Source organism: Dipteris shenzhenensis, chromosome 16 (genome assembly GCF_047967505.1).
Source record: "Dipteris shenzhenensis isolate YYH24624 ecotype China chromosome 16, Dip_SZ_1.0, whole genome shotgun sequence".
NCBI classification, from domain to species: Eukaryota; Viridiplantae; Streptophyta; class Polypodiopsida; order Gleicheniales; family Dipteridaceae; genus Dipteris; species Dipteris shenzhenensis.
Window position 1 is genome coordinate 3,822,947 of NC_141611.1, and position 72,089 is coordinate 3,895,035.

General features: G+C 41.6%; 1 protein-coding gene across 1 annotated transcript; it reads left to right on the forward strand.

Annotated features, from left to right (window-relative positions):
- The first annotated feature begins 27,294 nt into the window (after positions 1 to 27,294).
- Positions 27,295 to 49,077, forward strand: LOC147892426 (enhancer of polycomb-like protein 1). Its single transcript, XM_087387133.1, has 13 exons — positions 27,295 to 27,745; positions 27,869 to 28,604; positions 28,876 to 28,999; positions 29,141 to 29,243; positions 35,409 to 35,529; positions 35,924 to 35,989; positions 36,216 to 36,254; positions 36,366 to 36,446; positions 36,582 to 36,629; positions 37,240 to 37,290; positions 38,451 to 38,519; positions 47,644 to 47,934; positions 48,187 to 49,077. The coding sequence occupies exons 2-13, from the start codon at positions 28,455 to 28,457 to the stop codon at positions 48,547 to 48,549; spliced, it is 1,506 nt and encodes a 501-aa protein (XP_087243259.1). The 5' UTR covers positions 27,295 to 27,745; positions 27,869 to 28,454; the 3' UTR covers positions 48,550 to 49,077.
- The last annotated feature ends 23,012 nt before the right edge of the window (positions 49,078 to 72,089 follow it).

The following is a 72,089-nucleotide window of genomic DNA, read 5'->3' on the forward strand; positions in this document are numbered from 1 at the left end:
GCCATTAGGGCATGTAGAATGGCTAAGTCATTGTCATAAACTTGATCTTCAATTTCAGCATTCTCAGCCCTCAATTTCAAGGTCCCAAGGAAAATCTGAGTCATCATTGGTATGGGTACCTTCTTCAGGTTCATTATCCCACTCGAGGTCAGCCATAAAGAATGGCACCTCTAGATCTATTGGTTCTTCATGTGTGAGTGGAGGATCTACCTGTAGCACCTTAGCATCTATTTGCTGCGAGAAGATGGGGTCTAATGAATGGCAGTTGTCAATGGTTGCCAATGTTTGTATCCAGTTATTTACATTGCTTTATGAATCGCCCGCTATGGCATGCTATTGCAGGGGAGCTGATTTGCTTGAGATTGTCATTGAAGATGTGTCATCCAACGCTCTAGGCATCATTGGTTTTATAGCTCCTGTCCCCACATTCACCCTGACTGTGGTGTCATGATTCTAGATTGTCAGTCAATTCCCCAGTCATGGAGGACTGATGCTTCCCGTAACCAAGGACGTCCCAATAAGATTTGATAGGATTTTTTGGGGAGATCCAAGATTGTGAATTGAAGGCAAAAGCGAACTCCTGCGACCTTTTTGACACACCATTCACTATTCCCAAGGATTTAGCCCGTGAATCATCGGCAAGGCATATGTTGTAATTAGCCTTTTGCATTGGTGGGAGACCCCATTCATCATAGAGCTCCTTTGATAAGACATTTACACCTGCTCCACCATCTACTATGGCTTGGACTTCATTATATGCCTTGTGGATCAAAGGCATAGTAATGTTGTGTATGTCATCTCTCTCACCGATCTGCACAGGGATATCTTCAATGTCGTCCATAGGTGGAGGGGGATTTGCGAGATCAATACATCCTTTAAAACTCTCCCAGAGATTGGGACAATTCCGTAGGAGGATTCCGATGGGAATTGACATAGGGCAACTTAGGATGCTAGAGAGTGCAGCTCCTTCAAGTTGACGTGGCGATACATTATGTTGTGGAGTCTATTAATGGAACAGAAGCTCAAGTACAGTATCAATACTTTGTGGGGCCAAGTCATGGATTGGGCCTTGAGCTTGTTTCTCAGCCTCAAATTGAGCTTGTTCCTTTTGTACCCATTGTTGAAGTGCCTGAAAACGAGCCTTCTCCACTTCTGCATTTAGGTATGGAGCTTCTTTTATTTGAGGTTCGGGTGGATGAGCTTGGCTGCTCATTGCTTGGCGGAGGTGGAGGCACTTGTGCTTTCTTTTTAAGGGGTCACTTTGGTTGGATTGGAATGTTAGGGTCCTTGGTGGCCTCTTTCTGTTAGCGTGTAATTACATTCACAGGTTGTGATATTACACTTGCCGGACCCAGACTTTGATGGTCCACCCCAATGATGTCAATTGGGACGTCAGGCTTAACCTCTGTTTGTTGTGGGACCTTATTTTTCATGGGACAATCCATACAAGCATGTCCTATGCCACAATCTCTACAGAGTGGTTGGAAAGTAGCGAGGCTACCACGATGAGGGCACTCTGTGATCCAGTGATTTTCTCCACAACCGTAGCACTTGATTGGCGCTCGATATGTGTTGGGACGTACTTGATTTGCATAGACTGGTATTAGTCCCTCTGCACCTTCTACATAGTATACTGGGTACTCTACTTCATACTCAAATGGCAAGTCTACTTCCTCGGCTTATAATTGATGTATTGGAACTACCTAAGGAGCTGGATTTGGTGCTCTTGGATATGGTCGTGGATTCGGATTCTTGAGTAATTGTGGGACTTATGTCCAAACAAGAACAGGATTCAACCTTGAAGTTGGGGGTGCTTGTACAAGTGCCAGTTGCCTATACACTGGCATGGATGCCGCTTGGTATTGTTGAGGTCGAGGCGGGTTGTTGCGCATGTTGAAGATGCAATTGTTTTCATCATGGTCGCTGACAACACAGATATGGCACCACAACCTTGGCAGTGGATTTGCTTGTGCAGTGATCCTGGCTCTTAGGACCGGGCACTCATTTGCTGTATGATTGGCCATGGATGCCGCTTGGTATTGTTGAGGTCGAGGTGGGTTGTTGCGCATGTTAAAGATGCAACTGTTTTCATCATGGTCGCCAATGACACAGATATGGTACCACAACCTTGGCAGTGGATTTGCTTGTGCAGTGATCCTAGCTCTTATGACCGAGCACTCATTTGCTTATGATTGGCCATGCAGTGTGGACACCAGATATTTTCTCGCCATGGATAAGTCTAAGGTGGCGGCTGAGACAAGTGAAGCTTTTGTTCCATGGCCTGCATCATTTCATCTTTTAGCTTCATGGTCATGGCCTCGAGGTGATGCTCATTTGATGTTTCGGTAGTGGACTTGGATTTACCTTTTTTAGAGCACTTATCCCATGCACTGGATCTGCCATCATCACTATTGGTGTTAGAGTCGATCATGCCATCCTCGATGTCAATGGCTGCCGCATGAGCAGCACTGAACGTTTCATAGCTACTAATCTTTTTCATATCCTTCCAGATTTTTTTCCTTAGTCCGGCAATGAACGAGGTTGTGAGGTACTTTGCATCGGGGCATGGGTCACATTTGGCGATTAATCTTTTCATCTTGCCTAGATACGTGCGTACATCTTCTCGACGGTCTTGTTCGATCTTGCTTAGTTGGAGAGCGGGATCATCTTGTAGCCTCTCCGTTTGAAAGCGCCTTTTCAATTCTGTTTGAAGCAGGTCCCATGTGGCTCACTCTTCCACTAGAAGGTCAAGGTACCATTCGTATGCTTTATCAATTAAGGCCATGGGAAACTAGGCCACCTTGGTTTCATGGGATTAATCTCCACCTGCTCGGCATGCAGCATCAAAATACTGGAGGAAATGGGCCGTTTCTCCCCTACCATTATATTTGGGAAGTTTCAGTTTTCCCAAGGGGTGCCTACCTTGATTGTTATTATTTTTGCGATTAAAGAAATTGTCAGCCTCTGCATCGAGGTCAATATCCCCATCATCGTTTCGCGACGACGTCCAGCCATGTTGTGGCGTGGAGGAGTTAAAAGGATTTCTTGAATTTCAGGGGGGGAACCAGGGTAGAGGATTGTCAGAGGCAGTGGTTGCAGTGGAGTTGTATGCAGATTTGGCGAGCATTGGAGTCGGAGGCATTGGCCAGAGCGCAGCTTCATGCAGATTGGGCGAGAGTTACAAAGGGTGTCTCTACCGCCGCAAGTGCAAGTGTTGATGTAGTTTTGTTTGGAGGGTTAGAGTGGTGTTAGTGTTGTAGGTACCATTGTGTTAATAATGTGCCTAAGATTGTCCCACATGTGTAGGGAAATGTGCTGGTGCAGACAGATCGTCAATCGAAGGTCACGACGTAAAGATACGAGCGAATTAGTGTGAAACGAGGCCCATATGGGGGCGCAAATGAGTGAGTGCTAGGGATGCCAAAATGGTGTGCAATGGGCTGGAAAAATACAACGTAGCATGGAGTTTCCATGTGTGAAATCTTGGTTCAAACGGGGTCCAGTTTGGGTCCCAAATGGGCACAATACGAAGTGTTGAAGTAAGGGTAAATTTTGCTTTTTTTTTTGGGGGGGGGGGCTTGGTCTTAAGGTTTGGTGTGAATGGGCTTTAAGTCTAATTGAGGGGTAGTAACTGACCCAACTCAGTTGACGTAACTGGCTAACTATCCAATTAGATGTCTAATAGTTAGTCAAATCTAACCTAACTACCGTTTAAATTGACCATAGTTAACTAAGCTAACCACGGTTAGTTGAACTAACTTTAGTACAATCAGACTAACCTAACTATCCAGTTAGTCTAACTAACTCACAGTTAAAATAACCTAGCTGTAACTAACTAACCTAGAGCTAATCTAACTAGCCTAGGTTAAATCTAACCCACGTTAAAACTAGCCTAGGTTAACTCTAACCTAACTAGAGTTAGTTAGATGATTAGGTTAGGTTAGGGGTTTTTTTTTAATTAAAAAATATTTTTTAAATAAAAAATTTGGGAGGGGGGCGTTGCACGACGTCTGAGAGATGGGGGGTTCGCGTACGGTGGGATTTTGGATATGTGGGAGGGGGGGGAACTCCCGATTGATGACTCAAACGAATAGTGGGGCACTTGGGGAGATAGGCCTTTGTAGGCCTGTGTTGTCAGTGGGCCGAGCGTCAGGGAGGCACGCAGGAGGCGACAATGCAGGAGTGGTCGCACCACGGGAGGAGGAGGTTGCGGTTGGGCGAGGTTGGCACCGCCTATGTGGCAAGTGCCACTGCCATTTTTGGTAGTTTTGCCTCTAGCGGTCCACCAGTGGTGAGGCATGCATGGCAGGCGGGGCAAGGTCGTTGCCATCATGCAAGCAGGGCCGCCATTGTGCGTGTGGCCTATCGTGCCTTTACAAGGGCTTAATAAGCCCTTATATTAGCCTTAAGAGAGAGGAGTGATCAGCGAGAGAGGGAGGGGCGGGCGAAGAGAGAGAGAGAGAGAGAGAGAGAGAGAGAGAGAGAAAGAGAGAGAGAGAGAGAGAGAGAGAGAGAGAGAGAGAGAGAGAGAGAGAGAGAGAGAGAGAGAAGAGGGAGAGGGAAGAAGAGAGAGAGAGAGGGGGGGAAGAGAGAGAAAGAGACAGGGGGAAAAGAGAGAGAGAGAGAGAGAGAGAGAGAGAGAGAGAGAGAGAGAAGGGGGGGTAGGGGGGTGGAAAGAGAGAGAGAGAGAGAGGAGGGGGGGGGAAAGGGGGTGGAGAGGAGGGGGTGGTGGAGATGGAGGGGGGGTGTGGGTGGAGGAGATGAAAAAAAAGGGGGGGTGGAGGAGGGAAGGGGGGGTGATGGTGGTGGAGATGGAGATGGAGGAGGGGGGGAAAAGGGGGGTGGAGGGGGAGGGGTGGAAAAAGGGGGGGGGGGAGATGGAAGAGGGGGGGAAGTGGTGGAGAGAGATGGAGGAGGGGGGGGAAGGGGGGTGGTGGTGGAGATGGAAGAGGGGGGGAGTGGTGGAGATGGAGGAGGGGGCAGGGGGAGGGGGTGGTGGTGGTGGTGGAGGGGGAGGGGGAAAAAAACTTGACAGACGGAAAACTTTGACGGAAATCCAAAGGGAGGAAGAGATGGTCACCTGAACGCTCTCCCTCACATGATTGCCACTTTGTGAAGTAGTCTCTAGCCACAATGATGTAGTGTGCTTCTATTCCCTTTGCGGCTAGATGTATGGATCCCACAAAATTCATCCCCCATTTTTCAAATGGTTGCTAAGCAGTAGCTATTGTTAGGGGATTGAAATCCTTGTGTTGGGGTTTGATTGTTTTTTGGCATACAACACATCTTTGACATAGTCATAAGCATCTGCCCAAAAAGTTGGCCACCAATAGCTAAGAGGATTTTTCTTGATGTTGCTTCCCCTGCAAAGTGCCCTGCTGCTATGCCTTCATGAACTTCTCTTATGATTGGTATGATTTCATGCAGCATAGCACATATTTTGACTATCTGATCATTGCCCATCTTGTATAGATGGCCTACAATGGATGGCTAGGTTATCGTTGTGAGATGGGCTCGAAGTAACTTCCCGTGTGTGAGGATGGGAGTAGGGTGGTGGTCGATGGAGAGGGAGAAGTTTCTTGCGTAGGGCTCGGAATAGGAAAGAGGATGAAGACAAGATGTGAAAGAAAAAGTATGAGAGGGATGGGTGCTCTTTTATAGGGAAGGAGGGGGAGCTGTGGATTTAGTCAAACACATGTGCACCTTTGAATTTGTCAATGTGCAGCTTTGAATTTGTCCACGTTTGACTAGGGAGGTGGTTTTAATTTTTCTTTTGGGTTATGGCATTTAGAACCTTTAATCATTGATTGCCCATAACTTTTGGTGCTTGTGTCAGAATGTGCTTCCGTAAAAAGGAGAAATGTTCAGAATTTCAAGCTCTACACTCTGACAACCATCACATGGTCTGATTTATTCCTTAAGGTGTTGTTTTTCTAGAAAACATGCATTTTCCTAAACCGGTAATGAAGAGTTTCAGCTAAGAATTTTTTTCTTTTTTTGCTGGAGTTGGAAAATTTTTAGCTCTCCTAGCTCTTGAGTGATATGTTCGTGAATGTTCAAAGTAGTTTGTTTGCTAGTCCCCCTGACAACAGCGCAAAATGTTGGCTCTTTCCCATGGCTTCTGCAGGAAGAGCAAGGTATTCTCAATATGCAGGGTTCTGAGACTTTTTATCACCTACAGATATATAGGGGTTATCATTTGTAGTATATGTGTAGCTTAGGACCTCGAGTCGTATTCCGGTGAGAGACATAGGCTTAAGTGTGGTGAGCAAACATAGTGTATGCATGTGTAAAAGGAACGTGTATCATCATGGTTGAGGTAATGAAGGCTTTTGCCTTCATTGGAGATTGCAGGGTTTAGGAGGAGTTCAAGGGTTAGAGGGAGGTTCAGGGTTTAGCAGGAGGTTCTAGGGTTTAGAAGGAGGTTCCAGAGTTTAGAAGAGGTTCCAGGGTTAGAAGGAAGATCCAAGGTTCAGGGTAGAGTACATGGTGGAGAACTTGTCTCCCTCGTAGATCATGGAGGTTAAGGGTTGAGGAACTAAGGGTTTAGGGGGAGCATAGGAGTGGGAGAGGAAGAAGGTGTAAGAGCATGGGGGAAAGAAGAGAGAGGAGGGAGGAGTAGGAGGAGGAGGAGGAGGGAGGAGGAGGAGGAGGAGGAGGAGGAGGGAGGAGGAGGAGGGAGGAGGAGAGGGAGAGGATGGGTTGCAAGGTTAGAGGAGAGGGGAGGAGGAGTTGCAAGGTTAGGACATGCTTTTGGACGTGGAGTGCAAGAAAGCATGGACACTTGAGAGAATTGCTTGGAATACCAAAGTAGAACTCAACACAATGCCCCAAAGATTGTGGGCTTCATTCCATTATGGGGTATTTATAGAAGTTGGAGAGCTTCTCTCTCTGCATGTAGGAATTGTAAGACATTCTCTCTCTACTTGTAGAACTTGCATATAGAAGTTGCATGTAGGAGTTGCAAGTAGCATGTAGGAGTTGCATGTAGAACTCGCATGTTGCATGTTGCATGTAGGAGTTGCATGTAGAACTTGCATGTAGGAGTTGCATATAGAACTCGCATGTAGAACTTGCATGTAGAACTCGCATGTAGGAGTTGCATGTAGAACTCGCATGTAGAACATGCAAGTTGGATTTCTAAGAGGGATTATTTCTAGCCTTATGCAAGTACAAGCGGAGCTTTGCCACTACTCTACATACATTCTATTCTATCTAAGTCCATGTTGGCACAGAGACAACAATTGGCATGCCTAACTCTTTTAAGAAGGGGAGCCTATACATCGAGTATCTCCTTCATTTACAGTGTTCTAATTTAGAATGGTCAAGTTAGTATGGAATCTTAAAATGTTCTTGATGCTCTGTTGACCTATTATGAGAGATTGTTGGAATGCTCAAAACCCTGCTTAGATCATCAAAAACCAATGGGAAGGTGAGTTGAGCATAATTTTTTGAAACTTTGGCCCTTTGCAAATGGAGAAGCCATTTCTTGAGACTAAGTTATGGAATCGTCTTCAACACATGGAAAATCAAAAGTCCCTTAACGTTGTGCTCAATTTTTAATTCACACACATACTATGTATGTGGGATACATCCACCCATTATTGCTGACAAGCAGGTAGCAAGGGGCATCCCAATGAATTCAAATGCAGGCAACCAGCTCAAGTAAAAAAACACCCAATTGTCTGAGCTACCACTAGTTTGCATGCCTCTTTCTCAATTCTAAATTCTTCCAATGAAGGGCTATATGATAACGATGTAACTATGAAGCTATAGGGATGGTTGCAAAGATAGTGTTCCCCATAGCTTTTTTTCACAAAATTTAACAGCAACCTTCCGTCAAGATTTTCAATCATTATCCCTTTGAAGTTGAAACTTCAAAGATGCGGTTTAAAAACAATGATTTTGGCAAAGGCTCTTGGTGGGAGACAAATGCATTCAATTTTGCACTAGGATTCCTAAAACTGATTAGTTTTAGGGACCTAAAACCACATCCTAATCGTATGAGAGAAAATGAGAGCATGGAGATAAAAGTAGGGAATCTCCTCCAGAGGTGGCTATTCAAAGGAAACTAGGATAGTTGGCAATCGACTATTAGGATAGTTGGCAATCGACTATTAGGCTGGAGCTGATGATCGACTATTAGGCTGGGAGCTGATCGACTTAGTTTCCAATTGGTTGTGATTATCTTTCCGGCCGTCAATTACTAGGGAAGTTGGTGAAATGGCAAATATAGTTGGATGATGGATCAAAGAAAAGCTTATGTCAAAGTAATGCCAACCAACATAATCTTGCGAGAAGGTCTTCATCAATATTTTCAACCAACATAATCTTGCAAGAAGGTCTTCATCAAAAGATGTCACACCAATATTAAAATTTGGAACTTGAAGACAAAATCTTGAAACCGTAGCCTTGGAGCACTCTTGTCAAAATGAGAACCTGGAACCCTCTTATTGGGAACTCGGAATCTTGAAACCCATAAGATAGGAACTCATAACCTTGAAAATCAAAACCCCCTTAGTCTAACCTAGAATCCAAAAGCGTCTTGCCAAATCTCGAAACTCCAAAGCCAAGACCTATTTGATGGAACCTGAAACTTGGGAATATTCTTGTTGGAACTGAAAACACATAACCTAGACCTCGATACTGGAAAGCCTAGAGACTCAAAATTCAAAGACCCAAAACTCAAAATCTAGAAATTAAAACTTGGACCCCAAAAGGTTGGCTATGTACTTTGAGTAGTGGCGTGCCTAACTCCTTTATGAAGGGGGGCCTACACATTGAGTATTTCCTTCGTGAGAGTGTTCTGAATTAGAACGGTCAACTTAGTATGGATACTTTAAATGTTCTTGATGCTCTTGTTGACCTATTAAGAGAGATTGTTGGAAGCACTCAAATTATCAAAATCCAATAGAAAGATGAGTTGAGCATAGTCTTTTGCCCTTTTGCAAAAGGAGAAGCCATTTTTCGAGACTAAGTTATGTCATTATCTTCAACGCATGCAAACTGAGAGTCCCTTTTCCTTGTTCTCATTTTTTTTTTCACACCCCCACTCACACACACGGCCATTTGTGCGGGGTACATCCACACATGGCCATCTATGTGGGGCACATTGCCATATGTGCGAGGTACATCCACCTATGGCCTACATTGACAAGCAAGTAGTAAAGGGCAAGGGATTCAAATGTCAGCAACCAACTCAGGTGGGCAATCATCTTAGCTGCCACTACTCCACATGCCTCGTTCTCAAACTTCAGATGCTTCCTATGTGAGGACAATGTAACTATGAAGTTATAGGGAATCGTTGTAGAGCTAGCATTTCCCATAAACAAATTTCGATAGTGGGATTCCATTCATGATTCTCAATTTAAAGTTCTAACCCCATAGATGTGGTTTTCTAAAAAAATCAAACACTCATTTTAGCAAAGGTTGTTGATGGACGGTACTAGATTCATCTACTTCTGTGTCGGCATTAGTAAAATTGATTGTCAAGGGACCTAGAACCACATCCTAAAAGGATGATAGCAAACGAGATCATGGAGATAAAAGGAGTAGGATATCTCCCCCAAGAGGTGGCTACTATAAGGAAATCTTGACAATTGGAAACCAATACCTTAACACATGCTACTCATGTGGACAATATGAAATCACAATGCTCAATCGATCGGCTGGGAGCTAGTTAGCTTAGTTTTCGACTAGTTGTGATTCTCTTGGTTTTTTACCAATTGTCGACAATTGAAGCAGATTTTTTGCTATCAATGACTTATTAGAGAAAAATTATGTCAAATTAATGCCAACCAACATAATCTCAAGAGAAGGTCTTCGTCAAAAGTATGCTATCACACCAATATTAAAATTGGAAACTCAAGACGAAATCTTGAAACCAGAACCTTAGGACCCTCTTATCAAAACCAAAATTGAAAACCCTCTTATTGAAACTCATGACATATGAACTCATAACCGAACCCAAAACCCAAAACCTAAACCTGAACCTCAAAACTTGAGAACTTAGAAAATCAAAACTCAAAAACCTAGAACTCAAAACTAGAAATTAGAAATCAATGCTCCAAAGCTTGTCTATGTAGTTTTTAGAAATATGGAGTTCCAATTTGTAACTAGTTAAGTTGTTGTAACTAGCTGACATACAAACTCATAACCGAACTCAAAACCCAAAATTCGAACCTCAAAACTTGAAAACCTAGAAACTCAAAACTCAAAAACCTAGAACTCAAAACTAGAAATTAGAAATCAGACCTCAAAAGCTTGTCTATGTAGTTTTTACAAATGTGGAGTTCCAGTTTTGTAAGTAGTTTAGTTGTTGTGACTAGCTGAAATGGTTTTCTTTGTAATAAGTAAAAGTATAATGTGAATAAAGTGGTGACCTTCTTTTTGAACATATGATTTGTGATACTATATAGCATGTTGAGTGTAATCTAATTTAAACTGTAATTTGAGTTGGCAATAGAATATGTAGTATGAGTTTCTTGTCTTTTATTATGTGTCACTTTCTATTTTAATGGAGTTAGTGTCTTTTAGTACATGTCATTTCCTATTCTAATGGATATAGTGTCAATGGTACCAACATATTAAGCCCTTGATAATGACATCCATTAAGATGATACATTTGCTATAAAAAACATTCCCTAAAAGGATAGGACCCACTTCAACAAAAAGGTTTGAAAGTAGAATACGGCTCTATGAGAATCTATCTTGTGTATTATCACATGTACACTACAGATCATTTTCAATTGTACAGTTAGGATTTTAATTCACTCCACCTAGCTATTGGCATAGAACATCTTGCGAGTAAGAAACACAAAACAAAAGATGAGAGTGAGTACCTGCATGTATTAAGAAAGAACTACATTGTCGAGGCAAATTCAGCTTAGGCCCTCTAGAGAGTATAGAAAATTTCCTCCCTCATTGAATATTTTAGTAGAAAAGATTGAGTTGAACCTATTAGCTGACCTTGGGCATTACGGGAGACTCAAGGTCTCAAAAGGGCCCCCAAATTAGTGTTTTATCTTTTGGAATTAGGGAGGGATTTGTGCTCGATTTATGTGGATTGATGCGAGTGCTCCTTTTTGTGGGGCAATGCCATGTTGAAGTGGCACATGGAATTCATGAGGAAATATCCCATTGGCTCCTAGAGGACCACCCAACCCATCTTCGCCCCCCTTAACCCATGCTTCACCCTCCTCAATGTTGAGAATCATGGTCCTTAAACATTAAATGGTTAAGGGTGAGTGAAGGCACACGGTTATTATGTAAAGAGGCACATGGAGACTCACAGACAGACTCACATGGATCATGGCAATTGGACTTTATGGTCATGGATGTAAAAAAGTGCGTGGATGTTGATTTAACCAAGTGTGTGGCCCCTATCCCAAAAGGTTGGAACTGTTGGCCTCTACTAAAAGGTCCTAAGAGAGTCTTATAAACTATGGGCTGAAAGACAAGAACCATAATCTTTGTATAGCAAAATTCTATCTTGTGTGGTCTACCTCCATGTTTTTTGTCTACCCTACAACTTGAATTCAAGCTCTTCATGCTCTTCAAGATTTTTCTTACTCTCTTGTTCACATAGATCCACTATGCAGTCCCATGCTAGATTGTGAAATTTTTATTACCAATTTTTTATTTGCCTGTGCTACCTCTTTTAGAATGATATTCTACTACTCAGCCATTCTTGCCACCATTGTGCCTAGTTTCTTTGATGCAAAGAATCAACCAAGTAGCCTAGTAGTGAAAAAAATAGTGGTAGAGTCGAGCAAAGTAGCAATGGACAATGGAAGGCATAAAGCTAGCAACACTTAAAAGGCAACAATGTAACAAACAAAGCTAGCAACCTAGCAACAAAGTAGCACAAAGCAAAGCAGCAGAGCCAAGAAACAAAGCAACATACAATAGCCTAGCAAAATGAACAAAGGAACCAAAGGAGTAGAAGAAAAGAAAGAAGTAGAGACATGACTAGTAGCAACATAGGATCACCAAAGAAGGCAACAACAAAGCAACATCCATCCTTCTATATTTTCTATTCCTTTAGTTTGTTGATTTTTACTAGCATTCTTTAGTTCTCTTATAAAAAATAATCACAGAATGGTGCAACATTAAGCAAAACAAAAAGAAGGAGCAACTGAGTTATATAAAGTCTCTCTTAGAAAATTCATCATTTTTTAGTTACTTCACAAAGATTATTCTGGGGTGGCCACTGATTTTGTATTAACAAGTCATTGTGAAAAGATCTTGTCTTGTCTCAAACATTGACAAGTTTTCAAGTTAAGGCTTTCACTCATGGCAAGTGGATGTCAAATACCATCTTATGAGAAAAAGTCTTTGGCCATATGTCATGGAAATAAAGAAGATCAATCCTACTATAGTATATGATGATGAAAGATTCTTACTCAATCGACATGAGTGGTATCTATTAATATTTATGGTAACTTAAGTGCACACAAATGTGCCTCTTAATCAGTCATCATTAATCTGGGATAGAGCTCTCTACACCTACCTTAAAAGGTGGTGATCACTTTTAGATGCTTATGTCTCCCTCCACCCTATCTTATATACTTGCCATATTTCATGCTTCAGTTGCATATGGGATTTTTCTATACATATGTCTTTTTTTAGGTTAGGATCTCCTAAGATGTCTCCCCTCTGAACATTTCTTGCATGGACATATGCTTCTTTGGAAGGCTTATATTATCCTTTGGTTTATTCATCCAACTCTTGTCCATGAATATTTTGTCCATGTGTCTTTTTTACTACAGTCTGGCTGCTAAGCTACCATGTGTCATCAACTATTATTTACCACGTGTCTATTCCATGTGTTCCTACAAGTTTTTCTAGTTACTTTGCAGACTCTTCTGGTTAATACGGTCTATTGGTCATTTGGTTCACATGTGCTGCTCTATAGATATTAGCTCTACTTTTGTCAAATTGTAGACTATAATGTTCTGATGCAGTTCGTTGCTAAAACTCTGACCATGTTTAGTCTACTCACTCCATGTCCCATGTGTGAATCTACTATACAATTCTTTTTCTTCTTGTGATTTGATCGCCTGCCTTTTTACTACAACTTCATGCCCTTCTTGGTATGCAAGATCCTATCAGAGTTGTCACTCCGCCATTATTACATACTACTTTCTTGGTTGCTTCTACTGATGGCTAGCTTCTCTTTTATGAGAAATTTTATTGCCTTTTTTTTGGGTCATCTATTCATTACTCCTAGCGGCTAATGTGGGCCTTTGGCTTTGGTGCCGGTTCTTGTCAATTCTCCCCTATTTCCTTTAGTGTCCAGTCCAGTCAGCTACTTGTTTCAAGTCCACTTCTTTTTCCACATGGCATTTTACAATCCACAAGATTTTAGAGTGCTATGAAATTGTCCAGTGCCCTATTGCCACATGTCAGAGATGGCTGTAATACTATGTTAATATTTTTGGTAACCTGAGTGCATACACATGTGCCTCCTAACCAGTCACCATAAACGTGGGAGAGAGCTATCTCTCCCACGTTTATATCTCTTTCCACACTATCTTATATACTTCACATATTTCATGCTTCAATTACATATTGGATTGCTCTATATACATGTCCTTTTCTATGGTAGGTAAGGGTCTCCTAGGCCCTCTCCCCTTTGAAAATTTTGCACCTCATGATTTCACGTTTTAGTAGATATCTTAATAAGAGCCTCATCCATCATGTAGATGAGCTCAAAGTCTATGGGATGAGTTAGAAAAGTTGTATGGTGCACGTGGTAAGAATTCAAAAATCTTTTTTGGTTTATTTGGCTTGGATTGTAAAAGTTGTGACAATCTAGGAGCATTCATCTCCAATACAATAGGCTTACCTTGAAACTATCATCAATTAATGCAAAAAATTGACAAAGAAGATGCCACTACCATATTACTTAAGCATATCTAAAAAATATATCTAGCTTTGGTAACAATACTAAGGAATGCTTCCAATCCTTCATTTAAGAATGTAATTTCTTCATTATTCGATGAGGCAAGAGGTTCAAAGAAGACAAAGGAGCATCTACCATTACCACAAACATAGCCTTGCATTGCTACAATGACTTTGAAGTACTATTTTGCAAAAAGGAAGGACATAATGAGTCAATATGCTACATCAAGGATTCAAAGAAGAAGAGTTGCAAAAATTTTAGAGAAGTGGGCTATCCTGGGAAGGTGGTGGTAAGAAAGAAGAAAGTAATGCAGTAACCACACTACCATCAAGTGAGGTCTTCTGTAAGCCATCATACAACCATGCTTGTAAAATACCCGCCTTGTGCATGCCTAATATATAAAGGCATAAGCTTTTACAGTCTAGGTTAGCATGATTCAATATGTAGCCAATATAATTCTCTCTCCCAATTTCACATTGAGTGGGCATATTGAGAATCTTGGTTATTATAATGCTCCCTAGAATTCTTAAGAGTGAGTGAAGGCAGATGGTTATTATAGCATTCCCTAGAATGGTTAAGGGACAGTGAAGACACATGGTTCCCTTGTAAAGAGGCACATGGGTCTCATGGAAGGACTCACATAGATCATGGGTCTCATGGAACGACTCACATAGATCATGGTTGTTGTATTTTGTGGCCATAGATGCAAACAAGTGTGTGGATGTGGATGTAACCAAGTGTGTGGCTCCTAGCCCAAAAGGGTGGAACTCTTGGCCTCTATTAGAAAGGCTAAGAGAGTCTTATCAACTATGGACTGAAATACATAGATCATGGTTGTTGTACTTTGTGGCCATAGATGCAAACAAGTGTGTAGATGTGGATGTAACCAAGTGTGTGGCTCCTAGCCCAAAAGGGTGGAACTCTTAGCCTCTATTAGAAAGGCTAAGAGAGTCTTATCAACTATGGGACTGAAATACACGGACCTTAGAAATACAAGAGGCACATGGGTCTCATGGAAGGACTCACATAGATCATGGTTGTTGTACTTTGTGGCCATAGATGCAAACAAGTGTGTGGATGTGGACGTAACCAAGTGTGTGGCTCCTAGCCCAAAAGGGTGGAACTCTTGGCCTCTATTATGGACTGAAATATAAGGACCTTAATCTTTGTATACCCAAAGATTATCTTATGTGCTCTATCCTTTGTCTTTTCTTTCTATCCTACACAATGACTTGAAGTTCTCATACTCTTCATGGATTTTCTTGCTTTCTTGCTCACAGCTTCCATTGTGCACTCCCATGCTAGAATGCTAACACCAACTGCACCCACCTTGAATCTACCCCAAGTCTACATCAATGTCATGGTGGATCCCTATATATGAGATTATTTGTAGTGTACTCCTACTCGAGCCTATTGCTTAGTTTTCCCCTCCTCCTTTGCTCTTTTGCTCTAGTGCAACAACTCCTCCTTCTTTTTTTGAACCTGTAGCAGTCTCTAAGACCTCATGCACCTACTTTGCTACCCGCCTCTCTCAATAGTAGGATTTGCCCCCTTGTTCTCACTTTGCTACCCCCTTTCTCCTTCCTTATGTTTTACCCTCTCTCCTTTCTTATTTTTTACCCTTAGCATCCACCCTCTCAATCATTCTATGTCTGTGGTGGCGGCTAAGAAGATCCACTGGGCTGTCAGTTAATTACCAGCCACCACAATGGCCCGCAATTACTCAACTTCCAGTTACCACCACCGAGCTTGCATGCATGATTAATACGAGTGCAGTAAATTATGGTAATGAGGGATTAGAGGTGATTAGGCTTCATGATTTGTTTTTGTGGGAATTACTGCTGGATAGTGGTGGCTGTCTCATCAACCATGTCTATCGTGGTTTTGGCTATGATTCCACCATGCCACTTCTCACCCACCACCGTGCTTTAGCATGCATGATCACTATGAGTGCCATAAAAATTACTAGTCACCAGGCTCACATGCTCAATAGAGAACTAGAGTGCATGTTAATGAGTGATTAGACATGGTAATGAGTGATTAGCTCTCTCTCTCTCTCATCTTCCCCCCTCTTTCTCTCTCTCTCTCTCTCTCTCTCTCTCTCTCTCTCTCTCTCTCCCTCTCTCTCGCTCATCTCTCCTCTCCCCCCTCTTCTCTCTCTCTCTCTCTCTCTCTCTCTCTCTCTCTCTCTCTCTCTCTCTCTCCCCCCTCTCTCTACCTCTCTGTCTCTCTCTCTCTCTCTCACTCTCTCTTATCTCTCCCCCCTGCTCTCTCTCTCTCTATGTCTCTCTCTATCTCTCTGTTTGTCTCTCTCTCTCTCTCTTATGTGTTATCTCTCTTCTCTTCCCCCCCTCTTCTCTCTCTCTCACTCTCTCTCGAGGGTAAGGAGAACCATTTCCAATTCTTACTTGATGTGTATAAAGCTATTGCACAATTATATGTTGGGGGAAAGGATGGTAGGGGAAAGAATGCTTGTGTCTGAGTCTCGATCCTTTCTTGAAATTTTAGAGGTTGCTATGATGGGGTGAAAGAGTAAGGTTGTATTGTGCATATTCAAGAGGAAAATTTAGAAGTCATATTGCTCGTGTATGAAATCAAATATTTGGAGGGGGATAGGTTTTGGTTCTCCTTATGCCATCTAGGTTGCATAATTTTTGTAAATTGTGTGGTTTGGGGAAAAGGGGTTACTCCAGTTATGGTTAGGAACCTCTGTCAACTCCAAGGATTAGTTTGGACATGGTCAAGGGTGTCTTCTTATAATTATAGTGTCTCTAGTAGGATTTGGATTCGATGTTATAAGTGTATATGCTTTAAATAGGTCTCACAATAGGTAAGTATCGGAGGTTATTGAATTCAAACTTGTAGTGGTTGTTGGTCATGACTGAGTGTGGGGGGGATAGGTCCCATAAGAGGAGAATCTAGTCTGGGGTTGAGAAAGATTTGTGGGAAGAATAGTGTCTTGATTGGGGCCTAGTAGATTGCATGGATATCAAACTAGAAGGGTTAGGTGAGCTTTTTGTGAAGAGAGTGGGAGAGAAGTAAGGAGTCTCACTTGCAGCTTTCTCACATACACAATGGGGGAATACACACAAAGGTGGAGGCTGAAAATAGTTTTTCTCTTCTTAGTTGTGAAAGCCAAAAGAACTCTCTTAGTACAAAGAAGGAATAGGTGAACCCTATATGTGGGTCTCAAACCAAACTCAGCTAACCTAGGTGGCATACTAACTGAGCCACTAACTAGAGTACATAAAGATAGCTATCATCTAGCTATTATTCATGGGCGGTGTACCAACCGCATCTGCAGCTAACAAGTCGGTGACATAAATGCACAACGATCACCCTGGCATATCACGAGTGGAGCTCGATATCTCAACACTCTCCCTCGAGCTCAATCCCAATTCCTGCACACCAAGCAGGTCTTTGAACTTGCACAGCTTCTCTGTGCCCAATGCCTTCATGAATATGTCAGCTACCTGATCCTCTGTCCTGACATAAACTAGATCAATAAGACCTACTAGAACCTTCTCCCGCACATACTGATAATGCACCTCAATGTGCTTTGTTCTAGCATGATATACTGGGTTATTTGCCAAGTGTATACTGCTCATGTTGTCACAATAAATGACAACTGACCCATCTGTAGACTGATGCATATCATAAAGTAGCTTATGAAACCAAGCTGCCTCACATGCAGCCATTGTTGCACCCCTGTACTCAGCCTCTGTGCTCGACAAGGCAACTGTAGGCTGTTTCTTGCTGCTCCAGGTGACTGCAGCACTCCAAAAGAGAACACATATCCAGTGGTAGATCGTCTATCAAAAATACTACTAGCCCAATAAGCATCAGTGTATCCATGCAACTGTATCTGAACCCCAGTCTCATAAAATAGTCCATACTGCAATGTGGACTTCACATACCTCACTATGCATCTAGCCGCATCCAAATGTGGTTTCCTTGGAGACTGCATAAACTGACTTACCAGCCCAACAGCATAGCTCAAATCTGGCCTGGTAATAGTCATATAAATCAAACTTCCTACTATGTGTCTGTACATAGTAGGGCCTTCCAAAAGCTCACTTGCATCTGCACTCAACTTCACATTCTGCTCTAAAGGAACTGAAATAGGCTTACAGCCTGTCATCCCATATTTGGACAGCATGTTCAATCCATACTGCCTCTGCAAGAGCCATATCCCACTTGTGGATCTAATCACCTAAATGCCCAAGAAGTAACGCAGCTCTCCCAAATCCTTCATCTCAAACTTTTGCTTCAATAGCATTTTCACATGAAGGATATCTTCATCACTATCACCTGTGATGATCAAATCATCAACATAAATGACAAGCAGCATAATGCCTTTCTCTGTTTTTCTCACATAAAGTGAGAAATCTGCCTTGGAAATCTGAAAGCCAATAGTGACAAGATATTGTCCTATCTTGTAAGACCATGCTCTAGGTGCTTGCTTCAAGCCATACAAGGCTTTCTTCAACCTGCAAACAAACTCAGGATGAACAGCATGAACATAACCTGGTGGCTGCTCCATATAGAGCTCTTCTTGCAAATCACCATGCAAGAAAGCATTCTTTACATCCATCTGATGTAAAGACCATCCCTTTGATGTAGGCATAGCAATGACTGCTCTTACGGTTGCCATCCTTGCAACCCGATTGAATAATCATTCTGTGCATACCCCTTGACAACTAATCTTGCCTTGTATCTGTTCACAGAACCATCTGCATTGTGCTTCACCTTATAAACCCACTTGCAGCCAATTGCATTCTTGTCTTTAGTCAAAGGCACCAATTCCCATGTAGCATTTGCTTCCAAGGCATCCATTTCTTCGTCCATGGCTTTCTCCCATTTTTCTTTTCCCATGGCTTGCTCAAAAGAAGTGGGTTCTAGTTCATGTATCACTTTGACCATATAGGCATAGTGAATGGCTGTAAATCCATCATATTTAAGCCTTTCCACATGATACCTAGCTCTGGTAGACCTGCGCAAAATAGGCTCACTACCGGGTGCTCTCAAAACATCCCTTGTCTTTCTTACTCCAACTGTAGCAATAGAAGGAATACCCAACTCATCATCAAGGCTTTGTTCTGAGCCACTGGATTCACCATCCACATAAGAGCGACCTGCATTCACATCAACCATGGGCTGATCTACTTTCTCTTTTCCTTTTCATGATACTTGCATACCACTATCTGCATTGCTTTGAGGAGATCCTCCTGATCTTAATCTACCTGTCCATGGCAAAGTATGTGAACCACTGCTAGAGGACACTACAGGTCCACTAATATTTTGTGATTGCTATTGTGAATTCTGTGCAGCATTACCATTTTGTGCACCTACATCATCAATCACATTGACTGGTTTATACCAGCTGCTCATCTCATCAAAAAAAACATCTTTGCTCATTGTAAACTTACGAGTAGAAGGGTTATAGCATCTATGCCCTTTCTGCTGTAAAGAATAACCAATAAAGATGCACTTCTCAGCTTTTGGATCCAACTTGGATCTCAACTCATCTGGCACATGAACATAGGCAATGCAACCAAAAACTTTCAAATGAGAAATATATGGTTTCCTACCAGTATACCTCTCCTCTAGCGTCATGCCATGTATTGCTGTAGTGGGAGTGTTGTTCATTATGTAGACTACTGTAGCAACTACTTCAGCCCAACAATAATATGGCAAGTCCTTTTCATTGAGCATGGCACGAGATACCTCTCCAATATGCCTATTTTTCCTTTCTGCAAGTCCATTTTGCTATGGGGTATGACCGCATGAATATTGTTGCTTTATGCCATGCTCCTACAGGAACCTAGCAAACTCATTTGACAGGTACTCTCCCCCTCCATCTGACCTTAGGCATTTTATTTGCAGGCCTGTTTCTTTTTTAACCATAGCTTTAAAAGCTTTGAAATGCCCAAACACTTCACTTTTCTCTTTCATAAAATACACCCAAACTTTTCTGCTGTAGTCATCAATAAAAGTGATAAAATAATGATAGCCTCCAATAGATGCAGCTTTAGTAGTCCACACATCAGAGTGGATTAATTCCAATGGCCTCTTACTCTTTTGAACATGTCTAGGAAATGGTTTCCTTGCCTGTTTTCCAAATTGACAGCCTTCACATACCTTATGCATTTCTGCAACCTTAAACTTAGGCAATCCTGCAACAATATTTTGGGCCTGCATTAATTTTAGTCGCTGTACATTAACATGACCAATGCGTTTATGCCAGATATCAATATCTGCAACTACACTGGTCCCATGTGCAAACATTGCTGCACTCAATCCAGGCATGTCCGCATCCAACGTAAACATCCTGTCCTTCTTCTTCCCTTTTGCTATTAAGTGACCCTTATTTTTCATATCCTCAACAAAGCATCCATGAGGATTAAATCTGACCTGCAAGCCCTACTCAACCATTTAACCAACAGAAACTAGGTTCTTGGTGATATTCGGGACATGAAATACATCAGATAGGTATTTATTTTTTCCATCCTGCATAGACAAAGGAATTTTACCAATCTGCACAATAGGATGTGCAGTATCATCACCAGTCTCCACAAATACTGGTCTTTCCATTTTTCTTGCGTCCTGCATCCATTTTGCATGACTTGTCATGTGGTTTAATGCACTTGAGTCAACATACCACACATCATTGCTTTCTTTTACACTTGTCGCATAATTAGTCATGTGCTGCACCATAAACAGATGCTCATTTCTGTCATCACCCTGTCTACTAGAGGATGCATAATTGCCTTGCTGCAATTTTCCAGTCATGATGTCATTCTGCTTTTTATAGCAATCTTTAACCATGTGACCCATTTTACCATAGTAGTAGCATTCAACATTGTTGTTTGCATATTTTGGCCTCTCTGCAATCCACCACGACCTCTTTGGCTCCCCCTACCTCTAAAGTTACCACGTCCTCCTCCATAGGACTGGTTTTCTTGAATTTGCTACATATTCTACCACGGCCTCCAAATCGGCTTGCTCTACCTCTGCCTCTGCCTCTACCTCTTACAGCATTTGAGTAGAAGACAGCTTCTTTTGAAGTTCCTCTCGAAGAAGATGCACCACCATTTCTCTGCTCTTCAGAAATTAGAAGAGCAATGAACTCCTCAAAATCAGGAAAATTCTCACGGATGGCAATGGATGTCCGGAATTGTGCATAATCCTTTCCTATACCATTCAAGGTCACAGAAACTAAATCATCATCTTCCACTAGCGACCCAATAGAAGCAAGTGCATCTGCAAACTTCTTCCCCTTCATGTGGTAGTCATTGATGCTCATATTTTCTCTCTGCACATTATGCAACTCCTGCTTGAGCTACATTTTTCTGGCTTTCGTATTTGTGCTATACATTTTTGTCAAAGTATCCCACGCCTCATTCGGTGTGCTTGCATCCTAAATATGCACTATCATAGAATCTGAAATACTGATAGACAGCCAGTACATAACTTTTCTGGCTCTCTCATGCAAGCCTTTAAATGCTTGCAACTCCTGTTGATTGGGAACATTAGGAATAACTGGTTCTTGTTCACCTCCAGTAATGAACTCCCAATAGCCTTTTCCCTTAAGGAAATTCGTCATTCTAAACTTCCATGCTTGGAAGTTGTTCTTGTCAAGTTTTTCAGTAACTATCTGTGAAAGAGCTTCAGATGCCATTACAAAACACTGCAAAAATATTCTGTCACTACAAAAAACACAACTTCTGCCTCACAAGGGTAAATCTACAAAACTGACGAAAGTGGTATTTGACCACACAGTCACTTCCTAGTGACGATTTTGCATCAACAGGCAATAAGAATGATTCTGTCACTCCCAATATCTCTGCGCACAGGCATACGATGCAATTTCTGCGGCAACTTTTCATCGACCTACAGAATAGTGGTCGCACAGTAAAAACAAGGCACTTTTCTGAGTGCATGTAGAAAACTTCCGCCACTAAAACAGGCCCCGAAATGGCCCCGCAGCATATATTGCCCTCTCGCCACACCGCGAAGGGCGTCCTAATCTAAGACAGTGCACTCTTACACTTTTCGGCTATGCTACGTGCAGAGATTTGCTCCAAACTCGTAAAAGGAAAGCAACACTGATCCTCTTACCAAGACACCACGAAACTTGGTTTGCTTTCTTGAGCTCCTAACCACGAACCGAGCTTTGATACCATGTGAAGAGAGTGGGAGAGAAGTAAGGAGTCTCACTTGCAGCTTTCCCACATACACAATGGGGAAAAACACACAAAGGTGGAGGCTGAAAACAGTTTTTCTCTTCTTAGTTGTGAAAGCCAAAAGAACTCTCTTAGTACAAAAGGAATAGGTGAACCCTATATGTGGGTCTCAAACCAAACTCAGCTAACCTAGGTGGCATACTAATTGAGCCACTAACTAGAGTACATAAAGATAGCTATCATCCAGCTATTATTCATGGGCGGTGTACAACCGCATCTGCAGCTAACAAGTCGGTGACATAAATGCACAACGGTCACCCTGGCATATCACGAGTGGAGCTCAATATCTCAACACTTTCTTGGAACACCAAAAGGAGGAGAGAAGACTTTTAGGCTGGTAGAATGGATCATTTCTTCGCATCGAACGAGGGCTAGTGGATGCATGCCTCAATGGGGGAAAATATGTGTTGAACATGGGTTTGTCTTATCACTTGGTAGTGTGGTGCCTTTCCTTTGTGGTGGAGACAAGGAGCTCATTTGATGTACGTTTCAAATTAAACAAAAAATATGTGCAATGTAGCTTCTACTGTGCTATGTTCTAGAGAACATGGAGAGATTGTGGGTCTAATATTTTGGACCCATCTAATAAATGGGATGTAGTTGTCTAGGGGGGTGGGATCAATAATGTAGGGCTCAATGGGCAATGTATGAAGGTAAAATTCCTACCATCAAGGAAGCCATCCAAGCTGGCTGAGCAGGTCATGTTAAGAAGGAGACACCTTTGGCTTCCTATGCCTCGAAGGTTTTCTTACAAGCGGTCCATTGGAAATATTTGATAGAGTGATGGATAGGGTGGGTAATAAAGTTACAAAATTCTAGCACATTGTGAAGGTCTTCAAAATTGAGTTGGGGAGAACGTGTGGGATTGCAATTGTTAGTAGATGATGCTTGGAAGGAAAAGGTGCAAGAGGGCTCAAGTAATGTGGTAGGAATAGGTGTGAGAGGTCTTGCATAGTGTGGGTAGTAGGGCCACAACAGTGTAAAGACAAGGGTTGGCTATACCCTTTTCTAAAATAGGATTATGGGAATCCTTGAGTGAGCTAGAAAAGGACAAATCCCCCAAGCCGGATGGTCTGACCGCAAAGTTCTATGTTGTAGAGTTACTGTGTTGCATTCTGGATCTACTAAATGATGAGTTGGTAGCAATTGTGAATGCTATGATCAAAAGGGGATATCTATTAGAAGATGTCAATTTAGGCCTCATGAAACTTTTCTCCAAGCATCAAAATAGGTTGAGCATCGGTTATGGAGGTTGGATCACCATGTTGAGTACATCATATAATGTGTCGACCAAAGCAGTGGTTCTTTGAATTAGGGAAATTCGCATGCTACAATAGATCGAGTGCAAAATGGATTCATATAGGATAGGGACATATTTAAGAATGTGCTAAATGTTTCAACAGCTTTAGACTATGCTTGTGCCATCAGCCAGAGATGTACTCCCTATGACAAGATCCGGTGGGATTTCATCTTTTCTCTTTTAGACCACCTATGGTTGGACTCTAGTTTAGACTCTAGTTTACTAAAATGGTGAGTGCTTTTTTTGGCAATGCATCAACAATTTTGTGTTTAAACAAGGGATGGTGGGTAGGTTTGATATGTGTCGATCTATCCATCAGGTCTCCCCACTCGCCCCTTGCTTTTCGCTCTGTGCATAGTACCATTGATAAGTCTTGTGAAGAGGGGAGTTGATGACAATGCATAAGAGGGGTGGTGTTGCCCTCTTATAAGCATATTTGCTACCAATGATTTGAGTAGGATTGTCTGATGACAATTAGGAGAACATCTCTCATTTTGTTCGACACCCTATGAAAATTATGTGAGGCTTCTAGAGAATGCAACTAGATGAAGACCTTCGCCCTAGAACTAGATGCAAGGGCTTTACCTAGGTGGGTAGCACACCTGTTGGTCAAGTGGATTGGGAGGGGGGTGATCATCTGGCATTTGGGTGCCTCCCTTGGGTTGGGCCTCACCTTAAGACAACAATTTGGAACTCTAGAACTGGCTGGTTGAAAGGCTACATAGAGGGTTCCTTTGTGTTGAAGAGATTGGCAAATGGTGCTAACATTATAGCCCATGGGAAGCTCTCAAAGCTCCCAAGCTAAGAGGTGGACTATGGCTCTCACATAGTGGGCTGAGGAACACATTGCTACTATGTAAATGGCTTCCACAAATGTTCAAATGATAGGCCCCATGGGTGGTCATTGTCGAGTGGTTTGTTGATAAGGGAAAAAGTAGGAGGGTGGATACATGGCACCAACTCTCGTGGTATGATAAGATCTATTTGTGGTTCCCATTAAAATTTTCAAGGTTTGAGTTGATAGATTGCAAGGGTAGTGGTGGTGGTGGTGGCATGGAAATCGTGCATGCATTTAATGACATGGAAAGGGAAAAAAGGCTAGAGTTGGGATGCTAGGTAGTGCAAATATATATAGTGGAGTTGGCTTGTAACCGTGGAGCACAAACCACTTACCCTTTTAGACTTGTTGCCCCATGCTCAAAGTTTGCAGAGAAAGGGTGCCTCTCCTTGCCAATAGCTATGGGATGCGAGATTGGCCTTCTACAAATCTGTGGATGTGTTACATGATCAACATCTCTAAATGACAGAGAAATGATGCTCCTGTTAGCGGTGCTCCAACATGTCTCAACCTCTTGGCCTACTTGTCTCTCTCAACTAGAAGGGAACGAGTGGTGCATTAGTGCCAAAAAAAATTTAAGGAAGGTTTTTGCGAGAGTGACATATCGCCTGTTGGTTGAAAAAGATCCTTGTTTGGTGTTCTTAACCAGAAGTGGAAGATGAGGCGTAGTTTGGGGTGGTGGAAGGCCCACTTGAGGGACATTTGGAAGGGCTTTTAGGTTGGTAAATCTTGTTTCTTGTTATGGAAATCTTTGCATTGCTAGTTATCGGCTCATGGTAGGCTTGCCAAATCGTTAATGATGCACCCATTGTGCCCCTTGCGTGGGTCAATGTTCAAGATGTCCGTCATCTAATGTGGTCATGTCTAGTAACTGGTGGAATTTGGAGGAGGCTCGAAGGTGCAGTGAGGAGGGCTAGTTTAATGGCAAGGTTTGACCTAGGCCACAATTAGAGAAGTGCCTTTATTAGGGATCCACTAGATCTCACGTCTACTATAGTGTCCTATTGGCCATACCCTAGGGTGGCCATTCGAGGTGACAAAAGGCCATTTGAGGGACATTCAGATGGCTTTTAGGCTGGTAAAGCCTCTTTCTTGTTGTGGAAAACTTTGCATTACTGGTACTAGTTCATTATCAGATAGCCAAATGGTTAATGGTGCACCCACTGTGCCCCTTGTGTGGGGTCAATGTCGAAGATGTCTGTGTGGTAATGTCTAGTAACTTGTGGAATTTGGAGGAGGCTCGAAGGTCCTATTGGCCATACCCTAGGGTGGCCATTCGAGGTGACAAAAGGCCATTTGAGGGACATTCAGATGGCTTTTAGGCTGGTAAAGCCTCTTTCTTATTGTGGAAAACTTTGCATTGCTCGTACTAGTTCATTATCAGATAGCCAAATGGTTAATGGTGCACCCACTGTGCCCCTTATGCGGGGTCAATGTTGAAGATGTCCGTCATCAAATGTGGTAATGTCTAGTAACTTGTGGAATTTGGAGGAAGCTCGAAGGTGCGGAGAGGAGGGCTGGTCTAATGGCAAAGTTTGCCCTAGGCCACAATAGGAGAAATGTCTTTATCAAGGATCCACTGGATCTCCCCTCTATTGTAGTGTCCTACTGGTCATACCTTAGGTTGGCCTATTTATGGCTGTGTGGGGGGTCCAGACTAATAATAAGATGAACCAGTGGAGGCGCTGATTGAAGAGGCAGAGCAACTGGGGGGTGAGATGGAGATGCATCACGGGACCTTTCCTCTGTCGATATTTCTTTATTACATAATGGTGGTTGTCAAGGCCATACAATGTTTGCCATCCTAGGCTAGCTGAAAGCGTTGTTGATTGATTTGAGCATGATGGTCAGATAGAACAACTGCTGGCTAGTTCCTGTTTGTTAGATGTCAGTTTCAATCCCTAAGAGATGTAATCAGGTTGTTGTGTAGCATAGGCTACAGGCAGAGGGCCCTGCCCATTTTTGTAATATGGTGAGTTTTTTTGAGGGGTTCACCTCCCCACTAATATAAGCTAGCATATTTATTAGAAGAGTTCTCTCAAAATCTTTTAGACTTTAATAAACAATCTCTTAACTCATATCTTCATATCCCATGACTCATAAAATGTCTAACGCTTTAATATCCTCTATCCTTTAATATTCCACTTGAAACCCTCTCTCCCCCAACTTGGACATACATATATATACATATATACCTAGATGAATCCAGGAACATTCCCAAACTCATCCTCTAAAAACACAACATAGTGCAGTTTCAATCTCATGATAGTCACTCACAAGATTGAAAACCATAAACTCCATCGTGCATAGCAGGGACTAGCTACTATGACATCCCCACTGACGTCATCAGCGCCCAACAGTGGGTGTAGACCATAGTATAAAAATATGCTCTCACACATACAAATCCACACACCCACACATACTTGAGCATCCATTTATACAAAGTCTTCGTACTGAGTTTCCCTAATCTACTACTCTCTAAACCTTTAAACTTCTAATTAGAGTATTCCTCAATTTTAAAGTCTTTTACTGGTTTGGATGCTTTGTCCTCTAATTTCTCCCCCACTCTCTCCCCCAACCTTGAAGTGATAAACTCTAAATCCTTTCAACATGTTAACACACACTCTTCAACTAGCCTCTTAGTGCAATATGAACATAGGTAAGAGCTTGCAAATATGTTGTTCCACTCCCTCACAAGAGAGCGCATTGCCCGCGAGTGAGAGTTGTTGCTACTCTTTAAATTCTTTTTAGTATTCTCCCTTGCACAAGAGATTTTGTGAGATATGCGAGATGGAACCCTTTTAAAGGCAATTGGTACTGTAAACACACACAGAGAACCATACACACTTGCACACAGAGAGAGTCATACATGTGTTTGTATGTGTGCGCGCGCAATCTTTCGAGTTGTGGTTCACGTGTTGCTTTGTAAGCCATAGATTCTCACGAAATCTCCAAAGTTAAAATTGGCTGGGCGAAAACTTTGTAACCATAGTATTCGCCCGTATATACGGTCTCCGTATGTACGCGTTCGTCGTCGCATGCCTGCATGCAAGCTTTGCCCTGTTGCTGCTGCTAAACCCTGCAAGGCCCTCCCTCACCCTCCCTCTTCCATAGCTCAACCTTTTGTGCCCAGCCTTTGCTCGCCCCGGATCCTTGCTCCCTCCCATTCCCTGCTGCCCGATGTGCGATTCCGACCCCCATTTTGCTGCCCCTTTGTCTCGCCCCGTTTGCTGTGCAATTTCGGACAATTACCAGAGGGCAAACCTTCCTTGCCTTCTTCTCCTCACCGTCCTCCCAGATCCTCAACATTCTGCCTCGAAATTGGCCTTCTTTCGAGGGTCCTGCCTCTAGCATTTAGGGTTTTACTGCCCCCCTGCGCGATCCGGGAAACTTTTGCAAAGGGGAGTCGACTGGGGCTCGAGCGAGCTCTTCTCCGGAGGCAGACATAGACTAAGGTATGCTGGGATTGTCAGGTTTGAGCTCTGCACGAATTAGGGTTTGGCCACTGTTCATCCGAGTTTTGGGTATTAAGATTAATGCAGAATGATACTCATGTCGACGTTGGCCATTCTTTTCAGCTGTTGCCCTCGGCACAAGGATTTTTTAAATGGTGCACACAGGTGTTGCAACCTGGATCCTACGTTGATACCGTCAGCTTCAACTGCAAACGTCTTTCAACTTAGAGGGTGACTGCTATCCGGCATTGCAAGGCACTTCTCACGTCGAGGTGTGAAGTCCAGTGTACAGCTTAAGTGTTAGCAATTTGGCTCTATAGATGGTGACGAAAATGGACGTAAACATAGCACGACAATGTCGTTTTTCAGTACTGTGAATGAAAAGGAACTTTTTGCGTGCTCGTTAATACCCACGTGTCGTGCTGTCAGCCTGTCACCGTTTAATATATGGTGAATTGACACTTACGGGATATGTACAATATATTCTGCCGGCTAGAGAGCCGGAACAGCCAGCGGAACGTTAAAATACGTGATATTTGGTTGTAAATTTCACCTTTGTATCGCTCTTCGCGAGTAAGGCTAAATTTTGCCATCAAATGAGGACCACTTTCAATGTGGACTTCTGTTGGGGCGAACATGGACTATTATTATCAGAGACAGTTTGGGATAAGCCCTGCTGAGGAGGGGTTCTACAGGGTGATGAGAGGACATGAGTAGGCCATTTAGGCCCCGGCCACTCGACATCCACAAAAAGCTTCCCATTGTAAAGTCTGTGAAGGATTTGGACAGTGATGAAGTCTCAGCCGTATCTCGAACTATCCTGCATGGACATACAGTGGGAAATTCTGACATTGAGCCGGTAAAAACCGTTATTTGAATTCAAAAAGTTTCAATTATTGTTGACTCGAACAGGGTATAAAATTTAGATGTGTGCCAGAGAGATCGTCAACTTGATTAGTTGTTTTTCACTCTAGGCCTTGTCCACGTTGCGTTTTGTTTTCCTTCTTTTGTTTCAAGTAATAGTTTGATTGTTGTTATCAAGTAAAATGAATTTGTGTGTTTGATAAAGTTCTCCAGCCCTAGGTAAAAGAAAAGGAAAACTAGTTTACATAAAAATTGTGCACGTGCAGGTACCTGCAACAAAGAGGAGAGTCGGAGAGATTCCCACACCTCAGTTTATTGTGGTCGAGTCTTATGAGAGAGATTACACACGCACGTTTGCTCAGCCTTCATCTTATGTGCGCGGTCGGGGATGTATGCTCTCTGAAGCTTACCTGATGCTTGATTTTAAAATAAATTGGAGTGAAGACCGGATTTTACATGTGTCTATAATGTACAGGGTGCTCCTATTTTGCAATTCGGATGGCATCATTTTTTACAGTGCTGTTTGTGCAGCAAGAATCGAAGCTGCAGAATTCGTCGAGTATGACTTGGATGATGAAGATGAAGATTGGTTACAACAATTCAACAACGAGCGAAAAATACTCTCTCCTGAAAGGTATATAAAGGGATTGTGTGAACACCTTAGAATTTTGATAATTCTAGGCTGCTTGAACTTCATAGCTCTTGCTGGGACTTTGAACTGCTGATGGAGAAATGTGCAATGGTTATTTTGTCATAAAAATATCCTCTGAGCCGAGATGAACCTCAAACTTGCAATGTGATTAGATAGTCTCTTCTTACTTTTCTTGAGTAAAGGATGAGAGTTGTCGTTTCTAAAAGCAATTAGATTTATGGAGGTGTTGGCATAAGACAGTCGCTGCTCTGCTTCTTCAACGCTAACTGATAATGATGCGATGATATACAAAATGTGTAAAAAAGAAAATATATGTGCTGGTCTCACTTTGTGTAGGCATGCCTTATGCATACATTGTAGCATCATGTTACATAGTTTGACCCTAAAGGTTGCTTTGGTGGATTAGAATCCTAAAATCCCATTTAAAATGAGAGTAGTTTTGAATATGGATAGAGAAATGTTATTCATGCTGACCTTGGAGATTAGAGAATTGGTCCTATTGGGGACTGGGCAACTTGTAGCTGTGTTGAAATGTCAATCCCAATTCACAACCAAGGTAGTTTTGCCATCTCGCTGTTTAGGGTCCATGATTGATCTGAAGCCTCAATTTTTCCTCCTATCTAAGGAGTCGCTGAGATTAACTCTAAAGGTCGCTTTGGTGGATTAGAATCCTAAAATTCCATTTAAAACGAGAGTAGTTTTGAATATGGATCCTGGTTATAGAAATGTTATTCATGCTATGACCTTGGAGATTTTGAGAATTGATTCTATTGGGGACAGGGCAACTTGCAGCTGTGTTGAAATGTAAATCCCAATTTGCAACCAAGGTATTTTGGTCCATGATTGATCTGAAGCCTCAACCCTTCCCCCTGTTGGAAGTATATGTGGTCCAAACCCCCCACGTGGTGCCTTAATTGATGGAAATATGAAAGGGGGCTAAAAGGTTTATGATACACGCAGATGACACGTGGTATTTGGGGGATAGAAATCCCATAAGCAAAAAGTGGTGTTCTAATATACTTGGATATAATATGTGGTGAGACCCTCCTCAATCATCCCAGTAGGCTCTTTTGGATGACTGAGGAGGCAGTGTGGCTAGGAGGCGGGGTGTGGGACCCCCATACTTGGTGCTTCTATGGCTGCCATGTGGCAGCATCTGCAGATTTCTAACAGTGGTATCAGAGCAGGGCGGTCTACGGACTGTGTGATTGACACGTGTACTGAGCACGGCCGTTTACTTGTGTGTGGAGGGCTGCAACTTTGTGGCAGCGCGGCAGCTGCACATGGGGAGTGGCGACCCTGCGCGCTCTGGACTGTTGTGACTGTTGTGTGCAAAGGTGGCGAGCCGACCTACAGCAGTTTCTCTGAGTTTCTGGCTGCCCTTCAATGGTCGCATTGATTGCTGGTGGCCCTTGAATCCTCTGATGGGTTCCCTGTGTGGTGGGGTCGATTTAATGTGCTGGCTCTTGAACCCAGTGGTTGGGTTACCTTTGTGGGGAGTCAATCTGATGTGTCTTGTGGTGAATTTGGACCATGGGGGGGTGTTGGAAGTATATGTGGTCCAAACCCCCTGTGGTGCCTTGGTTGATGGAAATATAAAAGGGGGCTAAAAGGCCATGATACGTGCAGATGACACGTGGTATTTGGGGGATAGAAATCCCATAAGCAAAAAGTGGTGTTCTAATATACTTGGATATAATATGTGGTGAGACCCTCCTCAATCATCCCAGCCGGCTCTTTTGGATGACTGAGGAGGCAGTGTGGCTAGGAGGCGGGTTGTGGGACCCCGTACTCGGCGCTTCTATGGCTGCCATGTGGCAGCATTTGCAGATTTCTAACAGCCCCCTATCTAAGGAGTCACTGAGATCGAAAGGAACCAAGGACACTGCCGCCGATTGGATACACCTACTATGCACATGTATCATAGGCTGTATTTGGCCTTTGGATGGGCACTTTTGATACCAAAATCTGAGGGAAGGGTGGACATTTATCAGGAATATCTTACTCCAAATCTGATGGAATTTATTTTCCACTTGACCTTACTGTCAGAAGTTTTCCACCTTGTTTTAAAAACCCTATAGACTTCCATTTGAGGGAGTTGGGATGGGAAAAAAGTGAGCAGAGCCAACCCAGCTGAGTGCATTGTTCAGGGTTACATATTGCTGACAACCTGGGATAGTTCTTCCATTGAGGAGCTCTTAATGGTCTGACTAATTTGGAATTCTGGAGCAGAAGCAGATAGCAGTCCATCTCAGGACTTAAAATAGCCTTTATTATCTAGAGGTGGCTGCAAGCTTGTTGGATGCCAACAACACTCAGACCCCCTTCATCTTTGAGTCTTTGTAGTACAAAGGTCCACCTAACTTTGGATATTCTCTTGTTTGTGCTCTTACTACCCCAGAGAAAGGATCTGCATAATTTAAAGAAGTTTTCTAATCCTATTTTAGAGGGGCACCAACAGGAAAATATAATATAGCAAGAGGATAAATGCGGGGGTTTAAGACCACTCTTGTCCCTGCCAGGCTGGCTTGGAAAATTTTCCACTTTTCAATTTTCTCTTTAGACCTGTTGAGGAACCAATCCCATCTATCTTCCACAGAAACTTCAAAATCCATTGGGATGCCCAAGAGTCTGAAGATAGTCCCTTTGGGGATATTATGACAGACCAGCTACTTTAAATCTTCCTGTTCATTCTCTCTAAGTGCAGCATACCCTATTTCAGAGTTGTTTATTACTGAGCCAGAGCCTGAGGCTTTGCAAAAAATGTCAAGAAACTCAAGAATTCCCTTGACATCATTCTTGGAGTTAGATTTGTGCTATACTGCAAATTGTTGGACTTATAATTGCTTTCCAGAAGGGATTTCAATACCCTTTATATTGCCTACACCAACTTGGTGATGGAGTAACCAGCCCAAAGCATCAACTGCTGCAATGACATAAAGTATCCTTGGCATATTCACAACCCTCACAAATGTTATAATAGCTTCTAGTAAGTGCATGCCTTTTATAAATCCTTTCTACTCTTAAAGAATCCAAGCACCCATTTTCTTTTGAATCCTTAATGATAAGGCGTGTAGGTGCATGCCACTATTGCTGAAGGTCATCACTTTGGTCTTACTAAGATTGACCTTTATGTCTCTGTTGTCACAGAAAGCATGTAGAGGGGCTAGGTGTGCTTGTGAGCCCTCCCTTTGCTATGTCTGGAATTAGAACATCATCAGCGTATAGTAGGTACTAATGTCTTTGCGAGAGCTGAACTCTCAGCCTCCTAGTGTGTCAATTGAGGAGGACACCTCGGTTGTCTAAAACATGAAGAGGGTGGGTTATAAGGGACAACCCTGCTTCACACTAATGGTGCTTCCCTCTTCGGAAATCCCCTGGAAGATGCATGCATCTTCATTTCTGCAATTCAACATTGTGAGTGTTTGCAGTTTCCTCAATAGCATCTGCTTGAATTTCTTCTTCCCCATGTGCAGCTGTGCTAGCTACATACTGCCCTTTATTATTCCTGATAGTCCATTTCATCTTGTTAGTCGTAGATTGAGAAGTTTAATTCACCACCTTACTTTTACCCTTCTCTGTGGACAATTCTTGACTACGTGTGAGGAGAGACCACACATAAAACAAGAATTAGGCAAGTTCTTGTAGACAAGGGGTTGTGCCTTGTATATTTCACCATTTCTATTGGACCCTCCGCAGGCAAGTCTTGACACTGTGCAGGAGACGGTAGCTCAAGAAGTCGAGTCATTCTTTTTCTACTCCTACCAGAGTTACTAAGTTCCCAATAAATGAGTTGCTTGATTACAGGGGGAGAAGGGAAAATGTGGGAGCTCCGCCCATATTGGGATTTTCATCGACCTTTGCTTGCCAAGAGAGAACTCCGAAGACCACCATTCCTAATAGAGCAGTTGATTTTTTAAACTCCACAGCCCTAAATGCATGGCCTTGTATGCGATTTCTTTCTTCTCAAATAAAAAGAGGCAGTATCCCTTTTTGAGAAAACTAACGCTTGTCACCACCATCCGCTTTCTTACCCAATGGGTACGAATCCAATTCTCTACGAACAACTTGGACTCATCAAATTTTGTTACAATTTGGGCTGAGCCCATTCATGGCAATGAATGGATGCAAGGTAAGTTGGAATGCCTTTGTGGGTGGCAGACATAGCTGTGAAGAGTCAGTATGCTCAAGATGATTGAAAGCAGATAGATGTTCGTTTGCAATTTGCCAAGAAGAACATGCAAGATGTGCAGGCCAAGCAAAAGAAGTATGCAAATGTACATGGGTTGTACTGGGTATTTTAAGGAGGGAATTTTGTGCACTTATGGCTCCACAAGGCTCCTTGAGGGGTAATAATAACACGAATCTGGCCTAGCGGTATTATGAACCCTTCAATATTTCCCGCAGAGCTGGGGTAGTAGCATATTGGTTAGAGCCACCTCCCACTTACAGAATCCATGGTGTGTTTCATGTCTCTCTGCTGAAACTGCATGTGGGTGAGAATGTGCAAGTCTTCTCTGAGCTTCCACCTATCTCTATATTCCAAAGTGGATAATGGGCTTCAGAGATTTTAGAACGGTTTACATAAAGTATCTCATCAAATGGAAGCTAATCATGAAAAGATGAGAAAGCATGGCAGCGAGAGCATCGGTAGGAGCAACCCCATCAGTATGGACAACATTCACAACTCAAGACCTGGAGAATAAGCTAAGTTAGTGGGGCTAGCACGAGGGGGTGCTTGAGCAAGAGAGGGCTAAATAGGAGCAGGGGAGGACTACTAAAGCTCATCCCAGTCATTTTATGACATGATTTGGGTAGCACGGTATTCAAAGTAGATTACAGGTCTAAATGTCGATCTATCTGTCGATCTTTCTCTTGCTTTCTCCCTCTTCTGCTCCCATTGTCTTGCTTTCTTCTGCTCCTGCTTCCACCATCTCATATCCCCTTCAACTACCCTATACTTCTTCTTCCCCCTTCTATCTTACCTTTTGTACAATAGGACATTCAACACACGGTGCTTTCTTCAAATGACTGAATCTTGTACCAAGCTCTATGTTCTCTATAATGCACACACTCCATCTCTTTGTCGTATGTACATTCTTCTCTTTTTCCTTCTGCATTTTCACTTGTCGATTTGGGCACTGAAAAATGGATTGTCTGGAAGGCATTTATCTTCTTTTGAAGGTGGTGTGAAAGTGCTTGTGAAGGGGTTCATTAAATTTCTCTCTTCGTAGGTGTTTTGTTTTTTTTTGGGGGGGGGAGAGAGAGAGAGACCCAAGGGTCCATGAGATTGAAAGAAGCCTGATACAATGAGTTGAAAGGGTGGAGCCTCTTATCGGGCATCATCACCCACAGTGAATGCAACACAATAAAATTAAATCATAGCAGATCTAATACATGAGAGAAATCTGGGCCTGTGGCCAGCGTGGAAGCGCAAGGGAGGTCCAGCGATGAATGAAACTGTGATGACGGGAAACTGATGTAGAGAGCTGACAGTGGTCTGTGCATGTGGTCCACTGTGGTCTCCTAGCAGTGGCCATATGTCTGACAACTGCCACTGTAACCCTGTCAGTCATGCCAACATGGAGGAAGATCCTCAAGCACGATCCGTGCTTCAACCCGCTGTCGAGTCTGTTGTGCCACTGGCTCTGGATCTCAGCCTCACCTCTACCCATGATCTGCTGGTCAGTATGATATTGCTGGAAAAAACTCCGTGATCATGCTCTGGGTAGAGTCAGGCTGTGTGCTCTGACCCCTCCTTGTGTTCTGAACAAGTGCTCTGTGTCTGACGATCTCATGGATGAAGCTGGGGAGGGATCCGAAACAATCTCTGAATAGACAATGATAACAATCTCGAAAGTGAAATGCTCATCCGACTCAATCTCATGGCAATCACACAGGGTGCATATGTGGCCTTCCCGAGGTATGCTCTCAGCTACACAGAGAGAGAGAGAGAGCCCGACTCAATCTCATGGCAATCACACAGGGTGCATATGTGGCCTTCCCGAGGTATGCTCTCAGCTACACAGAGAGAGAGAGAGAGAGAGAGAGAGAGAGAGAGAGAGAGAGAGAGGTGTTGATGGATAAAAAAATGCTTTGGTTCTTGTCTTTCAGGAATTAACACTTTTGTTGCAAGCTTTTCTACAGTTTGGAGTGGATGTTATATAAGATGGAGCTTCTTGATCACAAAGCTCGTGAACGGGCAGGACTACCCACATTGCTTGGTGTTCCAATCCCCATACTTCTCCAACAGGAGGTTGCAATTGAGGTGAGGATTTATTTTCATGTATGCTTCCTGCTGTTTCTATCAAATATTGCTAGTAATCTCAATCATTTTCTTGTTTTGTATCAAATATCGGTACTAAAGTTCAATCGTTTTCTTGAAAATATAATATTATTGCACAAACAAAATTACCGGAAATTGTGAGGACACCTTGTCTACTTTTGGATGATTTGGTGATGCATTCTTTTCTTTTATTAATGGTCATCGTTAATTTTACGAGTCTGCATTGGAATTTAATTCCTTTATGTGGGTGTTTTTTGGAACAACTGCTAAAGCTAATCGGCCTGGACATCATAACTATAAACAAAAAGTATTGCACCATGAGGGGGTGCTTTATTCTTGTATATTTCCTAATAATTTGTATTTTCCATGGGCATAGGCTTTGCGATCTCAGGCCCACAGATCCGCAGTGCTGTCAACTGCTTATAACTATTGGAGGGCAAAGGTAGCTATTTTCTATGTGCTCCATGTTAAGACTCAAAGGTTTGCTTATTAATTCTCAGCTGTTGTTTCATTTTTTTCTTAGTAACGTGCTTTCATGGATAGAACCTCCTTACAATACAAGGCAAGCTGGAGTCTTGAATTTATTCAAGCTTGTTTGTAATAAGGTGCACTCTTGTCCTAATTCATGAGCATGCTCATTCAACTAATTGTCTGCTCTTCTTTTTCAGAGAGAGAGATGGCAAAAGCCTATCCTTCGTTGCTTACAGGTTAACTTTACAAAAGATTCAGCTGTTTTGGAAACTTAAGTGACTTGGTTGTACACGTTTGAGCTGCCGCTTCTAAGCCCAAAAACTGACAGGTGATCATTCTGTCTGTAGCCACCTCCACCAGTGAATGACACAAACCCCTTTAATGTCTTCAGGCCAAGGGAAAAAATACACCGACCTCATACTCGAAGGGTGAGTGTGATTTGACTTTCATGATTCTGGACTTAAACTGTTAAATTCACCCTATCAACTTATTGTTCCCTTATAGCCTATACATCCCACTTTGTTATGTAATTTAATGAATTTGTCAATCATATGTCCTAGCAGATGCAGAGACGTGAAAATGATGTGCAATCCTTCGAGAAGTTACGCCAGGTAATGTGCAAAGTGCATGAGGCACTGTTATACTCGTGCTCCTCAGGAATGAAACGTTCTCATAAAAGGCTCCATTTCCCACTTGCATTGATACATTCATTTGTACGTATGTACGTACATGCATGCATGCTCATGCGGTGTGGTTGTGTGGATTTATGTATATGTGAGCATATGTTTATATCATGGTCTATACGCACCCGTTGGCGCTGGTGTCATAGTAGCTAGTGCCTGGTATGCATGATATTCATGCTGTAAAATCTTGTGGGTGACTGTCATCATGAGGCTAAATCTGCTACATTTGTTTCGTTTCTAGTGGACAAGCTTGGGCATGTTCCTGGATTCATCTCGATAGATGCATAAAGCGTTATCACTCTATTGTATGAATGAGGCTTTCACATGCACCCACTCACAGATATGTATGCATGAATACATGTGATACTTACGTGTATATGTATACACAGATAAATCTTATTTCATTTTCACATTTATATAGATTATGTGCTCTAATGTCTGTGTATAAAAAGCAATGAATGTGCCTGGTTTTTGTATTCCTTTTCTGCTTATAAGCCTGCCTCATCCTAGAATTTTGTCCGACACTCCTCTTTGCTAGGTACGTTGCAATTTGGAGCAAGCTCGGGCTCTGCTGCAAGTCCTACAGAAGGTATTCTGACTGTGTGCCAGAGTGTTGTTTGACCACGACTGTTTTTACTAGGCTTAGCATGATTAGTCAAAGAAAATATTTTCTGCTGGAACTTTCCAAAATATCAATTGTGATTGTTTATAGGTTGTCTGCTATAATTGCGGCAGGACATCAACCAGATGACTAAGTTTGTATCACAAATTAGGACTCTTTACAAAGTGGTACACACCTCCTAATGCATGACAAACGGTCCCGTTGGGAATATCTTTAGGGTGCCGTTTTAATCTTCTTTCCTAATATTCTTAGCACAATTTTCTGGATTGCACCCTTTAAGCTTCTAATTAGACTCTGAAAGGTCTTCTTTGTTTATCTGCCTTGATTTGGCGTCTTGCTTGAGTCTGTCTTGCTCAGTCTCTTCACCACAGACTCATTCCTTTTCTCACCTGCATCTCCGTTTCTGGCCCTCTTATGCCTCCCTCATAATTCTTATAATTATGAAACTTCTGCTAACACATTGCATTCTCTATGTGCAATTGTTCATGGCTTTTCCCAAAATTGCTTTATCTTCATGTCAAGTGAAATGTAGCCATAAGAGTCATGAATGTACACTAATTCCCTGCACACACACCTGAATTCCAAGAATCTGGTTTTGATTGTAAGCCAAGAGTACATCTTGCATGTTGTGAGATGCAAAACTATTGGTGGAGTCTCTTATTTCTATGTAAGCTGTCTTCCGTTACACTTTGCAAGTCACAGTATGAGCCTATCTGCATTAATCTCTTCAAGAGCCATTTGCAGAATCTTAATTCCGCATCCTTTTAATCTAGAGGCACAGTAGACAATATACATGCAGATAATTGAGGGACATAGTCAACCTCATCAAGCCAAAGCAAAACAAAGTTCAGATGTTAACCTCATCATGACCACCAGCAACAATGAGAATGACAGTTTGCTCATGGTTGGAAAGCCACATCTAACACAGGGGCGCACACTCGCTGCTTAGAAGCAGCACAACTGTGAATATTAATTTAGTTTAATTTGTACTGCCTGTATGGCTGACAGATTTGCATCTAGTAGGTTCTTATTAGTTAGGGTTTTCATAATCTATCAACGTGGATGTAAGGCTTGTTGCAGACTATTTATGTTTCCTATATGAATTTGTTTTGTTGCTGGCTGCTCAGAGAGAGGAGAAGAAGCGGGAGCGGGTGGACTGTGAGGCAAATTTGCAAAGGATTCAGATAATCTTCAAGGTTTGTGATGCCTCTGTGTGGTGCTTTGCAGGCTTGTCTTGTCAACTATGCTCTAAATGTCTCTTTTCTCCATAGTGAATGTTCCTCACATTCTTTCTATGCTGAGAGTTTTTAGCCTTCAAGAGTATGCCAAGAAGAATGCTGTTTGCTGGGTCTTCTGTTTAAACGCTGGCTCACTACACTGTAGCCATGTATGCATTGACAGGTGGATTTGACACTGCTCATGTCTATACCTCTTCTATGCTATCGCCTTAAAACCGGGTTTTCAGGCATTAAGCATCAAGGAACCATCCCTCCCCCTAATTGTTTTCCATACGCTGTTCAAGATGACCTTAAGCATGCCACTTTCTTCAAAGCAACAGTAATTTATCTAAATGTGTTGTGAACATGTTTTTGGGGGATGCTAAAGGGAAGATAGATATCTAATCGGCATTTTTGGTCATATCCATTATAGATATGTGCTAAAACCTTTTAAAATTCTTATTGAGCTTTCCTCCTTTGCTACTCGTCCTCTTTCACTTCTCTTCCTCCAGCAAAATGAATGTCTCATAACTATCCTCCATGCTCTAATTCTTGATTTCACAACTTCAATGTTCTCTAGCACTGCTGAGATTTCTTTGCTCTAGCCTATTTCCTGCTGAAACTGCTTTCAGAAAGGGGCATGAGCAAAATCCTTTGTGTTCAGATCAATTCTTGAGCACCTGGCCCACCTCTTCCTTACAAACAATGTTATCTACATTAAAATCCCTGTTGAATACATTGGTGGTTGTATATATATAGATATTGTGTAAGGTCCCTTGAGTTCTTCTCCGTTTTGCACCTCAGTTGCAGATGGAGCAGGAAGTTCAATTTCAAGATCTAGACACTGTAGATGTGTCAGTGAGCTCGTCAGAGAAGTCAGATCAGATGCGAGCTAGGGACTGGTTTGAGGATATCATAATTATTAAAAGTCTGTCAATTATATGTCAACTCTCTCTCTCTCTCTCTCTCTCTCTCTCTCTCTCTCTCCCCCCCCCCCATGCACAGACCACGCTCGTGTGCGCATAGTCGGACGTGCGCACGTGCACTCACAAAGTACACAATGCACACACACATGATTAAACAATAAAACCAATATTCAAGTTTCAAATTTCAACTCTTTTAATGGCAATTTCACATTCAAACTCAAGAGTCAAAATAGATGGGAAATCTAAATGGTCCATAGATCATAAGTTCGTAAGAAAAAGAATTACATATCAGTAGCTAGGCTACTAGAGCCCAGAAACCAGTCTAATCCCCAGACCCGATGACCTTGACTCTAGAGCTAAGGCCTACTCCAAGGGTGGTTATAGCACCCTCATCATTATGGTCAGATGTTGTGTCTTTTGAAGAGAAGATGGAGAAATATCAACTTACTTTATATATTATGTATTTTACATGTATAGATAAAGTGCGTTTCTAGGTGAAATACCTATCAAAATTACGAAATGTTTATGTTCAAAACCTGCCAAACATGTTCTGAGACAATGCGGGTAGCATTGCTTCTTTCATATTTGCCATTCGCACCATCATAACCATTAGGGTCTTGTTTTGTTACTAGCCTGTTGCTTGCATGTGTGATTATCACTTACTAAGATCATTAAAAGGGTCTGAGAATCTGACAGCAAGTTGAGACTGCCTCCTATTTTGCTTTGGCCTTTCTTAATTTGTTAGTTTGATGGAGCAGCAGCAGCAAGATGCTCAATTCAAGGAGATGCCTCTATTTTATTGTGGCCTTGCTCAGTGTGTCAATTTAATGGTGTCGTTGCAACCTTTGCGATTCCAAGGTTTTGGAAAATATTCTGATTATGTACTTCTAGCTCAAGACCTAGCTTTATAGAACACACAGCAGAAAATTGAATAAAACAGAATACCTTAATAAAGAATGGCCTACAATGGGAGTTACTATTATAAGCTAGGTCTAAGAAGGGCCATCGTAGGGTGAATATATTGACCTCATATCAATCCTTTGAGAAGAAGAAAATACAACATTTGTACATTGTGAAGAAACTTTGAAGTTGATCCAATTTCGCATGTGGATTGTTTCGAGGGCTGTACACCCGCCATCCAATGCTATGATAACATGCATATGTGCTTTGTTTGGGCTCCTGTAGCAACATCTCTTGAAGTCTATATAAATAATGTTTTTTATTTTGTACAATTAAGAAATGATGCCTGTTGGCTATGGCAAGCAATGGAAGCTCAAAAATGGAAGGAGGAGGAAAACGAGATGCTGTAATGAATTGCTGCAAAACTGAGAGTGGAGGCTCAAGAGAGAGCCAACATAACAAAACCCTAGGGCTAAGTGCCCTAACTGGACTAATTGTCCTAACTGACCTAGGTGGTACATGGGCTAAGTGTACCAATAGTCCTAACTGACTATAACTAGGCCTACAAGGCACATACCAAGGAATAAGTGGCACCTATGGATAGCCCATAGAATGGCCTACAAACACCTCTCCATGGTATGGGCTGAAGTATCCTGGACATGGCTCAGGATATGTGAATATTTAATGTCATGGTTGCACATGTTCATCCTGTAGGGATATAGCAATCTATGATTGTACATAGTACAATAGATCAAGTTACAAAAGGTACTAAGTTTAAAGCTTGCCAAAAAGCCTCAAACTTAGGTCGAGGTAGAGCCTTCCTAAATAGATTTGTCATGTTGTCTTCAGTGGGAACATAAGACAACTGAATATCATCTGCTGATAATCGCTCTGTGACATAGTGATAGTGAACCTCAATATGCTTTGTGCGAGCATGGAAAACAAGATTCCGTGCAACAGTCAAAGCACTTAGACTATCATTGAAGATGACGGTAGAAGCAGTCTGACACGCATAAAGATCTGCAAGTAGCTTCTGAAGCCAAACACGCTGCAGCCATCTTCAGAAGAGAAGTGAAAACCAGGCTCTAATGGTGTGGATATTGGCTTGCAATCCTCAAATTGAAAATGCTACAAAAGCTGTCCAATGTACTTTGACATGTATTCAGGTAGCAATGTGCATCCCACTCTCATTCTCAGACAAGGCAATAAAATGCGTGAAGCATGAAGAAACTTCAGATTTGGATTTCAAGGTGAAAATCCAAGTGTACTTGGTGAAGTCATCAATAAAAGTGACAAAATAATAGAAGCCCCCAAGAGCTGCAACCCGCATGGGTCCACAAACATCACTACAAATGAGATAAAGCTTGCGTGAGGCACCAACTCTCCATCCTTGGGAAACGCAGCACGGTGCATCTTACCAAGCAAGCATGGTTCACAAACATGCTTTAAAGGCATATGCATTTTGGGAAGATCAACAACTATACCATCCTTATATAACTTCACCAAAGCTCCAAAGTTGAGGTGCCCAAATTTCTCATGCCACGAATGGGTATCTGCCATGGTAGAATCAAGAGCAAAGGCATGTGCATCTGCCATGACAAGAGAAATCACTAATCCGTGATTAGTAGACATTAAAACCATTATTATACATTATACGCCAATGGTGTAACATGTATTTGTATTTATGATGGACACTGACCGATTTGTTATGGTGGTGGATCATCTCAGTAGATAGGACTAGTCGAGAGCTGGAGCCCCTGCTTCAGACGCATCGAATTTGGAGATGTGACACTTATTCTATTATTAATAAAAATGTGCACACAGGTGTCTAGGTCCTAGGGGCAATAGGAAGGGAAGGGTGCATTAAGGTGCATTGAATGGTAGATGCATGGGTCATAGACTAAGGGTAGGTGTAAATGGGAAGATGGAACTTGAGTGATCTCAAGGGACATTAATGAAAGGGTATCACCCTTTCATTGTGACTCTCACGTAGCATTCTCAATTCACCTTGCATTGATCCGCCATCTCTCACACACCTGGCATGTAGGTTGAAATAGAAACAAGTACTCTCACGAGGGCGCTCTTTCCCATTGGAGGGCCAATCAGCATTCAAATTCTACATGCATTGCACACATTTGCATTCTTGAGAAGGCTGGTTCTTCACATTTGGTATCAGAGCTTCGACAATCCACTACTGGGACGGAAAGAGAAGGAGAAGAAGTGAGCACGAGGGAGGGCGCCAACGCACGGGACAGCAGCCAAAGTAGAGTGCACGGAAGGGAGTCGCACGTGAAGACGGGGGACGAAAGGTAACCCGGGCTAGAGGGACGCGTGTGACCAAGGTTGCATTGACGCGGCACAATGCCAGACGAAGGAGGACACGGAGGGTGGCATATCTGTGCACGAAACAGGTTTTTGGCCGAGCCATGTGCGAAGGTCGAGGTCCGCTGAATGTCCCAGCAGGAAAACAGGGTCACAGAAAAGCTTTGTATGAGGAAGCCTCTGACACCATCAAGACATATAATCAAAAGTTTTGGACAGCTTATCTTCAGATCACACCCTTCAAAGAAATTCCAGAAAAGATGAAGCTTCGAAAGTATTGAGCGGGATTGCTTCCCACATATGAACTCGAGTAAGCATTGATTCGAAGAAGAAGAAGCTTGAGATTTGATGCATTCAGCTTCCGTGGTTGAACTATTGAGGGAAGACCTTCACACTATGGCAGAAAAAGAGAAGGGTGTGGATACTAGCAAGAGGGTTGTGGCACCAACCCAAGGTTCAAAAAGATTTCAGCCTCAGAAGCCGAGGGGCCCATTCAAGCCCGTTACTCCAGAACCCAGTGCCCTGAAAGGCCTGTGGGTCCAAGGGAGCAGAAAACGCCAAGAGAACCACCAAAGCTTGTGGCGGGAGGGGTCCCAGATATTGTTGGACAGAACCACAGAACCAGGAAACCGAGAACTTTGCCTCATGTGGGGTAAAGTAAGAGATCAGAATGCCTTAATTCTTTTTAATCCAGGAGCTACCGATAATTGAGGCCAGGAATTAAGACGAAAGAATTGGCATTATCTTTGGATGCAGAGCATGTTTTTGAAGGGGATCCAGTCAAAGTCACACCTTTGATTGGAAAGCTTAGAATTCATGTACAAGACTATGTAGACCACGAAGAGTTTTATGTTTCACCACTCAAGCATTATGATGCTATTTTGGGTATGCTGTGGTTCCATAGAAAGGAGTTAGTTCTCGATTCTAAAGCAAGAACCCTCAGTTTTGTGCATCGGAACAAGCAACCCAAGATTTTGGCCAAGGGAAAAGGCGAGACCATCAAATATTTCCATTGTTAAATCAATAAAGTCTGCAATTTCTGCGTATATGGTCTTTGTTAAAGAGAAAGAGGGTGAACCTCAACTGGGAATAAGTCCTTTAGAAAAAGAAAAATTTCAGTTTCTAGAATCTTTCAAAGATTGTTTTTCCAATTCTCTACCAGGAGCACTGAGACTTGGAATAGACAGCAGCATATGGCAACCAATAACTGTATAAGAATGTCCAAGAGGGCCCCAAATGTGTTACAAAAGCTGCACTCACAAACCGCACACTGTGGACAGCAGGGTGCTGCTCACCAGTTCTAGAACTGAGGCCACTAACTGCTGCTCACTCCTGCTTTGTGCCTCTCAATGAGGTCTTTAGAGGCTATGGAGAAGTTTAAAACGCTCCATCAGCTTCCCTTCTGCACCTCTGTGATCTGCTCACCACCTGAGCTCTTCTCAAGTGCTAGGTCTGCTCGAACCTTCGCTGGGCCATTGCTCCAGCCTGCTGATGCCTTTGACCCTTCTCTTGTGCCTGGATGCACATCTCGAGGCTGACCCTGTACACATTGCTGCTCCTCCTTTGCTGTCTCCTCTACTGCAATTCACGGCTGCCTACCTGCAGAGCTGCATGGTGGTGGCATGCCTGAAAGTGAGACCGGAATTGAAGCCAGGAGGTGTGATCAAGCGATCCAGTAGGAGATCGACTTCAGCAACGGAAGAGGAAGACGACTTCTGATCAATAGAGGTGTGACAAGAGGGTCAGTGTGTGTACGACTTCCTTTGAAATAAAATCTCACACGATCCAGTAGGAGATCGACTTCAGCAACAGAAGAGGAAGACGACTTCTGATCAATAGAGGTGTGACAAGAGGGTCAGTGTGTGTACGACTTCCTTTGAAATAAAATCTCACAGGTGCAGATGGTGACCCACACACCGATACCAATTCCAAACTGTGGCTCGACGGGGATGCTAGATGGGACAAACTACATGATCAGGAAGATCAAGATTTGGAGTCACATGGTTGCATGTGGAATGTGCGATATAGCTGAAGGACAAGATTCAAAATCAGAGCATTAGAAGGATGCATCAGGAAAGATAGTCCACATAGCAGATCTAGATGACATCAAAGAATGGATGCTGATGCATTAGCAATGATTATTAAGACGACGGCAGGTTCAGTGCTTCTACACAGTCAATCGGTGGAGACCGCATCTGAGGCATCGACGATCCTGAAAGACTTGTATGAGACGGCGAATACCGGTGGCATTGTAATGCTGTAGAATCAGTTGTTCATGCTGAACAGGAAAAAGGTGACCAGGTCAGTGATCATAGAATCAAGGTACAAGTGTTAAAGGATCAACTGGCCGCTCTAGGTCAGGCCACTGTGGCTCAGAAGGTGGACAGCAATCAGCGGGCCACTCACATGCTGAGTGTGAGATGGATTTTGGGTTGGCAACTTGCATCGACTGGAGTATTGGCTCTAAAACTCAATAGATATGCTGATGGAGTACTTAATTGAGCTACTTGCTTTTTTTGACAGTGACCAACAAACTAAAGATCAAGGGTATGTAGTCTCCTTGTATTGATATGATGATTACAGTAGTGTGCTTGGCACTCAATGCTTGTTAGGTTGGAGAGTGGAAATCTTCCAGACAAGTACGGGAGGAGCTTTCTTAACAGAGGCACTTAGAGCTTTCTGTTGGTTGGTGAACCCAATACTTCACGGATGCTACTTACAATTGGTATTGATGATGAAGATGTCTCATGGAGGACCAAATCATCTACAGAAAAAGAGTACTATTGTACCTTGGTGGGCTCAGGGCTTGAACCGGAGAGGAGCTCATCTCGAGCTTGTGTTTGGAGACATCCTAGGGTAATTTCAGGGTTTTGGAGACATCCTAGAGTAATTTCAGGGTTTGTGGATGTATGTGGTGGATCGTGCAGATTGCACGGCTTGAAACAGAGCCAGGAGACCTGGTGTTTTCCAGGGTTTGGATGGTTCCCAAATTTGGAGGGGACATTTGGAAGTACCCAGAGATTGTATTTGAGTTATATGGTGTGCCAGGCATGTTTATTGCGACATTTGACAGTGCCTTTGGAGGATGGTACGGTGGTTGTACCTGTGTACCTGCTTGGTTCTTGAGTTGCAAGGATATAGTGGAACTGGATGGAGGTAAAGGCATGTTGGTATCAGGACTTCATTTCAACACATTACTTAAGGTGTTCTTGAGAGCTTATGAAAGGGAGCAGATGGAGTATATATGTCTTCGGGTCATTGAGGGCCCACAATGTGACAATGAGAGCGGGTGTTGGAAATAAGGCCCACCTGTAAGCCCCCATATGAGGAGAGCACATGGACATGCTGCCAATGTAGGATTGGGGAGCAAGAGAGTCTACTGTGGGAGCATCAGGTTTGGATGCCACATGGGTAGATCTAGGTGGAGGGGATCATCCACAAGGCAAGCATGTGGACAGCACTGTGGGCTGCCACAGAGTCCTGGATTTAGGGCTGAGATAAGCACTGTAATAGAGCCTGCTGTAGGCTGTATGCAGCCAGCCATGGGACTATGGTTAAGGGCCAATCGGCTGGGGCAGGACTGCAACAGATGCAGCCACAAAGGGCTGCCAAATGGAACCGCAGATGGCCTACAAACAGGCTAGTGGTTGACAGCAGCATTGCACAGGCTCACAGATTACCTTGATGGCTGCAGCAGGGCTAGTGCAGGGACTACAGCAGTCTGTCCACACAAATAGGGGCCTGGAAAGACTGCAGCAGGTTGGTAGTCTGGGCAAACCCTGGAGGAACAGGTCATCAGAACAGGGAATGACCTTATATAGGCCAGGTTAAGTTGGGTCAGCACAGACTGGGTTGGCCCAGTCTGGCTGGTTGGGTTGGCCAGTCTGGGGACCTGGAGCCCTCTATAAAAGGCCCCTTTGTGCGGAATATTTTGGCAGTTCAGACTGGAAGCAGCCCTCACCTTCTGGGGCAGATCTTCGTGCATACCCGCAGCCTGTAGAAGAGCATATGTATGCAGGAATTGGCTGTCCAAGGAGCTCACACTATGGATGGTCACTGAAGCTCACTGAGGAGCATGCAACCTGAGAAATGTAAGGACAGAAGTAGGAGCAGTATTTTTTCTCACCAAAGAGTATCCAGGGCAGCGGATTGCTGCATGTTTGGGATCTCTGGTGAAGTTTTCTTTAAGGAATGTTTGGCTCAGATATTGTGCAATATACATTGAGACATTTTGGACTGTTCTAAGTTGAAGTTTTGAATTAAAGCATTCCCTTCTCTCTAAGAGGTTCTTCCTTGTACACATGCTGTGTAGAGAAACTAGCCAAGGGTCTAGGTTTTCTTAACAATTATATCTTTGCTTTCACGTTATTTATATGCTTTCAAGGCAAGAATATGTGCAAGTTCTGTGCCAGAATGTACAGGCCGAGTTTGGTGACTAGCTAAGGGTCTAGGTTTTTCAATGCAAAAATATGTGGAGAAACTAGCCAAGGGTCTAGGTTTTTCTAACCTTTGCTTTCACTTATTAGTATGCTTTCAAGGCAAAAAAATGTGCGAGTTCTGTGACTGGAATGTACAGGCCTTGTGCTGCAACCATCATGCACTCTCACTCAGGTTATAATGAAGGATATTGAACCTGTTAGTGCATCTAAGTTTTAGAAAGTTCAGTATTGCAAAGTGCGGTATCCGTTGCTAGTAGTTGGAAAAGATTGTGGATTTTTCTAAGGCATCTTATTTGACTCCTCTTCCTCTTCAAAATTATGAGATGTTAAGCCTCTCAATTTCTCATTTATAGCTGGGTGAAAGTCTGATATTGCAAGCAGAAAGTGCAGTCAGTTGCTGTAGTTGGTAAAGATGGTGAATTTTTCTATATCTTATTTTCTGAAAGACTCCTATTCCTTCAAAACTGTGAAATGTTAAGCATCTCAATTTCTCATTAGGGTCTGTATCTATTGCAGCATGATTCTCAGTTAGATGATGCTGTTGTTCTGGGTACAAGCTCAGCAATATTAACACCAAATCCTTGCAAAACAATCCCAGTAAAAAAGGAAGATGGGCATGGCACTTTTAATCGTGCAAATCATAGTGTGGCTTTACCAGATTTTGTCAATGGGCTTGTGCGCATTCGCCCTACCTGTGAGGTCACTCCTCCTTTCAATGATGGAGCTGCAATGGACCCTGCTGATCACTCTAAATGCAAAGGAAAGAGGAAAAGGGTGCAACAGCCTCGTGGACGGCCTTTGAAGAGGGTAAGATTAAACTCTGGTGTTTGTTTACTTAATGCAAATGTTCAAAAGGAACCCTATGACGAGTTTGGTGGGAACAGCCTAAGTTTAGAGGCAACGCACAGATGTATACACATATGCTCTGACAAACTGACCACCACACATTCTCTGTGCCAAGTTGAGGTGCTCCTCTGTGTGTGTGTGTGTGTGTGTGTGTGTGTGAGAGAGAGAGAGAGAGAGAGAGAGAGAGAGAGAGACTGACAACAGATCTTGCAGATCACTACTTTGGACTCTTTGGAGCCAGTGCTGTTATTTGCTAAACCAGTGGATTCAGAAAAGCTAGCAGCTGCAAGGATTGCACCTCCTGCAGACCCACCTCAGACAAATGGGCTACCCCCGCCATATCGCTTCCAGGGTCGGGTTGGCAGAGGGGGCCGCATTATTTTTGATCGTTGGAATCCTCTGTCTCATAAGGTGATAGGTTGTAATAACTTTACCCCTATTTCTAGATTATCATTAAGTAGATCCCATCCCCCTCCTCCCAGGTTAAATTTAGAGCAAACGAACCTTGTTTCAGATACTGCTACAGTTGATGGGAAAAAAGACTTGACTTCAAATGAGTATCTGAGGACTGCGTAGAAATTAGAGTGATGAGAAATTCATTTCTTTTTACATGCTACAACAGTGGTTTGCTAATCTCCAGTTGGGAGGTGCAGCATTGAGCCAAAGCAGGGCTCTTGTATCAGTAATTTGTCCTGTGTATATTGCACTGCTTTGTAATGCCCCCTAGGTGTTTCAGCAAAGTAAGGCCATTAGTATCAAGATGAGCAAGAAGCTGCAAGGTTCTTGTTTGCACGATCAGATTTGGTACTGCTGAAGGGGCAACTTAGGTCATGTACAATTGGTGCTGACGGATTATGGGCGTTTGCTAGCCAGGCTCATTTCCTCTGTATACTTTGAGAGTGCAACAAATTTTTTTAACGCATGGCGTCTTGTACAAATTTTTCATCACTATTTCAAAGGTTGTTATTTGGAGCCTTGTTGGGCACGTGCAGTTCTGAATGGACAAATGGTCCTCATATTGCTAAAAGAGAAGGCATTTTTGCAAGTTCATAAACTCAAATCATTTTTACATCTGTGAGAACGTATTGTTGGTTGGACGTTTTGAAAGAGATGCGTTTCCAACCTGTTTCTATTTCGAAGGTTGTTATTTGGAGCCTTGTTGGGCACGTGCAGTTCTGAATGGACAGATGGTCCTCATATTGCTAAAAGAAAAGGCATTTTCGCAAGTTCATAAACTCAAATCATTTTTACATCTGAGAGAACGTATTGTTGGTTGGACGTTTTGAAAGAGATGCATTTCCAACCTGTTTCTATTTGATTGAAACTTAATAATGAAGGAGTTGCAGCTTTTTTTGAAAATTTTCAAGTCATTAAATCAAAATAACAGTGTTTTTCTGTCTTCATATGAATCCCAGACCTTGAAGCTTCTCTTTGTGGAGAGAAATCCTTTCCTGGGTTATTTATAGTAAGTTCTCATTTGAGGAAGATCTACACAAGGTGAGCTGCTGCAGAGAGACTGGTTGAATTGTAAATTGTAGGCTGGCTGTCAATAATAAATCGAAGGGAATCCGGGTTGGGGGAGAGGGGCAGGGAGGTTTAATCTAAATCCTCTGATGGCTAGTTTTTGTATTATATTCAGTGTCATATCTGATGAGGTTGAATGTGAAGACCCCAAGGGGTGTCTTATAAGTGATGGAAAAATCACAGATTGTGTTTGCTTGAGTGATTAAGCATGTGTAAGAGTTGCAGGTTTGAGGGTTATAATAGCAATGATTAGAATACTTTGGTAAGCTTGTTCAAGTGAGCAGAAGGCCTCGTCACCCTGCTTTGTCACGTCGTAAGAAACAGAAAACAATTCCCTCTTTGAACACTCAATACACAAGATGGCATAACCCATTAGGTTTGACATTGAAACCCTAATAACAACCTTTGATTTAATCCCATGGCAACAACACCTAAGTTACGCGTATAGGTGACATGGCAAGAATTCATTGGCTTATCAGATTTTGTATCAGCCTATGAAGGGGATTAAGGAAAGAACGAATAAGAATGCATTGCTTGTTGTACAACAAGCAATGCATAAGGTGACTCTGGACGTCCTAACATAATCCAAATGTGTAGGTGGCTTGACTTAAGTAGTCCTTATTGAAGTACTTGCTGTAGGCCAAATACATCGAATAAGAAGACTTGTTTGAGGTATGTTGCACCCTTATTGGGATTTTGCATTTCTTTTGTATCCTTAATGTTTCCCACTTCTTTTAAGGAACCATGTATGGGAACCATTGGATTGTAAACACGCGAGTTTGCTACTAAAACTTTTTTTCCATTTACATAGACCTTGCAAGTGCTTGTTGCCCACTCTCATAGAATCTCTTCACATAGGAGCTAAGAGTTCTTGGAACACAACAAGGTAAGTCTTAAATAGTTGAAGCAAGATTTGTGAAGTGCATGTGTTTGTGGAGCTCATCCTTAAGGCATTTCAATTTGGCAAGTAGCTTGTTGCTTGGCATCAGGAATGAATCTCATGAAATGCCACGAATTGCCTTGGTATCGTTGGTATCCCAAGTTCTAGAACACATTTCAAGATTCAAGCATTATGAACACCTTTCACACATCCTTTTGACCCAAACCATGAACGGAACTTCCACAAGGGTGACATTCTTTAGGTTATTATAGTATACTTGGTGATAAGAACTTGACTGTAACTTTGGTACAAGCGAGTCCTTTTGGAGTTTTTAATGTCTTTGCACGCGCGCGTGTGTGTGTGTGTGTGAGACAAGACAAAAACCCCTTTTGCATAGTGAAATGATGAAAGATAAGAGAACAAAGGAAAAGAGAGCATTTTATAGAGTTAAGAAAGAGTTTGAGTAAGTTCCGCAGAAAGCTTTTTGAAACACTTAAGCAGCTTGGTGTAAATTTATTAGTGTAAATTGATGTGTTTTAAAAGAATTTAAGGGGAGGGAGGGAAATTTTATAAAAGCTTTAATAGAGTAGATACACTTAACAAGGGTGCACGTATGCACAAAAGCACTTGGCTCCAACTTGAGGGTTTTATGAGACTTTAGACATTGTCGATTGTTTAGTAAGAAATAATAAAAAAGAAATGCTTTGAGAACTTGCAAGATCCATTAGGCTTTGCCAAGGTTCTATAGTTATTTTGCATGCTTTCACACCAATTGCAAAGCCATTGACTTTTTTTTTTTTAATTATAATTTAAAACAAAAAGGTACATTAGAGTTATTTTTTCTTGAAGGTTTTACAAATGATACCTACAAAGTATTGATGTCAACTTTTTGGGGGTTTTTTGGCTTTATTTTTATAAACAGATCCAATAGACGACAATCTCTTCACCAGCAGACGTAAAGCTCGTTTGGCTGGCATAAAGCCCTTTCAACAGGAAAACGAAATTTTTTTTTAGAGGCGAACTTGCTTTTCTGGCAAACGACTTTTTGGATAGCAATTTTTTTTTCAAGTAACAGCTTCAGCAGTTAACAGGCGAATCGGCTTTAGCATCTTGCCCACAAATGAACACGCGAGACCTAGATGAGCGACCGGGAAGCTTGAAGTGACTTGAAGACTTGAAGCTAGAGGAAGTCAAGGCAATCGTTCTAGGGAGAGCTCAAGTATGGAGGGAGAGTGGAGTCCCTGAATTGATTTATAGCCATGTTAGAGGGGGTAAAAAGCACACACTAGCTAAAAGCTGAAAAGCCAACAGCCATCTAAAAGTAGAGTTTAAGAATTTTAGAAATTCCTAATAAAAATTTCTAAAAGACTAAGAATAATCTCAAAACTCCACTCAACTCAATCCTAAAGCCTGTCTCTAGGAGAGCCAATGCTAATAAAGTAACGAGTGTTTTTAAGGAGTGATATAAAAAGGTTTTAAGGAGATATAAATTGTAAAAGGGATTTAGGGGGTTAAAGAGTTAATCTGAAATCTCTATAGAGGGGATCTTAAGGGGAAAGGTATATGAAAAAGGTTACTAAATAAGTTAGAAAGAGGAACATGTAAGAGAAAAAATTAAACTTATTGAAAACAAGTTAATAAAGTTTCTCAAAAAGATAAAGATGAAAAAAAATGTTTTCAAAGGGAAATTGAAGAGAGTAATTGGACCAAAGCGGGTGAGTTTAGGCCGTTAAAAGGTAAGAAGGGGGGATTTGAATATGGAGAGCAATTTTCATAAGATAGAAAGGAAAGGATAAAGGGATGAAATAAGCTTATAAGACAAAAGATATTAAAATATTTAAAATTTAAAAAGTGTTTGGGAGAAATAAACTTGAGAGGGGGGAGAGAATATATACATAGAGAAGGAGAAATATATAAATAAATACATAGAGAAAGGGGGGGGGGGGCGAGGTTAATAAATAAAGAAGGGAAAAAATAATATACATAGAGAACGAGCAATATATATAGATAGAGGAGGGGGAATGATAAATACATAGAGAAGGGGAGATATATAGATAGTGAGGGGAGGACAAATACATAGAGAAGGGGAGATATACATATATAGCTAGAGAGGGGGGAGGATAAATACATAGAGAAGGGGGGATATGTAGATAGAGAGGGGGGAGGATAAATCCATAGAGAAGGGGAGATATATAGATAGAGAGGGGGGAGGATAAATACATAGAGAAGGGGAGGAAAATATACGTAGAGAGGGGAGAGGAAGTATACATGGAGAATGGGAAAGAGCATAAATAGATGGAGGCGGTGGGGGGGGGAGGGGGTTATACATAGAAAAGTGAGAGAATGTATAAGTATAGAGATACAAATAATAGAGCAATGAAGAATTCATGCCTCTTTTATCAAATGCTTCCCCTTAAAAAAAGCGTACATATCATAGTTCGACAAGTTTGATAAGGTTCCAGTTACCCTAACTAGTCAACCCAGTTTTTTATTAATCTTATTTCATAACACTCTTGATCCTTCAACTATTCCTTTTGCATACCAAGAGGGATAAGGGGAATTTATAATAATCTATGCCAAGTCTTTCTTCCATCAATATGGAAGGTGGTTACACATAGGCTAATCAATCCATATTAGGAATGAGGGTACAAAGTAAAATAACTAGGGTGGTGATAAAGCCATATCGTTGCATACCTCTCAAGTGAAGTTCTTCCCAAAGTATGAAGTAAGGGCCGAATTAGCAAACCATCATCCAAGGTCAGGTTCCTTAGAGCCTCTCATAGTAAATCTAAGGTCCAATACCCTCTATGGATTTAAATAAAAGGGGAATGTATCACAAATTATTTTCATTTCTCTGATGCTTGGGTATAAGCATGGTATGAGAACACCCAATTTTCAAGAATAGATATTCTCATGCAAAGATCACATAAGAGATATAGTTATATAATCAAATCATAAACATGAGGCAAATGTCAATAATGTTTGCAAGGGTACCCAAAAATATACAAGGGTCCCCAAGGGTGGATGTGTGTGTGTGTGTGTGTGTGTGTGTGTGTGTGTGTGTGTGTGTGTGTGTGTGTGAAAGACTTGACAACACCCCTTTGCATAGTGAAAAGACAAAAGAGCGAAGCTAGACAATGGAATAGGACTAATTGCATTAACGAAAAAGTTTGTACAAGTTGGTGAATCCCTATTTATAAAGGAAACCAACAGTGAGCCATTTTCTAGAAATGACTTTGTGGAAAATGTATGGAAGTTGAGCTTGGGTAAGTCCTGGCATGCATCACTTTTATTGAAGAGGGGAGTCTGCCTACCTGCCACCATCCAACAAGAAAAACATGGTAAGAACTAGCTTAAATCTTAGTTGGGAAGACAGGTGTCATAAACACCCCTCCCTTGTTATCAGAGTCACAATAAAAATAATAAATTAACCATAAACTTATCAAGCTAGATGTAAACTTATGAGTGTAAGGTTGAAAAGGTAACGACGAGGGATAAATTTGAGATTGTTGAGGAGGGGGTAACGACAAGGAACAATAGAAGAGGATTTGAAAATTATTAGGTAAATAGAATGAAAAAAAGGGGGGAGGGGTTGGGGGGGGGGGTCTATGGAAGGATAAGGGGTGGAAGAATTTAATTTTTCAAATAATTAAATAAAATAAAGAATACGCATAATGAAAAGAAAAAATAGTCTTTATGGCATGCAGAGTAACAATAATGAGGAAAAAGAAGCCTATATGAGCGATTAAATTCAATAGGATTAGTAAGGTATATAGGTAATGTAAAAAGGAATTAAATAAAAGAAAGAATAGTCATAACGAAGAGAAGAAATAAACTTAACGATATGCAGAGTAATGAATAAATTAAAGTGGAAAAAAGAAACCTATGTGATCAATTAATTATTACAACAAGATTAGTAAAGTATATAGGAAAAGAGATAAATATTTATAAAAAAGAGGAGAATAAATTAATATTTAGAGCATAAAATGCAAATTTTAAAAAGGAAGACTTAGGGTTTTTTTAAATTTATTAAAAAAGGAGGACATGAAAAGACTTAAGAAAGACTAAGAGCATTTAAAACTTAAATAAATTAAGCCTTAGAGCCCTAAATGATCAATAAAGACATAAAGTTTAAGGGGAATAAAGGATGGGGAAAAGTAAAGGATTTGGGGGGGTTTAAAAGAGAGGACCTTTAAGTCCAAGTCGTTAAGATAGGCAGAGGTACAATAAGGTACAACGATGGAGTGCCACATGATCAAAGGAGCGCACACAATTGTAGAGGAGTGTGCAATCATCAATGGATGGGACGTTGTGGGTCAACGACAGTAAACACCATTGGGTAGGTGCGACAGTATAATACAGAGCAGAGACAGTTCGCAATCGATCAAGGAGCAGCCAGCAGGAGGCGAAGGTCTTGACAGGGTAAGGGGGAAAGTACAGGGTACGGGAGCCATAGAGAGGGCCTCTGAGGGAGCAAGACAACCAAGGCCGCAAGACAGCCAAGGGGTGTGAGTGAGCAGGAGCAAGTGGGAGAAGGAGGCGGCTCATTGTAGAGGTTCCGTAGGAGGTCATAGTACATCAAAGGTGAGCGAGGGGTAGACAGTGGGCAGTGGGATTAGTAGTAGAGGTGGATAGGTGAGCATGAGTGGTACTTATATAGGGTGTATAGTCAAGGAGAAGGAGAATATATGGGTATTGGAAGGGTCAGGAGAGTGTGGGAAACTTAGAAGTCCTAGGGGTCGAGGGAAGGGGAGGGGAGGTGGTTTTAGAGATAACTAAATTAAAATAAAAAAGGCAAAATTTTAGAAATAACAATTAGGAGAAAAGACAAATAAAGCTTTAAAAAAAGAAGAAAATAAATGCAAAAAATAATAATATATAAACAAAAATGTGAAAGAGTTTCAAAAAAAAGTTGACAAATATGAAAAAAGCAAAGAAAAAATAAGGAGAAATTAAGGAAAAAATAGGAAAATTAGGAGAGAAAGATTAGGTGGAAATTAGGAAAAAGGGGGGAATTAGGGAGAGGAAAAAATAGGGTGAAAAGTAGGGGTAATTAGGGAGAGGGGAAAATAGGGAGGGTTAGGAAAAATTTGGGGGAGGATATAATAGGGAGAAAATAGGAAAAAATAGGGAAAATAGGATAGATAGGGAAAATTAGGTAGAAATTTTTGAAATATTTAGGAAGCATATGGAGAAAAAATTGGTAAAATTTAAGGAAATTCTAGAAAAATATTTAGGGAAATTTTTAAAATTAAGCAAGAAAATTAGAAAGGAGGAAAAATAGGAACTAGGAGATTATGCAAATTTAAAGAAAAAAAGGGGGGGGGGGACCAAAAAGGTTATGAAAGATCATGAAAATTAAGAAAGGTGCAAGAGGGGGATAAATTTAGAGGGTTTTTAAAAGGGGAATTTTGGAGAATAGCAGAGGGTAGAGAGAGAGAGAGAGGAAAAAAATTGGACAGAGAGAGAAAGGGAAAAAGGTAGTTTACAAGGGTTTTCAAGGGAAGAAAAGTAAATTAGTATGTTCAAGAGGAAAAAAGAGGATAGTAAGTGTGTGTGTCCCACCAACGGCATTCCCACAAGTGCAATATGCAATCTAAGTGTGGGAAGTAGTCCACCCATCACTTAGGATAGGATCGGACTACTGCCCAGGAAAACATTCTATTACCATGAAAAGGAGTTCTTATGGGCCTCAAAAGTACCCTTAAATTATGGCAACAAATTTGAATCCATATAGGATTTAAGTTGAGTTATTAAATATCTCCTGCGGGTCGATGGAGGATAATAATATTCTAATGTTTCAAAAAAGCCTTTTACTAGCAGTCGATCGTGGTATTAGTATAGTATCAAGTTAAATCTCTCCAATTGAGGGAGCTTGTATTCCAAACTTGTGCATCCAACAATAAAGACCAAAGTCGACTACTTGGCCTTTTATACATGTCACCTTTTGAAGGGACGGCCAACCTTATTCCCTTTATACCACTCTCTTTCCTCATTCTTTTACAACCATCTTAGGCCTATTTGGATCCAAGGCACAATCCCAGCACTATGGACTTGCCACTATCCATCAAATGACATCACTAACTAGTGGTGACATATTGTTAACCAATCGGTTAGCATTCAAGAAGGCTCTATTAAGCATTAAAAAGCATCTGAGATAATTTGAAACTAAACCAACCCTAAATCAATTGTTCCTCCTCTAATAATTGCTTGATTTGTATCAACGGGAAAAGATCACTATCTCTGTCAGCTAGCTAAATAGCACAATGGATGTCTCCTCACAAGCTTTAAGTAGTTTCACCTTCCAAGATACTATTGTAGACTCTTCTCAATACCACTCAAAGCCTCCATAACCGCTTAAACTACTTGAGGATTAGTGATCAGAGCTTCCTCAACTTCCAATCTAGATGATGACTCATAAAAGATAACTAGGAAAAATCAGTTTCCAACCTTATTTCCTAGTAGCTCTTCTTTGCTTGTATGTAGTAGCAGATCTCATAGCTCTTTTGAACCCATTTTAGCCAAAGGTCTCTTATGCATTGGTCTTCTTCAAAGAAGGTCTTTTTGGCATGATAGGAGAGCTAGAAATAATCTTTGAGTTTTGTTTTTCAAAGTCCAGAGGAAGGACCATTTCAACATAAGCACTAGAGAGGGTCTTAGACATTGGCCTCTCAGAATCTAAAGTAGGAAGTGTTCCCAACATAAGTTGCAAGAATGTAAAGTTTGTAGCAAACCTCATTCTAAGCAAGTGAAAGTAACAAGTTTCAATTAGGTATATAGTTTACCATAAATGAGATCCATAAGGTGTATAGTTTACCTTAAATGAGATTCATGGGCTACACTCCATTGACTGGCTCTCTTGTCCAATAAAATTTTCATCTTCTCTTGTTCCATAAGAATAAAATTGCAAGCATGTATATCCTATGATACTTAAGTACACATGACATAATCTCCCCTTAAGTGATGCTTTCATCAAATTTGGATTTGCATCCTTTGTAGATGTGTGGAAACCCATTTTACATTACATATACTGCAGATCTCATGGTAGTCACCAATTGATAATAGCAATACATATGACACAAGCTATTTGAGATCTAATGGTGGCCAAACATCCATACCATACAATAGTCAACATTTTCCAATCATCAAAAATTTCAATATAGACATGATGTGAATCATGAGATTTGTTTGACCCTTCAAGGAGTTGAGATCTAATGCGAGCTACTCATTGAGCAAAAGAGGTTTGTAGCTTTCATATCTAGCATCTTTGTAGATGTGTAGAAACCAATTTTACATTACATATATTGTAGATCTCATGGTAGTCACCAATTGATAATAGCAATACACATGGCACAAGCTATTTGAGATCTAATGGTGGCCAAACATCCATACCAACAATATTCAACATTGGCCAATCATCAAAAATGTCAATATAGACATGATGTGAATCACGAGATTTATTTGACCCTTCAAAGAGTTAAAATCTGATGCAAGCTACTCATTGAGCAAAAGAGGTTTGTAGCTTTCATATCTAGCAATTAGTAGAATGTTAAAAAGAGCCTCCAACTGCAAGCACATACTTCTCAACCAACAAATATCTACAATGTCATTTGAACACAAACATCCACTGTCTGAGAACTTAGATCCAAATACTTCCTCAAGCAACAAAGATCTACAATGCTAAAAATTTTCCCAACCAACAAAGATCTACAATGTCATTTGAACACAAACATCCATTGACACACATCTAAGCACTTAAAATCCAAACACTTCCTCAAGCACATAGCAATGCACAAGGCATGCTGTGTGCACATATCCACTCCAAAAAACCACAAAGAAAAGCTACAATAAAAAATTTCCCACTATAAGAACTCAAAAGCTAATACAAATGCATGTTTCTATTTCCTCTTCACCAAATAATTCCAATCACCAATATTACAAGCATCATGCTTGCACTTCTTTTTAACATAATGATGAAAGCCTCTTCATGGGTTGTGAATGCGTTAACATCTACATACTTTCTTAAGCATAAGGGTCAACAACACATTCTACGTGAATGCTATCCACACCAAGAAACCGCATGGGAAACCCAAAAGAAAAAATCTCCCATGTCAAAAAATCAAAAGTTAATACAAATGGCATGCTACCATTTCTTTGCCATTAAAATATGGAAATTTCTCACAAAAATTGTCACTACAAAAAATACACTTATGCTTCTTTCCAAGAGAGCCACAAAACACTATTCGCAATAGAATGGAGAAAACCTTCTTCACAATATTATATAGCAACAACATACTTCATTGCTCCTCGTCATCGTCAAACTCAAAGCTATTTGCAATTCAATTGAGCACATCTACCATGTTTTTCTTAAGATTGCTTCATATAAAATCCATAATTAAATTCATCGTCTCCAAGCTCAATGAATTTCCAACTTGAGCTGATGGGTTGTAAATGAAATCCAAAGAGAGAAGACAAATCTCTACCATGTAGCACAAGTGCAAAGTGTGCAATCCAATTCACATAAAGAACTAGTAAAGGCCAACCTAAGGAAGATAGAACAAAGCCAATTGTAAATCAAAGTTCCACCCAAGAATATCCTATTCAAAATTACCTACCAAGCATAGAGAACATTTTCAATCATCATCAGTACAATCCAAAAATAGATAGATATGGAAGGCAACCTATCAAAGGTCCACAATAAAGAATATAGACAATAAAATTGTTGGAGACCACACTCTCCTCCTTAGCTACATTGCCATGGAAAAGCTCGATACTCAAACGTAAAAAAATGAAGAGCAAGAGAGCCCTTGCTAGGTTCTTATAGATAGAGCCTTGTGCTCACATAGCCATAGAGAGAAGATACTAAGTCTTTGCGAGAGGAATGAAACTAATAGTGAATTTATGCACAAAAGAAACAGTATCTAGTCATGCAACACACCCAATGAATGTATGAAGATTAGTCCATGCACAAAAGAATAGGCACAGTAGAATAGCTCTAGGCATTAGTCTAAAAGTAGCTATAGGGATCGACATGCAAAGGTGGAGGAAATTACATAGATGTTAACTATCATCAAATTTAGCATCTTGCCCTTGTAATTCCTTAAAAAATAGTTTCCTTCAAGGTGTAATTTGGGCCACATGCCACCGTTTATCATCCAATCAATCAATTTAGAAGACATCCTACCAAAAGAATGTACATAGTTGTATTACAAAGAAATCAACATAAGGCAAAGTCTATTTGATCAAGCCAAAAATTTGGTGGAGTCAATTGCAAAAAGAGGGCAAAAAGGCCATGGGACTCTTTTCTCACTATTTCTTATGGCCCTCTATCAACTAGTCCCAACTCACTCTTGACTAGGTTTTTTGGCATCCTACCACTAGTGCATCTATCTTGTTCAAACCTTGTCATGATTTTGTCTCTAGCTTACAATGTCTCCTCATTCCTTAATCTTTTAGGGACACAATTTACATAGCTCCTCTAAAATTAATTGACCTCTTTTGTTTCTCCTCCAAGAATTCCTTTCACCCTACCATTTTATTTTAGATTTTTCACACCTCTCAATCCATTTCTCTATACTTGTAGAAGCAGAAGGTGTCCTCTTTCAATTGTAAGGCAAGAGTCATCTATGTCTACTATCTTCTTTTGCTTTCACTTTCCTTATGCCACCTCCCTAATGACACTTGGATCATCCATACCATACAAAAGCTAACATGTGAAGGGATCTAGTTGCACTAGTAACTCTTTCATGCGAAACAATGACTCTTGTTCCAACCATATTCATCCATGCATCCCTTTGGGTGTGCCTTTGTCTTGTGTAGGGTTTTAATACCTTCATGATATGAATATCCATTGAGTATTAGCTATGTTCACTAACTCCACCTAGTCCCCTAAATGCACTAGAAATGCAATTGGATGTCCATTAATACTCATTAGCAAGTCTTTCTCAATTGGCATATTTTAGTGGCACAAATATTCATTATTAAAAGTGATGATGTAATTATCTCCTTCTTTGATATCCACTTATGGCACAACAAGGCTAGGAATTAGCTCAAGAATTCAAGCACATTACAAAGCTAATATAGACATGAGATCCATGTAGGCCCATACCTCAATAAAGCACCTAGCTTGTTAATAGCCTCCCTAACCTCTTCAATCAAGCATCCTCATAATGCTATTGGCAGTGCATACTATTGTGTCCCAAAACATACTAACATAAGCAAATTTCAAACTCAATATGTCCCTATATGTGCAAGGATAATAGAGTTGAAGATATAAACTTTAGTTCAAGAAATTTCCTTCTATATTCAAAAATTCATGGGTCCTATTAGACGTTGATGCCTACAATTACACTCTTTACATATTTCCTCTTAACCTTTATCAATACTCATAGTGCCTTTGATAGCTATATCCTTGTGCTTATTATCATCCTTGGTCACATTAAATAAATTTTTTGCACCTTGCTCTCTTTGTTGCCAATGGTATGCTTCCAATTTCTCTTGTTGACATTCCCAAATATCTTCATTGGATCTATTAAATGAGTTACTTTTAGATGCTTCCAATAAAGGAATCTAAAGAAGATGGACGAGATTTAACTACTTGGTAGGGATAGGTATCCCAGTGTCATTCCGCCCATCTTCACTGTATCTCATCAATGGAGGCATGTGTGGTAATTGAAAAGGGTCAATCAATGGTAGAGACTAACAAAATATACAAAAGAGCAAGAATGAAAGAGCCACCCATGCAAGAAAAAGCATGAGTATGAAGAGAGGCAAGAGGACCCAAGCAATCACAAAAGTTGAGATAGTTATTAATGGTCCACATTAATGTAACCCTTGCATTGTAAACCTCTACTTGATGGATTTAGAAATATCCTAATCTATTAATCAATCCCAAATTATTTTGACTCCTCCCAACATTTGGGACATCATTTTGCATGGTCATAATCTTTTCTACAAAGAAAACAATCATTTGCACAAGGATCAATTGAGTTGAATTCCCTTTCCAATGGGACATTTGCATTTTCACAAGTAAGCAAGCAAGTTTGAGCGAGCAATAAAGCTATAGCTATGTACACACAAGCATAGGTAGGAGGAAAGCAAGAAAGTTCCAATCGAAAACAAGTTAAAAGAAGTGAAAAATGTGAGACAACAAGAATTCTTATGATTGGGCCAAACTGAACTTGTCTTATTTCTCTTGGTCATACCTTCAATCCTAACTCCTTATGTTAATTGATGTTTCTATTGGAATAGATGTCGGAGCACTATGGTAAAGCTTAAAATTTTCATGCTATGGTTGCTGTTCATTGTGTTAATAGTTGCCCCATACAATTGGATCGTACCCCTTGGGTCCTAGTACATGATATGGAATTTGAGCCATCAATTATCTTGTGGTCATGGCTTAAGGTGATGACATCTATGGTTAAAATTAGTTCTTATCGTGTCCTAAAATTTTTTAAAGGAAGACCTAGCCAAGTCACACACCAAGATACTATGAAATGTACACACTTATCTCTTTCAAAAGGATGACTTACAAGGTTATATATAGAATTATAATTAGGAACCCTATTATGTTCTTCATACTAGGCTTGAGCATGAAAGGTCTAGTTCTTGGACATACCCATATTATCATAGTAAATGGATCTCAGGTATCTTGAGAGCAAAAAAAGTAATTTATGAAATCAAACTACTAAAAAATTTGTATTTGTTGTTACTCCATGTTTTGCCTCTATTGAAGACCACTCAATAGTATGCTAATTTTGCTCTACCAAGAGATGGTTGTGGAACCAAGTGAGGAAAAAAATGCACTTGTCAATCTTTGAATCGTTGATACTTCTCCAAAATTGAAAATTTTGAAGACTTCTCTAATCATTGATGCTCCCAGATAGAAAATTACAAACTTTCAAATCACAATATCTAGAGCTAGAGCATCCCATTAAAGAGCTATAAATACCAAAATCTTCAAAAAATGAGATTTGAAACTTTGGTAGGAGCTACGAACCAATAATAGGCATCTATAGGAGCTTTGACTTTCTCAAATGCCATCATCACCTTTCTCCAAATTTAGTGTTAGCAATTGGGAATCCCCAAAATACATACATAAAGCCCTCTTTTCTTGCTTTGCGCATCAAGCATGTAGTACCATAATGCTTCTAATGTCATAGTACAATTTCCACGTAGAGATTCTCAGCTTTTACGTTTTATCTACTTCTAGATACCCTATACCTTATCCCTCTTAACCTTTGGGATTTTCCATATTAGCCGCTGTGCATTTTGCTCAAAGATTCACAATTAAACCCTTCAAAAAGTCAACTTTTTTTTCCATGAAACAACCACGTCCTCTTCATGACCAAACCACCAAAATGGGAGTACAACATTGGTTTTATTCCATCATATAGATAATCCTACAACTTAAGCACCTAAATGGGAATACAACACTAGTTTTATTCCATCACCTACATTTCATATCATGCTCCTACATAGATAATATTCACACACCATACAATTGACACAAATCCCATTCTCACTTGACCATTGTTATGGCCCCTTATTTTCCACACACGCCTACTTTTAATGCACACCATGGAAGTGTCACACGTCTACTACATTGATGAACTTGATATCTCAATAGTCCCCTCAAGTTCATGGTACCCATCTCTAGTACTCCAAGTTCATCTCTAAAGTACTCAAAATTTCCTTTCCCAATTGACCTTGTAAATATGTCAACAACTTGTTCTTCAGCCTTCACATATACAAAATCAGCCTATACATTCATCATCTTTTCTTTGATGAAATGATATTGGACCTCTATATAAGGACATTGGCAACTTCTTCTCCAGCCTTCACATATGCCAAATCAACCTGCCCATTCAACATCGTCTCTCTAATGAAATGATAATGGACCTCCATGTGTTTGGTTCCCCATGATATACTAAATTATTGTTAAGCTGAATACTAATCTTATTTTTATAGTGTATGTAAGTATTCCATCATGATGATGTCTCAAATCATTATGTAGTTCTTGCAACCAAACCATTTCACATGTAGCCATGGAAGCTCCTCTACACTCTACCTCAATGCTAGATAATGCAATTGCAGGTTGATTCTTGTTGCTCTAGCTCAATGCAACAATTCCTAAGCTAAAAGCATACACACTAGTAGACTTCTTGTCATAGGCACTTCCCATGCAATCTACATCTGTGTTACCACACACCATCAAATCCTTATAGACCATAAAAAAGGAGAGTTCTATTATTGCTTTAAAAAATACCATACAAAACAGCTTCCAAGAGGATCTAAGGATTATAAGTACAAATAGGAAAAAGTTACTGTCAAAAGAGAAACCAGCCTATGTCTAGAGATCCCAACTCACTGCCTAGGAAATCTGCAAAATAGGGGCTAACAGTCAAGGTGGCAGTCTATACATCGAGTGGATATCCCCATGGAAAGGGTGTAAAAGACACTTGCAAGCTAGGACTTACAGAAACACTCTTGCCTCTCAACAATTGCTCTTGATTTGGGAGTACCATGCTCCCAAATGGCAAACAAGGTAAAGATGATGTCCTGATAGATGGCAATGAGGGTAGCTATCGAGTGATCTAATGTCCTCCCATCACTTGGCTACAGTGCATGATGCAAATGTTCCAAGTAGTAATGCTAGACACTCTCCCAAAACCTGTTCTCTAGCGATTGCATTGAGCATACATGGGAAGGTAGCAATGCATCATATATCTCTATTCAAAAGACCTACTGGCCATGGACCCTATATGCTGGCAAGACTGGATCAATTGAGAAGGCATGCCTTCCCCTCTGTCAGCCATGCTACCATCCCCCAATTTAGGTCCTACTGCATCAATTGCATGTGAGCCACAATAATGAAGGCCTCTAGCCAAATCCTCTAGGGACAGTGTTGAGAGTGCTGCAAGAGTTGTACGCTAGCTAGAGTGAGGTCCTAATTGAAAACTACCCTTGATCATGTCCTCACAAACTAGTAAGGTCCAGTCATTACTTGAACATGGAGGCTCCAAGGTTACAGCTACAAGGCCATTTATCGATGATGCCTTTGTTGAAGTGGAGGTCGGGGACAAAAACTAGATGACGAGAAGGACAATATCATTAGTGATAGAAGCTCGGGGAGGAGAACGGGGTTTTTCCACCTCAGAATGGTTCCCTTTACGTGGCTAGGGGTATATCTCCCTGATGTCCACCGAAGGTCGCTTGGGGTTGGTAAGCCACTCCATGGTCCACGCTTTGGCTACTGGATCTTCAAAAGGATTGTTGATGTCTAGTATCATTACAAAGTGCTGGACCTGACTCACCTGCTCCTACCACTTAGTACTGAGATCTTTACATAGGTCGCATATATTATATCTCATCAACTTAGTCTCACTCACATGACTACTTATAAGCTTTTTGAGCTCCCACAAAAGGTTACCATAGTATGAAGGAACCTCAGGCTTGGATGGCTTGGGCAATTGGCGTGGGTAGTCGGCAGATCTGAGCATGATTAACCTGTGCTTAATCTTGAAGATATTATGCTATCATTGGGTGCCGTCCTGAACAAAATTGTTGAGCAATCATACACCAATACTACTGGAGATATTGGTTTGAGGACACCTTGACGCATTGAGTGTGGGGGAGCAAACATCTCCATTTCTTCAGTTTGATGATAAACCTAATAATGTATAGGCATCTCCTCCTAACCCAAAGCTTAGTGCAAAGATTTTGTGGTTGGGATTGCAATAGGGAGACCCTGAGTAGACAAAATGGACTCGGCTTCCATCATATGCTCGGTCTGTAGACCCACCTCACTTGTGCCTGCCAAAATTTTCACTTGTACAACATCTTCAAAAATGTTAGCATTCCCAAAATCACAATAGGTTTGTGTAGCCATCTCTTTACACTCTGCTCGGTTTGCTGAATGGAGCATTAGAAGCATCTGGGCCGAGATACCCTCTACTGCCTTAGTTTATGAAACACCTCATCCCTTAATTGACTTTTTCTTTGAGGTGCCCACCTACCCACTAGATTGTGACGTTGATGCACACTAGCCTGACCCTCCAATCCATATGGTTTGGTGGCTAATGGCGAGGCAATTTGTTGAGGTGTTTATTAGGAAGCTGGAGGAGAAACTAATTGTTGGAGTTGGCTATACCGATCTAGCTGAGCTTGTAATCACGCATTCTCCTCCTTCAGAACTTGGTTCTCCACAGCAACCTGCCTTAGTCATGCATTTTCTTTCTCTAGGACCTCGACTTGGGTTTGAGTTCCCTGCTGCTTTCGAGCTTTGGAGGCCTTCTATTGCATGCACTGTAGGGCATGCTGCAGTTGCATGTTCTTTCCTACGAGGTTCATCACCTCACCCTTGGCCTTGGTAGAGAGGGCTTTTAGCCTATCCACCTTGCACTATAGGTTGCCAAAATTTAGCTGGGCGTGCTGCAGTTGAGAGTAGTTTTGGAGCATTTCTTCATATACTATCTTCCTTCCATCCAACTGCTCCTAGTGGGATTTGCACTTTAACAAATTTGCATTGGCCTGTCGTAGGCTTGCGGTTTGCTCTTCAAAAAATTTGGACATTTCCTTCTGGTACGGCATCAGTAGAAAGAGATTATGCTCAAGTACCTATGGAGGGAGCCAGTGGTTTGCCAAGAAATCCAATGCCTACACCGCATGCACCATATTCTCCCTAAGAGCATGCCACTAGCTCTCAGTGGTGGCAGCCCAATCTCAATGATTGTTCTCTGTTGACAGGGGCTCTAAGGAGAATGGCTTTGCAATGGGGTAGGCTTTGTAGAGGCAAGGAGGTGGAGGTAGAGTGATGGTGGCCAAGGTGTACCACCCCTTTCTTGCTCGACTTTTGGTGTGGGCTCGACATCGCCTCCCTCTGCTCCTTAGGTGTGACTTCTCCCTTGGCAATATCTTTCTCCACATCCTTGAAGGTGCCATTCTAGCTACTCCCTCCAAATTTCCCTCTTTTGGCTCCTCAGAGGTGCCCTTAACATTGTTTCCCTCTGGATTGTTCTATTTTTATTGCTTAAAGGTGTTTGCGTTGTTGTTCCCCTCTTGCATTTTATCTTAGGCCTCTTCTGTGCCTTATCCTACTCGGCACTCTTATCTTGTGCCTTCTATTCCTACGCTTATGCCTTCTCCTGTGCCTTCTACTCAGCAGCGTGGTCAGTGTTTTGTTATTATGCCTTCTCCTCAGTAGCCGTGCCTTGCTCTTTGTCTTCCTCGATTGCTCAACCCTTGTCCATCCTAATCCTGACCCTACTCTTCCATCCCTTTGCTGCTTGGTTCATCCTCCTTTAGGTGTTCATCATGTTGGGACCCTGATGGCCCTACTCCACCTGGTAAAGGCAATGCATTCAGCCAAGGCACCCATCCTGACACCAAACGGTGTTGCAACATGCAAAGGTGTGGCCCAAGCTTGCAATGTGATGCCTCATTGAGGCTCACTGCCCTTAACTGGGTCTCAAATTCCTTTTCATAAATGGTGAACTAGTCCACTGGCAACAAGTGATCCTCCACAACTGAGACAACTCAAGCTAGATTTTTCCTTGGAATGTACCCGATGTTCTTCTTCAGCCCAATAAACTTGGATAGGAATCTGTAAGTTGTCCTTAGCTTTTGTCAACAGCCTTGCTAATCATATAACCTTGAGAGGAGGAATAATTATTATCCTCAAAGTAGGCATCCCACCTCTTGGCATCCGCAAACTTTACAGGTTTGGAACCTTGCTTCAGCTTAAAGGCCTTCTTTAGCAACTCAGAGCTTATCCAAACATGTGTGTCATTGATGATGAGAATGTGATCCTCTTCATCATAAGAATCCAAAATCTCCTCTGCCAACTCTTCATCCCATACTTCTTTCTAAGGTAGACTGGCGAACTTTAGCAAACAATTTGCCTACAAAAAATCTATGAGGATATCACTAGATAAATAATCAAAAGTTATGAAGGCGATACACAAGAGGTCCTCCTTCTCTTTTGATGGTAAGACACTCTCCCCTCTCCATGACCACAAACACAAAATAGGCTCCGAGTGAGGAAAGAAACGAAGGAGGGAAAGGCTGGGTAGCAAAGAAATGAAGGTGGCACGATAGAAATAGAGAGAATAGGGGGTGCCAAGAATAGGGGGTGACGAGAAGTCTATAGCTATCGTAAATAATAACAAAGAGGTAACTATTGTAAGAGGTAAGAATAGTAGTATACCCAACATGCAAGTGAAGATGACAACTGGGGTCCCTAACCCAATGTAGTCGAACAAGATCTACAACTGGACATCCCATCAAATCAATGGTTGCACGAGTCTCCCTTTAGCATGATGATTTCGCATTAATGTGCCTACAACATTAATGATGCCATGTGGTGGCATGTGGGAGTTGAAGGCCACTGTGCTTAACCCCGGTTATGTACAATACTCAAAGACATATATGTATGAATGACATAGAAGATTGGTGTTTTGCACCCACCAAAACTTTTGTGGATCTCTTCTAGCTCTCCCTCTCTCTCACCTTCATCCATTCTGCTTCCATTGTTGAGATCTCTCAACTGGTATCAGAGCTTGAGTATTCTAGCTAAGCCCAGGTGTGTGCCTGGAGCCCAAAGTCTATTGCTACACCTCTGTGGGAGGAAGGATAAGGGTGACTTTACCTCAATCTTGTGTGCAGAGATCTTGCAGAAACCTTTGGAAAGTTCTTTGAGTGGTTTTTTGCAAGCTTGCAGGTGGTTTTGGAGGAAGAAGACGTTTTCTGATGATTCCCCTATTCCTTTCGATGATTGAGAGTCTACAATGACTTGCAGAGGCAACCATTACTTGCTTTTGGTGTCCATTGCACTTTGAGAGTTCAAAAACCTCGTCATTCTTGAATTTGGGATCATTTTTTTGAATTTCTAACTCACTGTCTCTGCTTAAACGTTTTTTTGCTAGTGTGTTAGAACTCAAGTTTGAAGCAACCATTCGCAGATCTGTCAGATTTGATGGACTTAGGAGGTCCTATAACTTCTATATTGAATTCACACTCCAGTGGTGTTTACAAATAGATCTATTTGTTAAAAAAAATTTTAGTCCATGTGTTGGACGTGGTGATTACAACCACAATTTCCAAAACTGTCTATTCCATTGCATTCCACAGGCCCAAAAAATCCTACTTGTCAGGTTTTGCATAATTCCATGGAGATTTGGAGAGTTTACATCTCTCTGAGACATCGAACCATTTGTTTCTCTGTCAAAAATCCATTCAAAGGTTCAAACCCTTAATTTTTTGACTACTAGTCAATTGCAAGGGTTGACTCCCCGTTTCCCATTCATCGGATGGGATTTTGGAGTTCCAACAGAAGAGAGATATTTGCAAAATTTTTTGCTAAGTTTGATTATGTATTGATGCCCATGTTTTGAGGCATCCCAGGTTCTATTTTCACTAGCGGTCATTGCTATGGGACCATGATTTTTTGGATATATCTTATGCAAATCACTCTGGTTGTAGTTTGAGCCATGTGCGCTCATTCGTGGTTTGCATTGGGTTGTAGTGGATGCTTTACAGGCCATTTGGATGCATTGCAATCCTTGTTGGATGACTGATAGGTCCAAATTTCCTTGCGTGAGCACTGTCTCTATGGGAAGCAGACTAAATCAGCCCATAAAAGAAGGGGAAAGAAAGAGCTTGAAAGGCTTGATTTGGTGCATTCAAACGTATGTGGTCCCATGCCTACATGGTCATTAGGCGGGGCTAAATACTAAGTGACATTCATTGATGATGCAACTAGGAAAGTGTGGGCTTATGCTATAGCTTGGAAGAGCGATGTGTTCCAAGTATTTCAAAAATAGTTGGCTTTGGTTGAAAATCAGTCAGGTAAAACGCTTAAATGCCTATGGACTGACAATGGTGGAGAGTATCTCTCTCATCACTTTCAGCATTTTTGTTGTGATACACATGGGATTAAGAGGAAGCTCAAATCCCCTCGTACTCCAGAGAAAAATCCAGTTGTAAACAAATGAACCGCACCATTTAGAAAAGGTTGCAATGTATGCTTTCCAATGCAAGTCTTTCTGGTGGTTTTTAGGCTGAGGCAATGAAGATTGCAAGAGCATGTGATCAACAGGTCACCTAGTAGGAGTTTGGATGGTGGTATTCTTGAAGAGGCATGGAGTGACAAGAAGCCCTCTTACTCTCATTTGTGTATATTTTGGGTGTGAGGCATATGCACATGTGCCAAAAGAGCTTTGGAAAAGCTAGATCCTAAGTCTAGGAAATGCATTTTTTGGGGTTATAGTGAAAGTGGAGAGATGGGCTATCGTCTCTAGGATCCAGAAGCAAAGAAGATCATACGAAGCCATGATGTAGTATACAATGAGAAGAAGATCCATAAGACACCCATGAGGGATGTGGAATTGAGGAGAATCACTTTTGAAGATGTGAATCCACCTGCATATGTTGATAGATAGCAAGCTGTCCATGCACGGAATGTGCAAGAAATGGTGGTGCCACTAGTTACTCCCATAGGTACACAATCAAGGGCAGATGATGGATCATCTATTAGTGGAAATGATGAGCCAAATGTGCTGATATGTAGGCGAGTCAGCAAGCTGAAATGCCCTTGAGAATATCAACTAGAGTGTCTAGATTGCCTAAGAGATTTGTTCCAGGGGTAGACTATGTGATGCTTACTAATTGTGGGGAGCCTTCTTGCTATAGAGAGGCATGTAAGGATCAGTGCAAGTGGGAGTATGGTATGCAATTAGAGATGAGTTCACTCATGAAGAATAAGACTTGGGACTTGGTTTCTTTGCCACATGGAAAGAAAGCATTTCCATGCGAATGGGTCTACAAGATAAAGGTCACAGGTGATGATGTGCCTAAGTATAATGCCTGTTTAGTTGCTAAAGGTTTAAGCAAGAGAGGGGTGTGGACTTTGATGAGATCTTCTCTCTGGTTGTGAAGATGACCACACTTAGATGCATACTTGGACTTGTGGCAGCAGAGGATATGGAGCTTATGCAGATGGAGATGGACATCAAGATAGCTTTCTTACAAGGGATCTGAATGAGGAAATTTACATGGTACAGCTGGAAGGCTTTAAAGAAAAGGGCAAAGAACATTTGGTTGACAAGCTAAAAAAGAGTCTCTATGGCCTTAAGCGAGCACCTCGAGAATGGTATCAGAAGATTGATGCTTTCATTCAATCCCAGGGTTTCAAAAGAAGTGAGATTGACCGCTACTTCTACACTAAAAGGGGTAAGGATAATAGCTTGATACTCTTGGCACTTTATGTAGATGATATGCTATTGGCTAGCAAAGAACAATTATGACCTAGATGCATTGAAGGCCAAGTTGCGTGAGGCCTTTGACATGAAGGATTTAAGACCTGCAGGTTATATTCTTGGTATGTGCATCGTGCACGACCAGAGTAGGAAACTCCTTTGGCTTTCACAGAAGGAGTATGTTACAAAAGTGTTGCAACATTTCAATATGGAGGGGGGGAAGGTAGTTAGTAATCCATTGCCTCCATATGTGAAACTGAGTCAGACAGATAGTCCCGAACTAGATGAGGAGAGAGCCATGATGGCCAAGGTTCCTTATGCATTAGCGGTTGGGAGTATTATGTATGCTATGATAGCTACTAGACCTGACATTCCATTTGCAGTGGGAGTTGTTAGCCGGTATATGGCTAATCCAAGAAAAGAGGCATTGGGAGATAGTTAAGTGCATCATGAGGTACATGAAGGGTACCAAGGAGATTTGCATATGCTTTGGGCTTAGGTACATAGATTCAGGCTATGCAAGGCATGTGGATAGCAAGAGATTCACTTTTGATTATGTGTTCACCTTTGTAGGTGGTGCAGTGTCGTGGATGTCTCATGCATAAAAGTGTGTTACTTTGTCTACCAATAGGCGGGTCTTCCACTCAGAAGGACTGAGTCACTAGCATTTCACCTGTCATAATCGCCTTCATGTGTGTGAGGTCATTGTAGGCTCTCCCTCAATCAATTGGTATTGAGGTACAGTTCGATATATGTCCATTGGCCGAGTTGAATTTCTATCTACTATGAGAGGAACTCGAGAAAATTGCCTTAGTTACTCCACGTTCACTTCAAGTCTTCAGTGGCATCTCTCTCCATCAGAAGCATGCCTGTCTTCTTGTTGGTTGGTTCTCTAACCATCAAGTGTAGCTGGTCTTATACCTTCATATTTCTTGATGCAATTCCTATGTAATGACAACCGAGTACTGTCAAAGACACTCTCTTTGTCCTCTAAGTTGTTCTTCTAATTAATTCTAATGTTCCACCAAGGAAATGGCCATTCGCTTGAAATCCAAATTCTCCATAGATGAGTGCTCGGACTCCACTTGCCATGACGGACCTTCATCCGCCAATCTTCTGGGTTGCCTCAGCCCAACACCATCATTCCATCCTTCTGACTTTGCGTAGTAGTCAACTTCCACCCTTGGGGTAGCATAGCTGAGTCTCTCTTCTTACACTCGTCGCTCCTATTGGATAGTTTCTTTTGACAGCCTGCTTTAGGCATTGAAGTCTGACTCCAACCACTCCATTTCACATAGTCGGATGTAACCAATTCCTTTGGCTCAGGTACTCTTTACGCATGGCCACATATCTTCTTCTTCTTTCCAAGAGTGTGTCAACCTTCAACTAAAGTAGAAAGTATCTAAGTAGCAGTTTAAATACTTTGTGTATCCCACACACCGGTCTTCAAGCACACC

Bases quoted from the DNA above. Each gene is read 5' to 3' on its own strand.
- LOC147892426 (XM_087387133.1), top strand. From the start codon at position 28,455: ATGAGTAGGCCATTTAGGCCCCGGCCACTCGACATCCACAAAAAGCTT. The intron at 29,244-35,408 runs GTATATAAAGGG...GCTTTTCTACAG, and splicing joins AAAATACTCTCTCCTGAAAG to TTTGGAGTGGATGTTATATA. The intron at 38,520-47,643 runs GTTTGTGATGCC...TATCTATTGCAG, and splicing joins GGATTCAGATAATCTTCAAG to CATGATTCTCAGTTAGATGA.